The following is a 70,241-nucleotide window of genomic DNA, read 5'->3' as shown; positions in this document are numbered from 1 at the left end:
GATGTACAGAAGTTACGAAAATGGGTCTGATGTGCTTGGTTTGTTGAAATTTTCTCAGTTTTGTGGTTCCTCCAGAGAAAGACATGTCTTAAGTAGAAAGTGCTCATTCTCTGAAACGAATATGGGTCAGAAAAAACAGTCCTTGTTTTTCTTCCAAATACCTGCATTTCCAGGAAGAGCTCTTTCCCCTATGGTTTTCCTTTGTTTTAATCTCATTCATTACACAAATCTGATTATTTTAACTTCCTGACATGTGCCTTTTGTTTCCCCCGGCCCCTTCTCCAGGCAAAGGACTTGTTTCCGTACACAGATCCACTCACATTCAGCAACATGCACTCTCTAATTGCCCCTGTGCATTTATTTCAAGCATTGCTGCATCTGTGGGTATTCTTCTGGGACACGATGGTCCAATATGAGCAGAAACTCAAGTACTTAAGCTGGGTTGTAAAACTGAAACAGTCAGTGAGGCTGCAAATCAGAAGATCCCAGCCTCTGTGTGGGAGCCTGGAAGGGAGTCCCCCAGGAAAGGCTGTTTTCTGTGGGATCAGAGGAGTGCACAGAGGCACAAAAAAAAAAAAAAAAAAAAAGAGATGGAAGATGATTAGTGAAGGGGAAGAAACCATGACTGGCAGAAGAAGGGTTTAATTCTTAGGTTGTGGGTCCAAGGTGCACCTGTGGCATCATTTTGTTATTCAAGAGTAGTGGAAAAAGCAGAAAGGTAAAGCTTAAAATAAGCCTCATCTTTTCCTGCTCACCAAATTGCCATTTAGGAGGTCGTGATGAACCCACAGCCTCCTGCCTTACTCCAGCAGGCTGGAAGGTTGCTTCTGGCTGAAGCACATGCCCTCCACTGCACCTCGGAAAAGCTGATTTCCCCTTTCCCCTTCTAGAATGATGTTAAAAAGAGCTGGGCTTGACCCCAGCACCTCTGAAAGGCTTTTTTGCCCTGGCAGGCAGGGCAGGAAGGAGTCACTAGGGACAAATCAGTGCTATGAACCATAGCTCTACAAGGCCAAGTCACCCTAGGAACTAAAATGACCCCAAAAACCCTACAAAGCATGTCTTTAACAGTGATGCTGACAACCCCTAGCTCCACACATGCATAGTACATGTGCCCCGGTACTACTATGGTTTATTCTGGGGCAGAAGATGTTTGTGCTTTCATCTGGGCTCTGCTGGCATGAAATGAAAAGCCTTCTTCAAACTTTCCTCGCCCCTAGAGCCTGATGGCTCATTTGCCTGCTCGGGACCACGTCAGCGGCTCCCTCTCCCCAATGTGCAGGTGATTCATGTTTAAGTGCAGGTCGGGACTTTTGCAACTGCCTGGCTGTTTAGCAGCTAACAGGCTTTCAGCAGAGCAATCTGGTGTCACACTGCAGCCTGTAATTAAAAATGTCTTGACGATGTCACTCCATCACAAGGAAGCATAGCTGTGAACTTCTGGCTCACCGCTGTTAGCACATCCAAAGAGCAGGATGGAAAGGCTCTTGGCCTCGGAAATCAGCTCATGGCACAAAACCAGTCAGTTTTGGTGTGCGTCACCTTCAGGGGTGGACTCCAGAGCCCATGATTACTTTGCTTTTAAAATATGATGTGCCTTCCGAGCAGAATTCATACCCCAGGCCTGAGGAATAATACCAAAATAAGGCAAAATCCTCTAAGTGGATCCAGAAGCGTAACAATTTGCTCATGCTGGGCTAGCTCAAGTCCCCGTGTCTGTGTCTGTAGTACCTGGGCAGATGGGGCAGGAGAAATGCCCTCCGGCATTTTTCTCCCAGCTGTGTGTTGTCCCCCAGCACCCTCACCCCTGCAGTCCTCCTGTTTTTCCTGCTGTCGATGAAACCGCTGTCGCAGGGTTTACCTACAAATGCATGTTTCTTGTGTTCAGCCTACATCTCTGAGCTCACCTCGGGTGCACTGGGGAGCTGAATTGGTTGTGCTTGGAGGAAGATGGGGAGTGATGTGCCAGGGATGTGCCTGCCCTAAATTCTGCTGAAACACTCTCCTGCCTGGTGGCATAAGACCTAAAATGTACTTTGGCCTTAGGAAGCAAGGTAATTAATGCCTGTAGCCCGAATCATTTCAATCTTACTCAGTATTAAATGGAAGCAAAACATGACAGATGAAAGAGGGAACTATTTAATCAGCCAGGGGAGCTTTCCAGGAGAAAACTGCTGGTTGTTGGGGAGTTTCAGGCGGAAGGTATGCACCTGCTCCCCCAGGGGCCAGGGCACCCTATAAAACCCTGCACGGCACTGGTCCCACCACCTGCTCCCAGCTGCCGCTGCTGCCTCTGTCTGGGTAAGTCGAGACGGGCTCTGTCTCCTCCCCACTGAGCTGTTGCTTTCACCGATGCCTTGTGACCGGTCCTCCGCAAGAGTTCAAGGTTTGTTACTTGCTTCCCTCCTGCCTGCTGAGGATGTCGGGGAAGGGTTTATTTCTGCTCCAAAATGAGGAGTGCAAGGGGTTGCGGGATGCAGGGCTTGCAGGTTCCATAACCACATAGCTGGGTGCATACTGCGTGGTTTTCCTTGCTGAAGAAAAAAATAGCACATGGCCAGGCTGCAGGGATTGATGTGTCCCTGTTTACGGAAGGGCGTCAGAGGTCCCTTAGATTTTGGGATGGGATAGCTCAGCTCACGTTAAGTCCAGCTTGCTCACGTTGTATTGATTTAAGTGGGTTTTGCTACAACTAAATGTGTCTCAGCAAGCATTTTGGTTGCTGAAGGCTTGCTGTCAGCTTGAAGGCAGGCAGTGTGCAGGAGTGGGTCTGCTCTCAGTGCCTTCAGCATCTGGTGCCTCCAGCTTCCCCAGACATGCAGCTCAAACCAAACTCCTCGCTTTCTCCTGAGCAGGTTACAGGGTGAGGGAAGGGGAAGCGAGCTCCTGCCCGTTTGGAAAGCCATCCTTCGGGGTTTCTAAACCAACCAAACTCACCCTCTAGCTAGCTCTCCCACACCTCTTATTATGGGAGCCACTGAATGAGGGTTCAGCAGGGATGGACCAGCCTCTGCTTTGCATTTATGCCCTGGCTCTGGCTTTTCAGGTGTACATCCTCGCCGAGCGATGTCCTGCTACGACCTGTGCCTGCCCTCCTCCTGCGGTCCCCGGCCACTGGCCACCAGCTGCAACCAGCCCTGCTTCCGCCGCTGCGGGGACTCCACCACCATCATCCAACCCCCCACCGTCCTGGTCACCCTGCCCGGGCCCATCCTCAGTTCCTACCCGCAAAACACGACGGTGGGGTCCACGGCATCGGCGGCGGTTGGGAGCTACCTCCGGTGCTGCGGGGTCCCCGTGGCCTCCAGTGGTCCCCGGGGGCTGGGGAAGGCAGGACTGCTGTGCCTAGGCAGCGGGCTGTAGGGGCGTCCCTGGCAGTCACCTTCTCCTGACGATGCCAGCAGAGCAGGCGTGTCGGGAAGGACAAACGGAGCACAGGACCAAGACTGAGGAAGAGGACTAAGGAAATGCCTGTGGGTTTCCCAGCTGTGGGGGGCACCCACAGCCCCCCCAGGAGGAAGGGAGCCATGCGAGCTTGTCACTCAAGACCGTGCCTCTGTATACCTTTCTCTTGCTAAGCCTTACTTTATATTTCCATGTAGGTGTCACACCCTGTGGTGCTACACAGCATTTGGTGCTGGCTGGGCAAAAATGCTTATAGTGGGCTGTAGATGGAAGATGATAGTCATGGGGCAGTGGAGCAGAGGAACACCTCGTAGGGATCGTCTTGTCCTGGAGCGGGGCTTATCCATTTCTTTACTGAGCACTGGAAATGCACTTCTTATACTCTGAACTGGTTTATTCTCCTCCTTCTCATTAAAGTCATGCTACATCATAGCCTGAGTCTTCTGGTGTTCCTTGTGCCTCTGGTCCAGAGGGGTAACCTGCTCTGGAGGCAACTTGTTGCTGGGGGGGAGGTTTCTTTTTTGTCTGAAATGGGAGTTTCTGCTGCTCAGCTCTGCACTGGGCTGAAGTAAGTGTGTGGTTTGCTGTGACCAACCTGAAGGCAACTTTCTCAGCCTGGAAACCTCTCCTGTGGCCCTATAGCAAATGCCTGCTTAGAGAGGACTTCCTGCAGGAGCAGACTTGTTACCTGTTCCCTTGAGGAGGTGTGAACACGAGGGTTTGACATTTCAAAATGGCATTTACCCTGTGTTTTGCAGCAATTTTGGGGGGGAGATAAGGAGGCTGCATGTGGGGTCAGGGAAAAAAGGCAGAAGCGGGCTTCTTGGGAGATGGTCCTTTGGATGGTCATCCTACACCGAACTCAACCAGTGTTTTATGGGTGATGATGAAGAGTAAAAAATTCCCAAGATATACCAGGGCAAAACCAGACCTCAATTATTAGGCTCTTTATTCTTACTCTTTACAACAGCATGTGGCAAAAGGGGCCTTATACAAATAAGTGTGTGACTCAAATCTAGAGTCAGTACACTGGCCCAGGTGCCAGTGAGGCATGTGACGTGTCTGCATCTGGCTGTATCTGTTAACGAAGCGCAGAAACATTTTGTTCTGTGCTGCTGCATGCACACATAGACATGCATAGGTACAGGCGCGACATTTGCCTTGAGTGAGCCCTATGAATAATGTGAGCTGAATATACCCGTGTCCCTGTGCTAGCCTGGTGTGATGGCTCAGGGAATGGCATCCCACCCTGGATAGAGGTGCACCTTCTCCAGCAGCCCATGCCCACTGTAGCATCCCCAGCCCCATCAGAGAAAGAGGGGTGCTTGTGATGTGAAACACGGTGCAGGGCTACCCAGGTTTCCTCTGGACACACAGACATTTGGGAGCCCAAATTTGCTGAGACCTGTGACTGAGCACTGATTGATCAGAGGTGTCATGGGGAGAGGCATCCTAACATTTCTCATAGACACCAAGTGTGATGGACACTCAGACCTGTGGTAATGCCATCAGGAAAGATACATATAATAATAAGGACATGAAGGAAAAATGATAATTTCCCTGTGTGCTACAGATACAGAGGCAAAAGCAAAAACTGGACCAGCACTCAGCAGGGAGCTTTGCTCTGCTGCTGAGTGGAGACACCTGCAAGTCCCATGCCTGTGAGCTGGTCAGTTAGAGGAGGACAAAGATAACTCCATCCCTGGCCCCAGCCACAGCACAGTGAGTTCCATACTCAGCTCTTCCCAAAGACTAGGACCCAAGAATTTAGTTGGGCACATTAGAGAATTGGACAATAATTGTTTTACAAGGAGAGGATGCAGGTGTCTCTGGAAAAAGATGCCAGGCATTGAGTAAAGGCTCTTTTTAAGATGCCATGTATCATCAAGCAGAACATTTTCAGCTGATGGAAGGAGGAATAAGAGTGCGGCTAAGTCCTCCATGGGTATTGTTTAAATCTTCTTTCATACCTTAAGCATTTTGGTAGTGTGACAATTTGCATAAAGGTTATGAGTGTTTATAATGAGGGATTATGCTGAGCTTGTAAGCATGTTGGTCTTCAAAAGCCTTTGACCAAGCCCAACTGGTTTTATTGCTCAGGAGATCTTCACAGAGGTGCTCCTAATTTGGAGAAAATTTATGTGGCAATTGCTTAGCAGTCAGAGCACCAGGAGAAGAGAGGTTTGGTTTCACATCCCTCTTCCAAGAACTGCTCAGATATTTTTATCCCAGCTCCAGAAATTGTCCACAGAGATGGGATGCAAAATTCTCCTGAACACTGCAATGAGGAAAAGCGTTGGATTTCCAGCAAAAGCTTCGTTAGAAAGCTGTAGACATCTGGGGCTGGTGCAATTGTATTCCACCAGCCTGCTGCATAGGACAGTCCAGGATGGAGCAGGGGGACAGAGTAATGACATTTTAATGTGGCTTTTCACTGAATGACTCCACTGTTGAGGTTATACAGATTATTCTTCTGAAGAGCCAGTGTCTCAAAGGAGACTAAAATCCACACAAGTCCTTGATTTGACTTGAAAATTGAGATGCCTTAGTGCAGACAGAGTCGGGGAAGTGAGGACCTCAGTGCCCTGCAGGGATCCACATCCCAAGGGACCTGGCACCCTGTCTCCCACAGGTGCGGTGACTCCTGGCTGGGAGCCATTCTGTCTTGGCTCCCAACTCAAAAGCCATCTTGAATTCACTCTGCCACGTTTTCCCCCCAGCCAGTACTTGCCTGGGGCAGGACCCCACAGACCTGCTGATCAGGCCCTAAAATACAGGTTCCTGCAAAGACAGTGCAGCCAAAGGCCCTGGTGAGAAACAGGGAACTACATACCAAGACTGAGATGAAAAATAATGCTTAGCGGGTGGAAGGACGCACATGGAGCAAAACAGCTGGGTCCTGGGGTTTGGTCCCAGCATTGCTTTCAACAGCAGCAGCAGAAGCATTTCTCAGAAATGCCTGGAGCTTAGCCCAAAAGCAACCCTTTGGCCATGCCTACATCTGTCGAGTTTCATGTCTTCTTCTCACCTCCCATCTTCCCTCCCCTGCTTGTGTCCTTGGAGGAAACCTTCTCCCTGCTGCCACTCAGCATCTTCCTCCCGCAGCAGTCATTGCTTCCTGGAGGTCCTTTTTCCCCTTCATTTTCTTTCTTCTATCCTTTGCTTTGGTGAAGTCAACTGCACCAGCAGAAATCACAGTGCACAAATCACGGTGGGGTACTCCAGCTCAACAGGGCCTGCGAAGGTGATGGTGGTAGCTCCCCACTGCAGGGTCACATCCATGGGGGTGTTGATCTCCTCTTTGGGGTGCGTGTACCATGGGGACACCCCAGCCTACACCACCACATATGGCAAATGGGTTTGCTCGGGTTCTGCATTTGCCTGCTTGGGGAAGCCAACAGAAGCAGCCAGTAAGCATTTCATACAGTGGTGGGTGCTTTGCCCCCCATGGGGATGGAGGAGGCAGGGAGGAGGGATGAAGTCATGGTTTGAGTTGGAACAAGTGGAGAAGCATAGAGAGTTGTCATGGAAAAGGGAAGACTGGTGTGAGTAGCAAGTGAGTGGGACCATCAGGAGTGGAAGACCCAGGGCGGCATGGGGCTGGTGATAGGGATGGAGGGATTAGGGGTGGCTGGATGATTGCTGGGTCTACGCAATCCCAGCACATCTGTCTGTGGCTTTTCTGCACATGCAGATGAGAAGACAAAAATCTTGGTGACTCAGAACAGTGGGATAGGATGAAGAGACATATCCACCACCAGCGCCTTTGCTGGGCTGCAAAAGGTATATCCCACCCCAGCACCTGCGCGCCAAGCTGAGGGCAACACCAGGAGTCCTTGCTGGCCTCAACAGGCAGCGTCCCTCATCCTCCTCACTGGGGCAAGGACTCCTGGTCAGAGCCCCTGGGGACTTGCATCCTGGAACCAGCCAGCTGGAGACAAGACCCCTGGAGCTGGGAGCCTGCAGGCATGGCAGACTGAAATGGGACTTGTTTGCTAATAGAAATCTCCTTCCTCGCCCACCAAAGCATTGCAACACGATTTCCCATTAGTTGCATGTGGTGGGATAAGAGGGAGGACAGGACACCGCAGAGAGGACGTCCCACCCCAGGTGCCTGTGGACAGACTGCAGGGCAGGGGCTCACTGTGATTTCTCTGGGCGCCCTCCCTGCCACACAAAGGCCCTGTGCCAGCCTGGGGAGCCAGACAGGTCATGGTTCCAGCAAGGGCTCCAGTTCTTCCCAAGGGCTGGAAATCCCATAAAGCAAGAAAATAACAGGCCACCCACGTGTGAGTCACGGGGGAAGAAGCACGCAAATCAAAAGGCACTGGCATCCCGGTCTGGCCCTCCTGGTGCTACCCGTGGGAGTTGGGCTCACAAGGCTTGCACCCCAGCGAGCCTGCAGTCCTGTTGGCTCCACCAGCACTGTGCCTCACCCTGAGCCCAAATGATCACCAGACACTGCTCCCGGCTGTCCTACACCCCCCCTTCTCCTCTGAGCTTCTCCCTCTGGGGAGAGCAGCCCTTGGGAAGAGACAGGGATGAGTGCAATGAAATCTCAATGGTTTACAAGGTCCTGGGAGTGAAATACTTGTAGATTTGTGTTTCAGACTCAAGAATTGTTCAATTAAATATTCCAAGGCTGTTAATTCACATTTGCTGAGAACTAGGTGCCTGCATGTTTCCCAAAGAGGAGAAGGGTGATCTGGTTATTGCTGTGTAAGGTGGCTGGTGTTAGCACCGGGTGCGTGGGGCTGAAGGAGCCAGGCAGCTGTGGCAGGTTATGTGACCTGGGAATCACTGGGGTGCAGTGCTCCCCCTGCCCACTCCTCCCCACTCCTGTGTGATTTGCAGGGCAGGGGAGAGGAGTGAGACTTGCCTGTGCTACCTGTCGCTGATCCTTCCTCCCAGTTCCCCCAGGTCAGCTCAGAGGATTTGGATGTGCCCTTGCTCTGGCACAGCCTGCAATGCAATATAATTAGCATCAGAGGCTTGCTGTGGGTGGGCTGTCTGAAAATCAGCTCTTCGTCCTGTTCCCCCTGCAGCTGTCCTGAGTGGAGGGAGGTTCCCACCAGCTGGGGCTCCTGCAGCAGCTCGGCTTCCCACCCCGGCACAGCTACAGGCAGCCCTACCCTCAGGGACTGCATCCAGAAAAAAAATCTCCCTGGTCTGCCCCAGAGCTGTCCTCCCAGTCCTAATCCCCACAGCACCCATAGGAAGCCCGGCACTGGCACCCTGCTGACCACCACGGGTGGCAGCTCCTGGGGGCTGGGAAAAGGGAATGGCTGGGGGTATTTCCCACTTGCAGCTCCTGTCCCTTGTACCAAAGCCACACCGGCACCTGTGGGGCAGGGGAGAGGGAGATCGTTAGACCTGGAACCACGTGAAATGGGTTTCTGAGGGGCAGTGATGAGAGATGGGGGCACCCAGGAGCCATGACCCTGTGCACATGGCCAGGATGGATGCAGCACAGGGGCCGAGGGCAGGGAGTGGGGCCTTGCCCTGGCTCGTTGGTCTAGGGGTATGATTCTCGCTTCGGGTGCGAGAGGTCCCGGGTTCAACTCCCGGACGAGCCCTCCTTTTGGGCACCCGCCTTCTCTGGCAGCACATGGGGCTGTGACATAACCAGGGGATGATGAGGGCAGTGGTGCCTGGTACAGTGGGGTCAGTGCCATGGGCATGTCCCCGTGGGCAGGATGGACCTCGAAGAGCCAGGAGCGAGGTGATGCTGGTGCAGAGGAGATGTAACTCAGCAGGAGAGTGCTTGTTTCGCGTGTAAGTGGCCCTGGGTTCAACCCCAAGAATCTTCAGCTTTTGCCTCCCCAGACACACCTCCCTGCCAGCTTCGGGGCTGGCAGAGCTCCCCAGGCCCCACAAAAAAGCCCTGGGGCTGCCTGTGGGCATGGCCGGGCTGGGAATGCTTCCCAGCACCTGCAGGCTGTGGGTGTGCTGGGGGAAAACCACAGCCTCAGTTCCACCACTAACCTCAAAATGCAGGGGTTATGATGCGGGAGCAAAAGGGATGCAGCACACTGGCTTGTTGGTCTAGGGGTATGATTCTTGCTTAGGGTGCAAGGGGTCCTGGGTTCACCTCCTGGATAAGCTCTTCTTTTGGGACAGCGCCTCCTTTAGGGACTGCATCCCTGCTGCTTTCTGCAGACCTGGTGGAGAAGGATCAGCCCTGCTATCCCCCAGCTGCCTGCAAAGAGCACCCCATGGTGTGTCCATAGGGTTTCTCTTGCAATCAACACTGGTTTCAGCAAGCTTGGATGGTGCCACACATGGTGCCTGCCAAGGGAGCTGCCGCTGTGGTGCCAGGGAGAGTGTGCCCTGCTGAAACACCCTCCAGGTAGGGGGATGTAGCTCAGCGGGAGAGCGCTTGCTTCGCATGTAAGAGGCCCTGGGTTCAACCCCCAGCATCTCCATGCTTTTCCTCCCTGAAAACGCAGCAGGGCTATGGAGGAGGGAAATGGCTGGTGCTTAGAAGGAAACATCCCCTTTCTTGCTACATGGGACATTCACAAAGCTGATCTCACCCTCGCACTAGGGTTTCTCCTCCTTGCTCCCTGGAACTGCCGGAGGCTGTTTCCTTTCCCAGCTGTCAGCTTCTGCCCCGGGCAGAGCTGCCCAGCGGCGACGGGGTGGCAGCAGGGCCCCGCTCTGCCCCCGCAGCCCCTTCCCCGCCCCGGACGGGACCAGCCCTGGCCACGGACGAGCCGTGTCCCTTTGCCACGGGGCAGCGGGCAGCACCTGGCTCCCGGCAGCGGCGGCGTGGCCGAGGTGGGGAGGCCGCCCGTCCGCCTGTGCCGGGCAGCGTCGCCCCGTCCGCGCCCCCGCCCGGTGCCCGCAGGGGCTGTGGCGGGCGGTGCGTGGCCAAAAGGGGGGCTCGTCCGGGAGTTGAACCCGGGACCTCTCGCACCCTAAGCGAGAATCATACCCCTAGACCAACGAGCCGCGGTGAAAAAACGTTTTTTAGCCCAGATCCTGTCCCCCACGGCCCCGGGCATCACACAGGCCAACAAGTGCCCAGTGGAGGTGGTGGCTGCGGCAGGGCGCCTGCCCTCTCCCTTTTCTCTGCTCTGCGGCCTTCACTTCCCCCAGTTCCACCGGGGACGAGGCAAAGGGAGATGCGGGGGAGCCCAGTCAGCATCCTGGGAAAATGCCCCTTCCCGACCTCCCCGGAGCTGCAAAACCTAGAAAACCTTGTGGGGACCTGTGGCCGTCCTGCCCAGGGCGATCACAGCCCCTGGAAGGGGCGTTGAGGCGCTGCCTGTGCCGCCCTGGCTCCCCCTGTCCTGGCCCCCCAACATCTGTCCCCGCCTCCCCTTGCTGCCGGCGTTGTCCTGGGAAGCGGGGAAGCGTGCGGGGGGCCGGTGCATCCCCGCAGAGGCGCTCGGCGCCGCTCTGCTGCCCGGGGCCGGGCGGCGGGGCCCGTCCCCGAAAAGCAGCGGGCGGCGCTGGGGGCGCCGGGGCAGCGCTGCCCGCCCCGCCGCCGGCGGGGCCGGCCCAGGGCGGGGGGGCCCGCGCAGCTGCGCACCGCGGCTCGTTGGTCTAGGGGTATGATTCTCGCTTAGGGTGCGAGAGGTCCCGGGTTCAACTCCCGGACGAGCCCCCCTTTTGGCCACGCACCGCCCGCCACAGCCCCTGCGGGCACCGGGCGGGGGCGCGGACGGGGCGACGCTGCCCGGCACAGGCGGACGGGCGGCCTCCCCACCTCGGCCACGCCGCCGCTGCTGGCACGGTGCCGCCGCTGCCCCGTGGCAGAGGGACACGGCTCGTCCGTGGCCAGGGCTGGTCCCGTCCGGGGCGGGGAAGGGGCTGCGGGGGCAGCGGGGGAGGGCAGAGCGGGGCCCCGCTGCCACCCCGTCGCCGCTGGGCAGCTCTGCCCGGGGGCTGCGTGCAGAAAACGCCGTCCCCCGCCTGCAAACCCCCGAAGCCCGGAGTCAGCAGCTCCGGGGGTCTGGGGAAGGAAGCAGTGGCCGGGATTTTCTGGGAACGAGGAGAATGCCAGGGGAAAGGCTGGCGCAGGGGGATGTAGCTCAGCGGGAGAGCGCTTGCTTTGCATGTAAGAGGCCCTGGGTTCAGCCCCCAGCATCTCCAGCTTTTGCCTCCACAATCCCACCTCCCTGCCAGCTGCGGGGCTGGCAGAGTCCCCGAAACCCCACAGAAAAGCCCCGGGCCTGCTTTCGGGCTGCTTCCCAGCACTGCAGATTGCAGGGACATGCCCGCGGCCCTTTCCCTTCCCTGCCCGGGTGCGGCAGGGTGTGGGGGCACCTTGTGTGTCCCTTCCCCACGGGGCTCGGGGTGTCTCTTGGGGCAAACGTTGGTGCTGGCGGGATTGGCCAGGTGGGAGCAGGGTGGTGGGTGCCCAAAAGGAGGGCTTGTCTGGGAGCTGAACCTGGGACCTTTCACACCCTGAGTGAGAATCGCCCTCCTGGACCAACGAGCTGGTGTCTCAGCAGCTGGGAGCCAGCCCAGATCCTGTCCCCCACGGCCCCGGGCACGGCACAGGCCACCCAGTGCCCGGTGCAGGTGGGAGGCAGCTGCCCCAGGGCTCTGCCCTCTCCCTTCCCTCTGCTCTGCGGCCATCGGCTCCCCCAGCTCCCTGGGGTCGAGGCACAGGGAGATGCAGGGGAGCCCGTTTGACATCCCATCAAAATGCCACTTTGCCACCTCTCCCAGGGCAGCCAAACCTGGAAAACGTCAGAGAGGCCGTGGCCGTCCTGCCCAGGGCGATCACAGCCCCTGGAAGGGGCGTTGAGGCGCTGCCTGTGCCGCCCTGGCTCCCCCTGTCCTGGCCCCCCAACATCTGTCCCCGCCTCCCCTTGCTGCCGGCGTTGTCCTGGGAAGCGGGGAAGCGTGCGGGGGGCCGGTGCATCCCCGCAGAGGCGCTCGGCGCCGCTCTGCTGCCCGGGGCCGGGCGGCGGGGCCCGTCCCCGAAAAGCAGCGGGCGGCGCTGGGGGCGCCGGGGCAGCGCTGCCCGCCCCGCCGCCGGCGGGGCCGGCCCAGGGCGGGGGGGCCCGCGCAGCTGTGCACCGCGGCTCGTTGGTCTAGGGGTATGATTCTCGCTTAGGGTGCGAGAGGTCCCGGGTTCAACTCCCGGACGAGCCCCCTTTTTGGCCACGCACCGCCCGCCACAGCCCCTGCGGGCACCGGGCGGGGGCGCGGACGGGGCGACGCTGCCCGGCACAGGCGGACGGGCGGCCTCCCCACCTCGGCAGCTCCTGCCAACTCCAACATTCAGGCAGAAAAGGGAAAGAACTGCTCACATTTTTCCACGGGCTGCAAGTGCTGGGAATCAGCTACAGGCCAGCTGTGCCTGCAGGCAGCCTCATGGCTTTTCTGGAGGGGCCCGGGGGGCTCTGCCATTCCAGCAGCTTGCAGGCAGGGAGGTCTGGGGAGGCAAAAGGGCATGGAGATGCTGGGGGTTGAACCCAGGGCCTCTTACATGCAAAGCAAGCGCTCTCCCGCTGAGCTACATCCCCCCTGCCCAGGGAGGCCTGGGGGCCTGGGCAAGTCCCCTCACCCCCCACCGCTGCCCCACTGCCCACAGCTCGCCCTGCTCTGCCCCCCGGCCCTGACCCCAGAAAAAGACCCCGGGGGCCCACGCTGCCGGCAGCACCCGCTCTGCGGTTCCCAGCCCTGCCTCCAGCTGCCCTTTGCCACTCATTCCTCCCTCTGCCTCCCTGCCCCGCCACCCTGCAGCACCTCCCTGCCAGCTCCTGGGGGCCCAGCCTGCCCACGGGGACGTGCCGGCCAGGATGGGGCACCGACCCCACTGCGCTGGCACCACTGCCCTCGCCGCGGCCTGGTTACACTGTGGTTCCTTGTGCCGCTGGGGAAGGCGGGTGCCCAAAAGGGGGGCTCGTCCGGGAGTTGAACCCGGGACCTCTCGCACCCAAAGCGAGAATCATACCCCTAGACCAACGAGCCGGGGTGCTGCACCCCATTGCACCCCCAGGCTCCGCGCCCCACGCACTTTTGGGGGCTGGGGGTCAGCCGAGGCTGTGTGTGTCCCTTGGCACACGCTGGGAGCAGGAAGGTCCCTCTCGCTGTGGCCGCTCCAGGGAGCCCCCATCCTGAGGTGAGCGTGGGGCGTTAGTGCCCAGCATCTCCAGTTCCCACCATCGCCGGGGATTTTCCTCCTCCAAAGCATCTCGCTGGCTCTTGCAGTGGTTGAAAGGGCCCGTGCTTTGCAGCATCACCCCCCGCCCTTCTTCCTCGCTGGGGCATCCCGCACAGCCGGCGTCCCCCTCTGACCTGGCTTTCTCGTCGCTCCCAGCAATTCCCCGTCGCTGCTTCCTTCCCCGTGCCCCGGTCGCTGCTGCCCGTGGGGCTCGGGGGTTTGCAGGCACTGGGTGTCCCTCGGGTGCCTGGTCTGCCCACGGGGCCGGGCCAGGGTGGTGGGGCTGTGGGGCAGAGCGGGGCCAGGGTTTTGTGGACGCAGAGCCTGGGTGAAGGGCCGCCGGTAGCTGTGCCCGGGCGGGCAGGCGAGCTGCTGCGGGAGCCCCGTTTGCGGTGCCACGACCGTGGCCGCAGCCGTCCCCGCAGTCCGGGGCAGCGGTGTCGCCGCCCGGTGCCCGCAGGGGCTGTGGCGGGCGGTGCGTGGCCAAAAGGGGGGCTCGTCCGGGAGTTGAACCCGGGACCTCTCGCACCCTAAGCGAGAATCATACCCCTAGACCAACGAGCCGCGGTGCGCAGCTGCGCGGGCCCCCCCGCCCTGGGCCGGCCCCGCCGGCGGCGGGGCGGGCAGCGCTGCCCCGGCGCCCCCAGCGCCGCCCGCTGCTTTTCGGGGACGGGCCCCGCCGCCCGGCCCCGGGCAGCAGAGCGGCGCCGAGCGCCTCTGCGGGGATGCACCGGCCCCCCGCACGCTTCCCCGCTTCCCAGGACAACGGGGCGCCCTGGGGGGGCCGGGGGTGCCCATGGCGGGGGGCAGGTGTCTCCCCCGGGGGCGCCGGGCCGGGGCTGTGATGGCCGAGGGGTGAAGGCGTTGGACTCGAAATCCAATAGGGTTTCCCTGCGCAGGTTCGAATCCTGCTCACAGCGACAGCTTTTACCCCGTGCCCACACTGGGGGGCCTGGGAAGCAGCTGTCCCCCACCACCGCGTGGTGCTGGTGCTCCTGTTGCCGTGCCCTGGGCAGGAGCGTGCTGTCCTATTCGGTAGTCACAGCATGGTGCTGGGCGCAGCAGATGCTTTTCTTCCTGTAGCATCACCCTCTCCTAGCAATTAATTGGCGCTGGTGGGTAATTAGTGTTGAAGACCGGCCCTGGCAAGCAGGCAGTGCCCTTGTGCCCTGAGCTGCTCCGGGTGCAGAATGGACAGTCTGACCGTTGTTTATCCAAGACCCTTTCTGACTCCTGGCTGCTGATCGATGCAGTTAATGAGAAACCCTGGCTCGGGGAAGAGGCAACAGGATTGGGTGCTGGGAAGCTTTTGCTCTGCAGTGGGACAGGAAAGGGCAGGCAAACCCACAGGGTGCGAGGAGCTGAACTGGAGGCCGTGGGGTGCAAGCAGCCCCTGGGACCATGGCCAAGCTGGTGGAGTGTGTCCCCAACTTCTCGGAGGGGAATAACAAGGAGGTGAGAGAGCGCGTGGAGGGCTGAGGGCTGGGCGATGCTGGGTGCAGACAGCTGTTGGCTTTCGTCCCCTTGTTCCCCTGACAGTCACTGCAGCTTTGGGCTCGCTAGGGTGACTGGGGCAGCTCCCTCTCTCAGGGGTCCTGGCATGGGGTGTGGGCACCCACGGCACACCACTGCTGTCCCCCCAGTCCTGGGCTAGCCGTGCCCACAGGCAGCCCCAGGGCCTTTCTGTGGGGCCTGGGGGGCTCTGCCAGCCTCACAGCCAGCAGGGGGGGTGGTCTGGGGAGGCAAAAAGGACATGGAGATGCTGGGGGTTGAACCCAGGGCCTCTTACATGCAAAGCAAGCGCTCTCCCGCTGAGCTACATCCCCTCTGCATGGGGAAGCCTCGGGGCCTGGGCAAGTCGAGTCACCTCATCCCTCACTGCTGACAGCTTACCCTGCTCTGCTTCAGTGGCCCCAAAACCAGCCCATCTGGGACTGCACTCCACCATCCCCATTGCTCCTTCTACAGGACTTCATCCAGCTTGTGGGGACATGCCCACCCCAAATACTCTGCCCATCCCCGCTGCATCAGGCTCCAGTGCCCTCCCACCACCCTGGCCCTGGTCGCATCACAGGCTGGGGCCACAGATGGCAGCTGAGGAAGGCAGGTGGCCAAAAGGAGGGCTCGTCCGGGAGTTGAACCCGGGACCTCTCGCACCCGAAGCGAGAATCATACCCCTAGACCAACGAGCCGGGGTGCTATAGGGGGGCAGGAACCCCCTGCTTGAGCTTCAGTACTCAGGGAACTGGTTGGGGTGGGATGGGACCTGGGGAAGCTCTTTTTGGCCCCGATGGATGTTCACAGCTGGCAGGTCCCCCTTGCTCTGCCCTGGCTGCGGGGTTGCCACCTGGACATGGCCATGGCCTGTAACTGCCCTGGTTCCAAAAGCCTTGGGGCCAAGAGGACCCGGGTAGGCATCAGGACCCCTGCATGGAAAAAACATTCAGGCAGGGGGATGTAGCTCAGTGGGAGAGCGCTTGCTTCGCATGTAAGAGGCCCTGGGTTCAATCCCCAGCATCTCCAGCTTTTTGCTTCCTTAAGCCCACCTCCTCCACAGGGCAGTGGTGATAAACTCCATTTCTATGTCTGGCCAGCACCCCCAAAGGAAATTCCCTGTGCCCACACCGTGCACCATGGTCCCCAGGCAGAGCTGCCCAGCAGTGACTGGGTGGCAGCAGGGCCCTGCTCTGCCCTCCCCCGCTGCCCCCGCAGCCCCTTCCCCGCCACAGACGAGCCGTGTCCCTTTGCCACGGGGCAGCGCCTGGCTCCCAGCAGCGTCGGTGTGCCCGAGGTTGGGAGGCCGCCCATCCGCCTGTGCCGGGCAGCGTCGCCCTGTCCCTGCCGCGGCTGTGCCCGGTGGTGCGTGCCCAAAAGGAGGGCTCGTCTGGGAGTTGAACTCAGGGTCCAACAGGCCCACCAGTGCCCAGGACAGGAGAAGGGCGGCTCTTACTGGAGCTGTATCTCTCCCTAACCCCTGCTCTACCAGACACTGACTCCTGTGGACCCCAAACCCATCCAGCTATGGGTAAAAGCTGTCGCTGTGAGCAGGATTCGAACCTGCGCAGGGAAACCCTATTGGATTTCAAGTCCAACGCCTTCACCCCTCGGCCATCACAGCCCACGGCATGTGTGTGTGTCCTTCAGGGACACCCTGGAGGTGCCCTAATGTCTGCCATCAAGGAGAAAATGCCCCCCAGCCTGGTGCGGGGCCATCTGCACAGCCCCAGTACCCCTTGGCAGCCCCAGTACCCACACACACCGGGGCTGGGAAAACAGAGCATCTGGGGGTCTTTACCAATGGCTGGGAAAAAATCCAGGTGCAGCAGAGAGCCTTGCCGTGGGGCAAGCATCAAAGGGAAGAATCCTCCAGTGATGCCCAGGGAGACAACAGGTTTCGGGGGGAAAAGGACATGGAGATGCTGGGGGTTGAACCCAGGGCCTCTTACATGCAAAGCAAGCGCTCTCCCGCTGAGCTACATCCCCCCTGCCCAGGGAGGCCTGGGGGCCTGGGCAAGTCCCCTCACCCCCCACCACTGCCCCACTGCCCACAGCTCGCCCTGCTCTGCCCCCAGGGCCCTGACCCCAGAAAAAGACCCTGGGGGCACACGCACTGCCAGCTCTCGGGGTCCAGCCTGCCCACAGGGACACACCCAGCCAGGACATGGCACCCACCCCTCTGTGCCAGGCACTGCTGCCCTCATCATGCCCTCGTTATGCCACAGTCCCAAACACCAGCCGAGGAAGGCGGGTGCCCAAAAGGAGGGCTCGTCCGGGAGTTGAACCCGGGACCTCTCGCACCCGAAGCGAGAATCATACCCCTAGACCAACGAGCCGGGGTGCTGCACCCCATTGCACCCCCAGTATCTGCACCCCACAATTTTGGGGGTTGGTGAGGGTGACTGATGCTGCTTTTTGTCCCTGGCACAGCCTGGAGCAGGGAGGTCCATATTACTGTGCCCAGGATGTATGGCCAGCATTTGGAGGTGGCCACAGCACACAACTGCCCTGGGCCGAGTGGTTGTAGGGACAGCTGGACCACAGGGGTCAGCAGGGACCCCAGGCCCCCAGGCCTCCCGATGCAGAGGGGATGTAGCTCAGCGGGAGAGCGCTTGCTTTGCATGTAAGAGGCCCTGGGTTCAACCCCCAGCATCTCCATGTCCTTTTTGCCTCCCCAGACCACCCCCCCTGCTGGCTGTGAGGCTGGCAGAGCCCCCCAGGCCCCACAGAAAGGCCCTGGGGCTGCCTGTGGGCACGGCTAGCCCAGGACTGGGGGGACAGCAGTGGTGTGCCGTGGGTGCCCACACCCCATGCCAGGACCCCTGAGAGAGGGAGCTGCCCCAGTCACCCTAGCGAGCCCAAAGCTGCAGTGACTGTCAGGGGAACAAGGGGACGAAAGCCAACAGCTGACCCCAAATGATCTCTGTACTCCCCAGACAAAAGCAGGGCAGGCTTTGCCCAAACGGGAGGACTCCTCTGGGAGTTGGACCCAGGTCCTCTCACACCTGAAAATGGAACTGTATCCCAAGCCTGCATTGGACTTTGCAGGCCTCCCCCTTGGCCCCACGGTCCTGGGCTTGGTGTGGGTCCCAGCTGGCCCATGGTAAAAGCACCTGATAAACCCACAACTGACACCTTATGGCTGTGGGTCCCCAGCCTCTCTGGGTGGTCCCTCGTCAAAGGGGAGGATTTCAGCTGGTCCTAGGGCAAGTGGTCCATGGATCCCTGCCCTATATTGCCTCACTCTCCAGAGCAGCCAGGGAGCAGGTTCCCTGGTATGGGAGCTGCTTCCCAGTGAGGAGGTAAGGTACAGGGCTGGGGCTGCCATGGACCCCTGCCCTTCCTGTTCCCACTCCCCCAGACCCAGGCCGGCTCCCATAGCAGTGCGTAAAAGCTGTCGCTGTGAGCAGGATTCGAACCTGCGCAGGGAAACCCTATTGGATTTCGAGTCCAACGCCTTCACCCCTCGGCCATCACAGCCCCGGCCCGGCGCCCCCGGGGGAGACACCTGCCCCCCGCCATGGGCACCCCCGGCCCCCCCAGGGCGCCCCGTTGTCCTGGGAAGCGGGGAAGCGTGCGGGGGGCCGGTGCATCCCCGCAGAGGCGCTCGGCGCCGCTCTGCTGCCCGGGGCCGGGCGGCGGGGCCCGTCCCCGAAAAGCAGCGGGCGGCGCTGGGGGCGCCGGGGCAGCGCTGCCCGCCCCGCCGCCGGCGGGGCCGGCCCAGGGCGGGGGGGCCCGCGCAGCTGCGCACCGCGGCTCGTTGGTCTAGGGGTATGATTCTCGCTTAGGGTGCGAGAGGTCCCGGGTTCAACTCCCGGACGAGCCCCCCTTTTGGCCACGAACCACCCCACCCCCGCCCAGGCAGCACAGAGCTCATCTGGGACACGGCCGTCTACTTTTATCCTTCAGGGACACCCTGCAGTTGCCAGGGCTTTGAGCTTAGCATGACACACAGGACCGTCCCCCATCCCCAGGGTCCCAATCCTGTGCCCAGGCCCATTGGTCCTGCAGGGTGACCCTGGTGTCAGGGAGGCAGCGGGACGGTGACAGGGGCTGGCTGTTGGACACCCTGTGGCTGTGGGGCACCCCACATGTGCAAGGCAGGTGGGCGCCATGGCTCAGCTGGTTAAAGCGCCTGTCTAGTAAACAGGAGATCCTGGGTTCGACTCCCAGTGGTGCCTGGGCCTGGGGGCTGTTTTTCCTCCCTGCCCCATGCTGGGTGGCCCCACTCCCTTCTGCCCCATCGGGATTTCCTCCAGTGCCTGCAGCCTCCCATCCTTTTGCCCTTTGAAGAGGGTCCAGCTGCAACTGGTGGACCCCCTGCATCCCCCCTTCAGTGGGGGATGCGTCCCTGTGTCCTGGCAGGGCTGGCCACAGCTCCCCGCTTCTCTACCCCAGTTTGCCCCCTCCCAATGACAAAGTTGCCCTGGCGCAGTCTGCGTGCATGCTTTTACTGAAAGCTCATCTCAGGTTAGGACAGGGACAGTCCTGGAGATGCTGGGGAATACCTGGAAGTGTGAGTGGGGGCAGAAATGACTTGGGAGCATCTCTGGGAAGCGGGGTAGGTGTTGGGGAGCCGGCAGTAGCACTTGTGCAATGATAGAGCCCATGGGAATGAGGGGAAGGTGCCCCCTAAGGGTACCAGGGCTAAGGCATCTCATGGTGGATGTGGGGTCCTGGGAGAGGGGACCCCAGGAACAGGCTCTGCTGTGGAGTTGGTTCATAGGATCAGGTGCCCTGCAGTGGGTTCCCAGCACTCGTTACGGGCAGCAGAAGAGACGCAGATCATTCAGGGCTGTGTCATCCCTCTTCAGCCCCCGTGCAGGATCCTGCTGTGTCTGGATGCCGCACACCGCCCTGGGGCACTGGGGGCTCCAGTGGCCCCACTGGCCCCAGGCGGACCCTGGTCCCTCCAGGACACGTCCATCGGAGCAGGCAAGGCGGGCGCTGGTGGCGGCCACTTCATCACTCAGGAGCCTGCGCTGGGGTGCCTGGACCCACAGTGCGAAGCCCACCAGGCGCCCTCAGTGGGGGCACCAGCGGGCCTCCGACCAGCCGCCCCACCTAGACAGGGGAGAGAGAAGATGATTGTGCCGAGGCTGGAGGGTGCAGGAGGAGGAGAGAGTGCAAGCCCTTTGGAGCTGGGGCAGCTGTGGAGGAGGCTCTCCAGCCACGGGGAGGGGCTGGGGGGGGCTGGGGGCTCACCTGCCGCTCTGGGACTCGGCTGTGTAGTCGCCACTGGGATCCCCACCGTGGGAGCAGTGCAACCGAATTCCGTTGAGCGCCGTGTCATCCTCCATCACCCCCTGGGGCGCCTCTACCTCTGACGGAGCGGAGGTGGGGAGTTAACTTCCCACGGGAGCGAGGTCCCCAGACCGGCCGTGGGCACCAGCGTGGAGGCGGCACCTTGAAGCTGACACCGCTGGCGTAGGAGCCCTTGGGGCACATCTCTGGCCAGGCCCAGTCTCCCCAGGGTCCCCCGTTGGACATGGTGATGACCGAGGCATCCCTCACACCCAGGTCCCACTCCTGCCCCTGCCCTGCAGCGCCTGCAAGCCCCATGAGCAGCAGCAGGACCTGTCTCCCCAGCATGGCTGCCCTGCCTGCAGCCAGCTGGCTGGGCTCTTACACCTAGCAGGGCTGGCAGGAGGGACCTGGCAGCATCTCAGTTACCTTCCCAGGGTGCCCGGGCCTGTCAGACAGGCAGGATTAGCTGCAGGAGAGGGCTAATCCTGCCGCCGGGTGGGGTGCAGGGAGCTGATCCATCAGGTCTTTGTTTGGGTCCCTCTCCAGGCAGCTTGCCCAGAGCCACCAGGCATCCCGGTGCCAACCAGGGCTTGGGGCGGTGTGGGGCTGGGGCACCTTCCTTTCCCACTCCGGGCTCCCACCATGTGCAAGATGGCATTTCCACTCTGCCTTTTGCTCTTTCTTTCTTTTTTGCAGTTAAAACGAACAGGCACATTCACTGACACCTCTGATGGATAATCCATTCCCATCTCCTCTGCCCTCACTCCCCAAGGTATCCATTTCATCATGGCTTCAGGCTTCATTTGTCCCAGTTTGCTTTCTGGTTGCGCCCTCCTCTTTTGCAAGGTTATCGTCTTACTGCTGAACAGCCACTTTCTCCAGTAATAGCTCTTCCAGGGATTTCTGAGTGGGTTTTTCTCCATGACTCGTGGATAAGAGGCTTCCAGCCACCCCCACGCCACGACCTGGCTGCCCTTTTAGATGCTTCTTCAATCCCTTCTGTCCCGGCTCCTCGTTTTCCTCCTGCCGACCCCTTTCCAAAGCCAAACGCTACTGCGGGGGGACCGGTGGCCTCTTCCCCTCGGGAGGACGCGGTTTGCCGCGCCGGGCCAGGCCCTTGCTACCGGACCCCCCCGGGGCCCAGACACGAGCGTGCGCCAGCCCCGGCCGCGCGAGGCGCCAGGCCGCCCCCGCGCGGCAGCAAAAGCCCCGACGAGGGTGGGATTCGAACCCACGCGCGCAGAGCGCAATGGATTAGCAGTCCATCGCCTTCACCACTCGGCCACCTCGTCCTGCCCCGCGCCGCGCCGCGCCCCGCCCCTCGCTGACCGGCGCCGAGCCCCGCCGCCCGCCGCCAGCCCGACGGCGGCCCGACGATGCCCCGGCGGGGCCCGGCCCGCCCGCACCGCCGCGGGGCTGCCCGCCGCGCCGAGGGCCGGCCCCGCCGCCCGCCCGCCCGCGCGCCGGAGGGCCGGCCCGGGCACGGCCTACCGTCGCCCTCTTAGCGCAGCCGGCAGCGCGTCAGTCTCATAATCTGAAGGTCCTGAGTTCGAGCCTCAGAGAGGGCAGCGCTTTTGCCGCCCCGCCTGGCTGGGAGCGGGCGGCGGGCCGCCATTTTGCTGCCCCGCGCAGCCCCGCGGGCGCGTAAGGGGCTCTGCGGCGGGCCCAGCCCCGTCCGCCCCCAGGGCCCTCTCCTCCCTACCCCGCGCCCTAAGCTCCGCTCCTCCCCGCAGCGGCGAGGAGACCCTGCAAAAAGGCCAGCCCGGCGCCGCCGCCCTCGCGGTGGCCGGCTCCTCCCGCCGGACGGGGCGGCAAAAGTGCTGCCCTCTCTGAGGCTCGAACTCAGGACCTTCAGATTATGAGACTGACGCGCTGCCGGCTGCGCTAAGAGGGCGTCGGCAGCATTCGGCCCTCAGCGGCCCCAGGGCGGCGGGCGGCGGCGCGGGCACAGGCGCAGCGGCGGCGGCGCGAAGGGGCGGGGCGGGGTGGGGCGCGGGGCAGGACGAGGTGGCCGAGTGGTGAAGGCGATGGACTGCTAATCCATTGCGCTCTGCGCGCGTGGGTTCGAATCCCACCCTCGTCGGGGCTTTTGCTCCCCACCTCGCGCGGGGCCGCAGCGCAGGCGTCCGGACCGGGGGCAGGGGGACACGGGGGCTGCCCGGGAGCGAGGTGCAGCACCCCGGGACTGCCCCCGCCCCGCCCCGCGGGACGGCAGGATTTTACGCTAGCCCGCCCAGGGATTAAAAAAAGCAGCACACGTTGATAGCATCCTGTACCAGGAGCTTAACATAGCAACAACGCGACAGCACATTTCAAGCCACTAAAAATTTATTAGGTACAAAACACATTTACATCAGATGGTGTGAACCACGTCCCAAAACACTTTTGGGTTTTTACAGCTGAATTCCAGGTGAACGGAGAACGCCAGCGGCAGCACAGGGGTACAGCACGGCGGAGAGCAGCGCACAGGCTCCCCTTCACACGCAACCGGTCAAAGTTAACGCGACTCAGCCCAACAAAAGTAGACGTAGTATGAACAGCCTCAAAGCGCAATTTCTTCAGTTTAAACTTCTTATTCAATTTAATATTAACATACTATTGCTATTCTAGGCTTAAGAGGAAATAATACAAATGCCATTTAAAAAAACCCAAACAACTATAAAATTACTTTTTTGGAAGGCAGCTGACAGTTTTGGACTACTGAGAATTTCAAATTAAATTAGAAGCAAGTCAGACAACTGGTCTCTGGCAGGCAAGATAATCAGCGTTTACCCCCAAAGCTGCAGTAATTTGTATTTCATCAGGCAAAAGTTTCTGACTGAGAAAAATCTGCTGTTATAAAAAAAAAAAAAAAAAAAAAAAAGAAGTACTGCAGACATTAAGTATATCTTCCTACTATTTACTGGGAATGAATATTAAACTAAACCCAAGTCTTCGACTTCCAAAGCCACTGCTTTTTAAATACTGGAGAATGCAGGTAATCTGCTCTTCCAAAAAAGGAAAATCACTTCTCCATAGCTGTTTACTGAAGACTGAAGAAAATGTCCTGCTTTCCAGCATGACAATTAATCTGTAGATTAAGCAACTCATCCGGTTTTAATGCCGTAAATATTCAATACAATAAAACTTGGGCTGAGCAGCACGAAAATCCTTCTGGATTTGCATTGAGCATCATTAAGTACAAAATACGGCCAAGAATTGCACCGACTCAAGAATGACAGCATTGACATTCCTGGGCAGCAAAACAGCAACTTCAAACCACAGTGATGCTGCAAGGTAGCTTCTGCATGAAGCAAGCAAGCACAGAGCTGGGACAACATCTCGGGGACTGTGACTATGGAGAGCAATTGCTCTGATGTTCCCGGGGCCCCTGCTACCTTACAGTTTTCTCCTGATGAAGCTATGTTAAGCCACAATGAGAGCTGGTAGAAAGAAAAATCACCAAAGCATCAATTTAAGGCTTTCCAAGAAAAGAATTTGACTTGTCTCCGTGCCTGTGAAGCAAAAAAGGAGGGAGGCCCAGACCAGCCAAAGCTCAGCAGCGAGCTAAAGGGACACAGTGAGCCGCAACACACCTCTCTGTGAAAGGCAGTCATACGAGAAGGACCCAGGCCCCACATCTGCTCTGTGTTCTTCTCCCAGGAGGACACCTGCTTTTTCTGAAACATGCCCCAGGAGCTTATCTGTTCAATCACCTGGCCCTGGATTTCTTTACCAGGTCTCTTGGTCTGCACATGTATCTCAGCTCTGCTCAAATATCCACCATGTCCACCAGAGCAGATAGGTGGAGCTCAGAGGCAACTTCACCCTCCTTGTTCGCTCTGAGGAGCTGTTTCAAGTGTTTCAGTCTGTCCGACAGTGTGGGGCTTGGCTCCTCCACCAAACGCTTGCATCCCTCTTGACTCCCAGCCTGGGCAGAAGGAAGAGACGAGACTGAGAAAGAAGCATTACCCAGTACCAATAAGGAACCTGCCAGCTCACTGGCTGTTCCCTCACTTTTGAGAACAACCATGGAGATTCAGCACCCCCCACCCAAGGAGGTAAGGCAAAAATAGCATGTTCTGCTATTTCTGTCCCCAGCCTTTAACTAGGGGAAGCTGACCCACAACACTGATTCCCTAAGTTAAAGTGCAGCACCACAAGAGATACTGTTATGACTGCCAGCAGCAGAAAGCATTAACACCTGTGAAGAACTCTTATTCCAGATCTGCAGAAAGCATTCCCCTCCCTGGAAAGAAGTTATTTCCAAGCCATAGTTTTTCAATTCTTTATTTCCCAAGTCTATCCAACACTGCATACCAAGGTAATTCCCACTGAAGGTTTTGTAACTACAGCAGGTTTGGCACCTGCACTCCTCAGAGCGACAGTTAACTCTCCATACAACCCTTTTTTACCTCTTCAGCAGATGACGCAGGACTCTTCATCAACGGACAGGTGACAGTTGGGGTGGAGACCAGAGACTGGGGGAGGTAGAGAGGAAGACCTACGAAATCACCAAGGGGCTCAATGTCCTCAGCTAGACATTGGTGCAACTGTTCTTCAAACCTAGACAGAAGGATCAAGAGCACCAGTCACATTTGCAGCCTAACTTTGTTCTTGTAACCAGTGGATTAATCAAAAGTTCTGGGTTCAGAAGTGTCTGCAAGAAGGATCTGACACTCACAATCATTTCCAACACAGTCTGACATACCCCACTGCTGTAATGAAAATCCATCATAGAAGGTTGTGGTACAGAAAGGAGCTACACAGGCTGAAGACACCCAACTGATGGGAAAGGCAGCAAAGACAAGAAACCCTTGGGCCAACCTCAAAAGCTTTAGTTCTTCAGCTTTGTGATCTGCATTGCTACAGGTGCCAAACTGACATCTCAAAGTGGACTTTATAGACATTTGTGATACTGCAGGACACACAGACTACTGTACACACTGTACTGCTTTCATTTTGGTGGCTTGATTGACCACAGACAGTTTCCAACTGTCCCTCAAAGCTCCAAGTATTTCTACCATCCTGGACTGTTCCTGTGATGCAAGTAGGAGCTAGCAGGGAACTGCACTGCACTGATGTCCTTGATGAAATCAGATGAAACTGGAGATAGTCTAGGCTGTTTCCTAGCACTGTTGGACTTAAGCTTCCCATTACATACAAGTTAGAAATTGTTTATAACCCTGGGCCAGAGCTGCAAGGAAAGGATGCTGCTCTGGGAACTTACCTCCTGCTTTCTATTTTCTCCAGTTGCAACTGTGCCAACAGACGCTCTGGGAGAAGCTCCTGGGCTGAGGCTGTGTTTGTGAATTCATCTGCACTGGGAATGCTCTTTTCTTGACCTGACAGCATGCTCATGCCAGAACCATATTTACCTGGCATCACAGAGACACTATACGTCTTCTTAAAAGAGTTAGGAGATTTTACCCTTGACCTGAGGGGGGAGGAAAACAAAAACAAACAGAAGCACAGAAATTGGTATGAGTGTGTTGATTTTTTTTCCCTACTGGCTTGAAGTTTGGAAACGGCAAGGAGTAAGAATTGATCATTTGGAGACATAATTCCCTTGTACCAGGGTCCAACATGTCACCACTTGTGTGTGGGATTTAAGAGGAACTAACCTGACAGGGGGCTGGGATTCACCCCAAAGAAAGGGATCTACCCAACATCTCCTGCTACACAGCAGAGAAGCAGCTAAGCTTCCAAGAGGGAAGAGAGACTGGCTTCACTCTGAACAAGGCTAGGGAAGTGAGCTAGACTCTTGAGATCTCAAATACTCTAATGCCACACAGCTCTAAGGCACCCTCCCCCCTCAACCTCTAGCATTTTCTCTTAGCAGTGGGACTTTCCAGATGTCTTCCTACAAGTTGGGAACAGAGTCTCCTTTTCAACTCAAAATGCTGCAAAATTAACATGTAGTTACCAAAGAATAAATCTGCAAATCACCTAACATGTAATTCATCTGTGAGGTCCAGCCTGCAATAGAAGGTGAATGTAAGGGAGGGGGCACTATTAAATAAAGGGCACACTCATGATTTATCCCTATGCTCCTCCCCAATCTCACAGTTTTTCTTCCATGCTTTGTGTACCTAGAGTACAAGCCTAATTCCAAAGCCTCAGCAGTGTTTTCTTTGGCAGAAGTTAATTTCTCCATTTATAATGCTTTAAGTGCCCCTGAAGCAATCCATTTCTTTGAGAGCTGAGTAACCCTGCAGAAATAAAATCTGCTTACTACCTGGTTTCAGCCCAGCCTTGTACATCATTTCAAGGAGAGGTACAGAAGCACATTCTGGGAGGATGCCATATGCTGGTTTTCAGCATCATGATGGCACTGTATGTTCATCACAGAGGCCCCGAGCAACCTCCTTAGAGTTCACCGAGCAACTCTGATGGCACAACGGACAGCTGGATGCTACTCCCACAGGCAGTGCCAGCAGCTGCCTCACCTCTCGTGGCCTTGCCGGACCTCCTCCTGCGTGCGCAGTCTGGCTCGTTCCCAGGAAAAAGGGAGAGTGAAGTTCTTTAAATGCTCCTTGAAGAAGTACACACGAATCTGACCATCTTCACTTACTGCTTCTGTGAACAAACCCGAACCCAACGTTTAATATTAGAACAGATTTTCCCCTTCAGAAGAAAAGCTCATATTGAGAAGCCAATTTGAAAAAAAAACCACAAAACTGCATGTTCACTTTCAAGTAGCTTTAAGTTGTAATCTCCATGTAAAAAGGAGCCTTCTTGAATCGATTTACTGTTCAACAGATACCAGATTACTGGGAAAGACTGTGAAATGCTGCTTTATGTTAATTTTAAAAATTCTAGTGCATCCAAGTCTGGTGTTCAGTGGGTTAAGTAGTCATTTCATTAAAAGAGGCTCCCTACAGTTAAGCCAAACAGGGCACCAAAAAAACCCCACACACTTGAAAGCAAACAGAATCTAAGACAAACTTCATTAATCCATGGAAGTGCACATTAACAGTGGCAGCCTGCCATCTCAGCTGACCTGAGCTTACACGACTTCTGAGGGACCAATTCTTGGCCTTTGGTTGAATGTAAACCCTCTTCTACCAGAAAAGGAGGGCTGAAAGACTTTGACCATATTCCTCCACAGAGGGACGAAAAATTTTTAATCATAAGCTCAAGTCAAGTCATAATTAACACTAAATACACACTCCAAAGAGCAGAAAGATGTGCAAAAAGCACAGCGTCAATCTATAGGAGCAAGACCATAGCTCCCTCCCTGCTACATATCACTCGCTGCCACACATAAAGGCACCAGTGTCAAGTTACTAACCACAGTTATGCAAGAAGCATCATCCATGTTTTAGAAGGACAGGCAATACCTGGAGCAATAGGCAGTCTGGGTGGTTTCCAGTCTCTCAGTTTATGATCAATGCAGACTGCCAAGATATCATCCCAAGGGATCTCATCAACAGAAGGTCCATCTTCATCAGAGTTCCCAGATGTTTTGTTTTTCCACTTCTGGTAAGTTTTGCTCAGCAGATTCTCCACTTGAGACTGGATCAGTGGTTGAGTATGGGAAGAACTAGCAATCTGAGACACATACTGAAAAATCATGCGGCAAACAGGACGCCAAGGAGCTATGGAAAAAAACAGAGTAAATTGCAAGAATTTGTGACAGAGCCAAACTATCCACCTTACAGGCTGGTAGTTCAACACAGTGCAGGCACATCAGAGAGAATGATGTGCCACCAAGAGGATACCACAGCATGAAGTACATACCACCTAATGGAGGCAGATCTAGGTATGGGATCTGGAAGGACAGCACAGCCTTCTTCAGCCAGGCCAGGTGATCAGGCATGTTCCACTGCAGGTGGGGCAACAGCTTGTTACCCCCAGGCTCTGAAAATTCAGTAACAGGCCAAGACAAGTCACAAAGGTGCTCCGAGGATGCCACATCTGAAAGAAACTGCAGCACGCTGTTGTACAGCTCTATGATAACGCCAGGCTCCTGAGATGGCAGGCCAGCTAGACGTCTCTCCTTCCAGTCATGGTAGAAGCGCTTGCCAAATTCACCATCAATCCCATCCTCAACATACTCCCGAAGGGTCTGACTGCAGAGCTTAAGGGATTCAGGGCATTGGGAAACCAGCCAGCCCACAGCTGCAGAGATCTACAACACAAAACACAGGTGGTTGGAAACTGCTCCGCAGTGATCCAGGATATAAAGGATTCAATCCTGCAACCCTAAGTTTGACGTGACAGTATTCAAGATACTATGCAGCAAAATACAAACAAAGCAACTATTGTCATCCCGGTATTTACAACAGTAATTCTCCAACTAGGTGGTCACAAACTAAATTCACATGCAGCAGGCTCAGGAACAGACAGAAAGAGGCTGTTCACACCAGACGCACTTGTGCTGTGGAATTCCCTACTGCAGGATGCTGGGAGCCAAAGACTTATCTGGGAGAAATTAGACAGATTCACAGAAATTAGCCCAGGGTGACTATATCCAGAGAAGCCATGTCTGATCCTGGCAGTCCCTGAACTGCAAAGAGATGCAAGCTGTGAGGGTTTGTAGGGGAGCATCACTCTGGGCTTGTCTTGTTCTCACCTTCTTTCTTAGGCACCTTCTTCATACACCATGAGAAGGGAAGAACACGGGGCTGGAGCTGCTTTTAGTCTGAGACACCTTGTCCATGACCCTCTCCCACCCACCCTGCTATGACTCACACACAAAAAACTATTTTAGACTTATAAGTATCATTTTCCATCATGGGTTTTTGATTAGTCTCCTGGCCATTATTGCCAAGAACACAACAAACTGAAGGACAAGGGGAGAAGCTGGTGTCTGGAGGCTGTTAGGGAGAGATCCGTACAATCCTTCTTCACATATGTGAGAGGAGAGAGGCATCTTTAAGTCCCATCCATCAAGATGGAATAACACTGGGTGATCTCACAGCAGCCAGAAGAGCTACAAAGGGTCATTTGCATTTTAGGACTGGGAGCTTAAGGGTACAAAGGCTTACCCACCACTAGCACTTGTGTGTTAGGCAGCAACAGTACTTCTGCTAGTCAACGCAGGCAGGACAGACAAGAACAGATTTACATAATCCGCATATTTTGGTCTCAGTGCAGTTTTCAGTACTACACAGAAGAAACTACCTTTTATGTAGCAAAAGCCACTGATCTCTAGTCAGTTAAAATAGAACAGTCACGAATAATGGAAAATAGCACAAATATTTCATTTCAGAATAGTTCTGGCTGATGTTGGAATCACTATTAACAAGTGAGTACCCAACTCCAGCAAATTCAGGTGTGTGAAAAAAAAATGGTAAGAGAGCTTTCTGAACAAAAATTATGTTACAGAAACTTCAACAGAAAAAATAGCTCATTACACAAGACTCAGCTGCAATTTAAGCTACTGAGAACATAATAATTCCTTATAAGGCATTAGTAATTGAGAGGTTAATGATAAACCAGTCAAGTATCTCTTCATGTGAGTTGCTGTTCTTACCCGTCTGGTGCCTTGTAAGTCATTGATAGAACCTGGGAGCTCAACAATGGCGTAGTCTGAAATAAGCTGGGCTGAAATCAAGTCCTGCAGCATCAAACCTTAAAAATAAGAAAACCCGCCACATACACAGAGAAAGAACAAATGGGTCTCTTCTACTCTGACCTAGTCTCATACTCTGCATACATTCACAGCATCACTTCTCTCCTCCACCCTTCCCCGCAGACTCTCAGGATCAAATACTGTGTGCAAAGGAAAACTGGAAGCCAAAAGAAAGTTCATTTCTTTCCATATTGATCAGTTCTTAAGGCCTCCGAATTTCTAGCAAAGCTTTGAAAAGTATTGTACTTCACAGTCTCTCCTTTTACTAGATGTTGCATTGAGAGACTGCACTAGCCACAACAGTTCTACTTGGGGCAGCCCTAAACATTCACATTGTTTTTTCAAGACACAGAAATAATTATGTACCTTCTTCTACTTCTTTCTCTGTGGCCTCCTCTTCCTGACCAGAAGGAACTAGAACCACCAGGGGAACTATCGGGTGGAAAGGTTTGGCCTGAAGCAACTGTTTCAATTGCAGCAAAGCTGAAAGCCAATAAACATCATCTTCTGCAACATCTTCACTCCTAACTCGAGGGGGCAGGAGAAGAATGAGACCACTGGTTCCAAGCAAGTCTTTTTGCATCTCAGCTGTATCAAGCTCCGAGTCAGACAGCGCGCCATGTGCCACCTATACAAGTTAAAAAGATGACAACAGTAATGTAGCTGAAGCTAAGTGAAGCTATTTTCATACTGAAATCTGCAGCTTACTATCATCAGCATGCAGCTTTGACATTTGTTACCAGGAGCTCTGGAAATTCTAAGACCAGGAGTTATAAGACAGAAAAAACATGGATGTGTCCAATGCAGGTGAGCACGAAAGTGCACTTCAGCACCTGATTTGGCAACAGGAATTGAGATGATTGAGGTTCTAACTATTGCACTATATTTAGGCAGGTATTTACTCAGTTGACTGGAAACAAGGACAAAATCCGTCTTTATTCAGGTCTTTTCAACAACACCACCCCTTCCAGGATCACCTCCTTCCACCTGACAGGACACTGTGAAAAGCCTCCACACAACATCCACTGGAAAAGAGCACACCTTGCTTTTACGGCCTGTTAAGTATCACGAAATTGTTCTCACCTACCTTTATACACACACTGACTGTAACGCTTCTGCTCCCTTGCATGCCAGGAGAATTAAATAACGTCAGTGTTTGAATTCTACCTTCTGTATGTGAAGCATTTTTCTTCCAGCTTTTGTCTCCCATAAATTTGGCCTTCAACCAATCCACCAGTACCCTAGCAAACAAGAAAGAGTGTTCATCAAGGACCATATACTACTACTCCTCTTCTATTTGACTGCCCTGAGTTAGAAAGGTACCCAGCAATCAACTCTTTTACTTACCTGTTGGGATCATCCTCCACATATTCATCATCATTTGGCAAAACCAATAGCACCTTCCAAAAAACCTGTTCTTGTTGAACCGGAATATGTTCAGTGATTAATGAGACAAGATCCAGGGGAGTCCAAGCTAAATCACTTAAAGAGAGACAGAAGCTGGTGAAAAGACTCCCTAGTGATCATTCCCACCTGGGGAATGTTTTTCTTGCTTTGAACAAGTTAAAATACTGTAAGTAGCTACTGTCTAGTTCAAACAGTCCAAAATTAGAGCTAATTCTTTAGATCTGTTGCCCATCTATTTCATCATACACTAGATGCCTTCAAGAACTGCAGCTGCTAAATCTGTTACCTAAGCCTTACTTTGGGGATTGCGGGACCATATGTGTATTGCTTCACTTCCACACTGCTTCAATACTCTGCTCCAATAAACACACAGGCCATAAGAGTGCATGACAAGCCATGAGAAGGCAGACCTCCTGCTGCATTTTAAACACCTAGATCAATCCCTTTGTGCCACAAGCCAGGCCGGTAACAGGTCATTTACTCCTCTCCTCCTATAACCTATCCCAGGCCCCATCCCACCCAGGTACAAAAAAAACCCCCATAACATCCATCAGATCCTTAAAGTTACACACACAGCAATAGGATCAAATGGCTTAACACTTTCATGAATTTATCTTCCAGTTTCCCGTATCTCGAAAATACTCCCAGAAGCAAGGTTGCAAGTGGACATTGGAGTATGATTTGCCATTCCTTACTGACATTTTTGAGATCTTTGGCATTTCTGTTACAGGTTGCTTAGAAAGAAAACAAGGACCAAACACCAACATACCTTAACAATTGCTGGTAGAAGTGCTGAACTTTAATTTCATGCACTGTCTTGTTTCTCAGCCAATTCAATCTGGAAACAAAAGATTCTTCGTTGTAATTTTTGGTATAAAGCAATTCAAGTACTTTAACCAAATTTAAGAAACATTCACTAAGACCTGAGAAGTACTGCAGACCCTTCAGAAAGTTGCCATTAACAAAAGAAGGGTTTCTTTAGGTTTGCAGTCTTTGTCATGGCATTTGTGCAGAAAGGATCTTTTTGAGGGTATTTGAGAACGAACAGTTTTGCAAAACTATTAACATTCACAATGAAGGTTCAAAGAGGGCTACTTTGTAACTTACCTTCCAAAAATCAAACAGATTGCCAACTGCTGTCACTGTAAGTATCCTTACCTTGTGCAAGAGATCCCCAGCTTTCCTCCATTCCCCAGGTTTACAATTCTCTTGCACAAGTTCTCCATGGCTATAGGCCACTCAGCACTAGGGGACAGTGCTTTCAATTTATTTTTTGGATCTGCACAACAGGGAGCAGCTGGAAATGCCCTCATTTGACGTTTCAACTTTGTTCGAGCTGCCACGGCCTCCCTCCACCTTTGGAATAGAATAGATGAATAGGTCACATTAATAAACTCTTCTGCAACCCCAACAGGTTTTCTCATCTTTGCTCTTCAAACTGGATTGGGCTCTCAAACACCCCACAAGTCACAGTCTGCCCAGGGTGAGGTGGTGCATGCGGGTAGTGCAGTGGGCTCAGGCTGTATTTCTGCACACAGCTGCAAAGTCAGAGCTCAAACAGAGCATGCACAGGGCGAGACCTGCCAGCTGTACACATGCAGTGTCCAGAAGGGGCAGCCTTGTGCCCCATTCAAAAAACCAATGCAGGCAAAAGGGAGCAGCCTTCTGCTTAGCAAGCTGCACTTGCTGTCAGTGGTCAGAGAGGTCACAAGAGGGAAGCGGGATTGCCACTCTTCCATCTCAGCCCTTCCTCTGCTGTCCTAGCTATGCTCCCCAGACAGAAGTTCAAGCAGTTTTCCCTCCCCATTTTCAGTGTGTTTATTCCTAGCACATAGAGCATTTTACAATGATCCATTACAAAGCTTCTCTGATATCTCAAGCACTTGCTGACGATACTTTTGCAACATCTACTGCAGTAAGAAAGGTATCTTCTTTTCTTGTTCTGTTTTTAAGGAACATTTAAAAAGGCGAATTCACCAACAAGGAGAGAACATATAATAAAGCCTTTATCATTAGATGCTAGTCTATCTTTCTATGACCAAATGATTCAAAACATGTACCACCCAACAGCTTTATAACACAAAAATTCATTAATCGAAATCTTCTATTGTGTTTCCTCAGGTATTTTCAGAGCTTATAAAAAAAAAAAAAAAACAACCATTCCTGCATCATCCAGTTTTCTCAACTGCTGCAGGTACATTTGTTTCTCCTATCTTTAGGCTTCTCTTTAACCTTCCCTATTGCACTGAAGGTGATTTACGCATGCCCTGGAGACACACGAACTCAGTTTTAGGACAGAAAGAACTCTGCGAGGGAAGGTGCTCCACAGTAAAGAGACTAACCTGCTGCTGCTTCTTTAGCAGCGAGAAATGCCACCTGAAATGCACCTCAACCTGACTGCACTGGGGCAGCACAGGGAGAAATGAATCTCTGCCTTGGAGCACCACAACAGCCACTGAACACTTGGTACACATCCAGAAAAACAAGCATCCAACAGAAAGACTGCAAGGAGAAATTATTACAAGTTTCTAGATAGAATGAACCTGACATCTCCTACCAAGCTCACTACCTGACTCTGATGAGGTGTGTTCCCCTCCCCACATATAGCCGAGTAACTTATTAGAGGCTGGTAATAAGACTTCAAGTCTACTGTTATAGTGGAGGCAAGATGATAGCAAAGACAATGCAACCAGACAGCTGTAGTTCAAACTCTATTAACCACTCCGTGCCAGCGCTCCCAAGAAAAGCAGTTGTGTCACAGGGTGGCAACTCACCGTTGCAAGTACTTGCAGAAACACTGGAGCTCCTGAAGGGTTTCCTTAGCAATCTGGAAAATCTCATCCTCCAGAAAGAGGTCCATGATGTGACCACAGACTTCTTCTGAACACCGGGCAATACGGGCTTGCCAGTCTCTTTCTAAGGCACATCTAGTTGAAAACGAAACAAACCAAGACCTCTAATGAGGTGGAGACTACAGCAAATGCCAATACAATTAACTGAGGTGCAAACAGGGAAGACCATCACATTTAGCAAAAGGGGAAGGATTTTCCACACTCCTACTATATGTCCCTTCTAAATAAGACCTGTAATCAATCAGAAGTCATTCAAGTTTTACACGGATCATGGGCTTCCAAAGAGAGCTTCTATAAGAGAGCCCACACCTGAGCCATTAAGGGAGTCAAAAGAAAAATAAGCACACAGGGCAGCCGTGTCCTAGACAAAGCCTCTATTCCCGCCACCCTAGAGGACTGCTACTGCCTGACACAGTGCAACTGCAACCTGGCAGCCTGCTGTATGATCAAGTACACTTACCCTCTCTTTATATTAGCGTATTGAAGATGAACTCAGAGAAGGCCAAGCAAGAAGCCTACCACTCCCTAACGAATTCTTACCCTTAGGAAAGCATCCTACAGAAAAGTATAGCATACAGTATGTTGTACGTACTTTAACTCATTGGCTGAAGCTTCTTGAACACTCTCCTTTATTACTTCTTCCATTAACTCCATACCCACCAACTGGCTCAACTGCTTTATTAAGTGTTCTCTTTCCTGCTTTTGCCTAGAAGGACAGAGAAAAGATTTACACAAGTGGCAAGACAAGAGTGGCAAGATTTACACAAGTGAAAACACTTACACTGGCAAACCTGCCACTTAATTACATAAGCACTACACGCAGTGTCAGATAGTTAATTTGCCTAAACTTGAGTTCCCACTAGCTGGTTTCTCTCTCTAAACAGCTTTGCATGGAGCCAGGTTTCCCTCAAAAATACAGATAACAATAGGGTTATTTTATTCTTACCCCAGTAAGCTACAGACAAGTAGCTCACTCAGAAGGAGAAGTTCCTGCATACAGCAGGGCCGGGATGCATTTCCCTCTCCGGAAGCTCAGAGTGAATAAAAGTTCACAGAATTCCCACCCACCATTTTCATAGCGGCTCTGTGAGGTCACCAAAATACTAAGGAGCACATCATTGGAGAATGCAGAAGGCACAGCCTGTCTGCACAATCCCAAAGCAGTTCAAAGTGAGACAAACTGACTGCTGTCAGCATGGCAAAAGGACACAGGGCCTGAGCGCACACGCAAGCAAGGACTCAGGTTGCCACCAACTGTCATTACGTTGCCTAAGGGTGTATACAGCCCACCCTGCCCCACAGCAAAAGCAGGGACTCACCTCTCTTCCTCCACTCTGCGCCTTTCCTCTTTGAGACGCTCCCTTTCCGCACTAAGTACGCTTCCAGCCACTTGTCTGAGGATCTCGCCCATCACTTCAGTCATGAGTTCCTCCACAGTGGCCTCCGAGGTGCTGTGCAGAAACAGCAGTTCTCTTTTCAAAGCCAGAAAGTTTTCATTCAAAGACCTATGTCTGTGCTTTTCTCAAGCATACCCTTGCTCCGCTGTGGTGGGCTGACTCCAGCCACCAGCCAAGCACCCACATTGCTACTGGCTCCCTCCCCACCCCGCACTGGGACAGGGGAGAAAATAGGAAGAACAAAAGCAAGAAAACTTGTGGAGGGAGATAAAGACACTGTAATAAGTGAAGGGAAAAAAAACCTAGACCCACACTCCCACCAAGCAACGCAAAGGCAGTTGGCCACCACCTCCCACAGGTAGACCAATGCCCAGTCTGCAATCAATGGCAACCCTGGAAGCCAGAAAACCCCACCTTCTTCTTCCTCTAACCCAGTTTTATTGCTGACCATGACATCACATGTTATGGATTTTGGTTGCTGTCCCAGTTGTGTCCCCTGTGTGTAAGCACACCCCCAGCTTACTCACGGGACTGCAGAGCGGAAAACAAGGAAGGCCTTGACACTGTGCTGTTCAGCAATAACCAAAACATTGGTGCATTAACAACACTGTTTTGGTCACAAACACAAACCTACAACTCTACCAACTGCCTTAGAGATGAAGTGTTATTTGAAGCAGAGAAGCAGCCAGATCTGGACTTACTCCTCTTGTCCCCCTTCAGGCACCTTCCCTTCCACAACACACGTTTCTTGTGGCAGTGGTGTGAGTGTCACGCAAGGCAAGGTTTACAGAGGTTTGCAGTTAGCCTTCCATTAGGCTACCTGGTGTGTAACAGAAAGGTGACAGATATCTGAAGAAAGGTCTGCTTTTCCCTCAACTGTATTAGTAATACTATCTCCACTACAGACCTTGCCTTGCTTAGTTTTATGACTTTCACACATGGTGCTGCTACGGCAAATTGCAGCTTTGATGACAGATTCCAAGAGTACCAGCAATAAATGCTCTTTACCAGATGGCAGCAGTCACGTAAGCCACTCCTGCTCTTCCAACTTCTCTGCACTCTCCTTTGAGGACGTCGTGCACAAGCCCGTCCACCACTTCGGCAATGTGCTACAACACAGCAGAGGAAGCAGCTGAATCAAGATGCAGTCCTGCTCAGGACAGCCTGGGTGCACACGTGAATTAGGAGTGAGGCTTTCCAGCCTTATTTAACTGACTGTAATTGGCATCGTCATCTGTATTTCTACTTACAAACTAAGCAAACTTAATCAAACACAACAGCCTGGAAATTTTAGACTACCTAAAAGGTTAATAACAGCCCAGAAACAAAAGCAGCTTTCTGTATTAAATATGGGCAGGTCAAGTAAGGAAATAATAGCTAAGAAAAGTGAATTTTGAGAGGGATTCTTGTTTTCTTACTTGAGAATTTCTCTCATTCTAGCCGATTTAATTTCCAATGACCAGGTCTAATCTTCACTGAAATGTAGCCACATTTAGGTAGAATATGGCAGCTGTACTTTACGAAGCAATGAGACACTCCAAGATGGGTTCAGCATTAATACATATCTAAACATGTGTGGGAGGGAGAAAAAGGGGAACAGCACAGATACACAGGGTACACATTCAAGACCCAACATCAGCAGTCATATATCCACAAGAAGGAACTTTGTCACATCTCATCTGAAATATGTGCCATTACGAAACAGCTCAATATTATTCACTAAAGCAAAGTTTACCTATTAAGTCAAAGATAATCACTTTCTACTACCACTTTCTGACTCTCACCTTAGAGGTTTCTCAAATAAATGCTAAATAGACAGGACTGTCTATCCTATGAAGGAGTCGGAGCAAGCACTGACATTTCAAGCTTGCATTTGAAATCACTCAAGACTTTCTCTTTTCAGAACAGTCCAAGAAAACAACTTCTCAAAGTATCCAATGCACTGAAGCAGGGAGTGTCTCCTTTTGACTCTACATAACACATGCAGATTCTGGAAAACTAAAACAGCCTAAGAACTCAGTTACCTTTTATTATATTTCACAGATCTTTCCCAAATACTTCATGATGGGTTTAAATTTCCTTACTGTGTCTGTGTAGACAGGCTGAGGCTTTGAAGAGAGAGGCTCAGGTTGTCCAGCAGGTTGGGAGATTGCCTGCACAGGAGGCACCACTGGCACAAGCTGACGAGGCAACAGTGAGGGCAGAAGATGAGCTGGGGGCTGGACTCTTACTGCTGCGGCATCTAAATCCACACCTTTGCTTTCCACTCTTCCTTCTTGGGAGGGGGGGAAGAGAAAAATTAAGTAAACCAGGTCAGTCACAAATAGAAGCAAAACTATTCTTATCTTCAAAAGCTGGCTTGTCTGATAAATTTCATCAGGTCATAAAAAAAGTGTATAACAGAAGCTTACTGCTTTAAAGTTAAAAATATAATTATATCATAGAAACTAATTTATATTTATGAATATTTTATAAAAAACCTTCGAAAATTTCATTGCACATTACCTCCAATACCAAGTACAAACCTTTCCAATAAAACAACTGTTTAAGTCAAATACACCTAGCACCTACACACACCTCTTGAATAAATGCAAAATATCTGTACTTTCAACGAGTACAAAAAAGCATCCTTCAGCTAACTTGAAAAACAACATCGTTATACACACAGCGGGAACAAACTTGCAATACAAAGTCTGCAAACTGAGAAGGGAAGTTGGCTGTCCGAAGCAACAAAATATCTAGTTATTTCACCTATGTTGGCAAAATTGCACTCATTTGCATCACTGCGTTTCCTGTATTGGGAAATATATTTTATTAATCAGGTTGCTTCTTAGCTTTTAGAGATACATAAGTACACTTAAATCAAAACATGCTTTCATTACATCAAAATTTCCATGCAATTTCAACCCATATGAGCCAAGAACAGTTTCTGCTTTGTAAAATAAAACTACTCACAGAGCTGACCCAGCAGTATGTTCATGAGCAGTATCTAAAAAGCATGTTTGCTCTTACCTGTTGCTTCCACACTGGGTTTTTGGCTACTACTAGCTTGATCCACAGAGGTGCTTCCGCCAGTATACTTGTTCTGTCCGTTGAAGCTGGATGCAGGCACGTGGTGAGGTACCGAGGGCAACGGCCCACCGTTTACAACTTCCCCAACCGAGACAGTTAGCTTCTGGCTGACAAACATTGATTTACGTGGTTTGGGTAATCCGTCTGGCTCCAAGAAAGCTGAGCGATTCAGCTCCACGTAAGCACTGGGGAAAAATAAAAAACAGGAGTACATCCTCAAAGCTCTGATAACCTATAGGTTTTCAGTTGGACAGCTTAGCGGGGCAAAGGCAAGACAGGCACTGGGCACTCAGGATTGCTCCCTGTAGTCTGGATACCGATCTTTGGCTGGAACCAGAGCAGGGCAGGCAGAGAGCACTGTCCTCACAGCTATCCTCCCAGGACAGAGTACAAGCTGCACTAACGTTTCTGGAGACCCTTGTGGACTATTTTATCTCTTTTAACCCTTATCCACTGTGTATATTATCCATGTACCTTTTACTTAGACTACATCCCACGTGACAGGTGCCAGAGCTATCTACAGAAGTAATTTTAAAAGCTGCAATCTTCTTCCAATCTTGGCACCTGTAGTCTGGCTAATTTATTATTTCAAAACAGAACATTAACACGAAACAGAGCATTAACTGGCATGCTCAAGTTTTTTGCCTTCTCCAGTCTCTTGAGATTGCAAGTCTGCATGAGCACACCTTAAAACGTACGTATTTCCATGGCAGACGCTCCTATCTGCAAACCGTCAGCCTCCAACATCCTCTAAAAACTGGTTTGCGCTGTTCACCTTTGTCCTGCCCTACATGCATCACCATAATGCCAGTTTCCTGAGAAGCAGAACTGTATCCTCATTTCCTACAGAGCTGCAATTTACTACAATTCAACTGCAAGATAAGAACCTAAACCAGTTTTTTTTTCTACTGGGTTATCCACAGTGTCTCTTTCTAGGGAGGAAGTCCCTGGAATCCAATGGAGACCAAGCTCAATACCCAGTCTCTCCTTCGGGGGAAATGTTTGTCTTGTTCTTCACCATCTTCCAGAAGGCTGAAGGAATTTTGTATCTCTGAAATCCCTTGTCACCTTATCAAACCAAGTAAAAAAAAAAGATGTACAAGTGCAAAAAAAGCTATTGTGGGAAATCACAGTAGTTACAAGGATACAAACCCCATTTCTTGAGGGAAAGATGCAAAATTGAACACTTTTTCATAATTACAGCAATAAAAATAGAGCAGATTATTAGAATTTGCACCCATCACTATCCTAGTGCTTTGCTTACAGGGCCCAGCCCTACCCTTTGCCTATTCTTTTCTTTTTCTGGTTGCAAATGGAGGGCAGCACACCCACAGTAATGCTTTGCCTAACATCAGTCTAACCCCACTAAGCATCTTAAGGCACAGATGCCCTTTTCCTTACACTTACCCATCAGATACGCTCAGGCCATAATAACTTATAAAATCAGTCGCTTCCTCACAATCTTTGAACAGTAGCATGCGGACCAGGTGATCCAAGGGAAACACTGTACATCTTTGTGTGCTCACAGTGTAGGCAATATTGAGAGATTTGAGAGCATCTTTACGAATCTGGGGGAAGATAAAAGCCACATAACTACTAAGTTAAAGACCACAAAATGTACTAGAAAGTGTACTATAAACATGAAAATCATGTTTAAAAGAAATCAGTACTTTGTCATCAAATATCCACACAAAAAACTATTCGGATTTAACTTTCTTTTTAAATTCTATGCATTTGCTTTCTAGTTTCTGCTCCTCTTTGATGCTGCTCATTTTGAGCACACCCCTTTGCGATTCTTGTGCAGAAGAAAAAGCTTGCAAGGACTTCCAAAAGTGCAGGTTGATATTTCCTTTGCCAAAGTCTCAGGCCTGCTTCTCTACTTCCCAATTACTTCCAGGGGAAATAGTATGTATTTGTACACAGGTATGGGAAAAAAACCTCGAGAAGAGCATTTTAGTATTTTCCTTTTATATCACAGCAGAAAACTCTTGATAAATTTTTAAATGCTTCTGAAGAAGCAGGAATAAGATTATTTTTCAGGCTAAATATCTACCAAGTTTTCTGCTAAGAAGATTTCCTCCCAAAAGCCCCAGACTGTTTACTGATTAACACTTTAAAAAATATCCATCTGCCTTCTTCTCACCTGGTTGAAATAACAGTGTAAGAGACAGGCATTCAGATAGGAAGCTGCTTGCACTAACTTGAAAAACCTCACAAAGTTGTTGCTGTTTAATGCAGCAAAAGCTTGAACTGCAAATCTAACTTCAGGAGAGTTTCTAACCTCTGGATGGAACTGCTGTACTTCTCTGTGGAGACAAAAGACAGAGAGAAACCTTTTGCTTCAATATTAACAATCACAATTCAGTAGCAACCTGTAACAAAACGCAATTAAAATTAGCAGCTTTAAGCAAGACATGCAACTCCCATCCAAAACAAAGGGTTCTGAATTAAATTTGCAGAATTATCTACTGATCATTAATCTTCTAATGATGCTTGCATTATCAGCATGTTGTTATCTAGATACATCACTCCAATGTCTAGGGAGGAAGGCAGTTAAGAGATTGACCAGAAAAGCACAGTACAACTCTGCCCACAAAACGATTTTTGCTTGGTCCTACTGCAGATAAAGCAGTGAAGCTTGGATACCACTCTGTGAAGAGAAAAAAAAAATTTCCTTGATTGAGAATAGTGAAGACTTAACTTCTTTTTGGTTGGTTGGTTGTTTTTTTCACTACCTGCAGAAGCTCTAATGAGTTATTCACGGAGATAAAACAAAGCTTTTTTTTTTTTTTTTTCTTTTTTTAAAATAACCTAATATAAAATTCAAATTAAAAAACATTACTACAGTACACTTTCTTTGGAAAAAAAATTTGCAACTAAGCTCTTCACTTTCCTTACAACTTGCCTGGACTTAATCCTAATCTCAATCCTCCCCAGAGGCAAAGAGAGAAAACAAGTGAGATCTGTTGTTCTCACCTGAGAATATCACCCTTGTTGAGATTCAGCAAGACATTATAACCTCTGAACTCTGCTTCACTCTTGCAGTAAATCCCCTTGTTAGCCAGGTCCTGATACATCTCCTTCAAGCTCTGAAGGCATTTAGTCATGTTCTCATTGTTGATTTTGGCATCAAAGGAGGACATAGGCTCTTCACACAAATGGTGAGCGCAATGGATGTGAAAGCGAGTGCACTTCTCAATCAGAGACACCATCAGCGGGTTGCAGAGATGTTGCTGGGTTATATCCTAACCAGAACAATAAAGAAAGCATTGCCTGTATTTTTGAACTCCAGTTGAAGAACATAGTCATCTGGCACTACCTTTGGAAAACTCATTTCAACTGTACTTTGAGTCATTTTGCAATTCAAAACGTTTGAATTACTGTTGCTTTTTGTTTCACTTTTTACAGCATTATCTGATCTTTTGCTTTCAGTCATCAAACGTCTCCATCTGCCAGTGCTTACCTTTCTTATTCCACGAGTTCTGTTCCAGACAAAGTCATACCATTCTCGGTAGTTTCCTTCTCCTTGATCCATAATGTTTGTGACCAAATAGTCCATGGTCATGCTCAACACCTCAGACGGTCTCAATTCATGAGGCAAAGGTTCCTCCTGATCTGCTGAAGACCTGCTATATTCCTTGATTGCTGCCGCATGATCTACCTGCAAGATGTAGAGAAAAGAATCAAAGTCTAAAGATTATGTTCAACTTTTCAGAGTACAGTGGATTTCATACCATCCATGCCTTTACTTAAGTAAGGAGCAGACTATTACAGGAGTTTCTCTGCTGTTCACACTAAACAGCCCACGTCCATTCTGCTACAATAGCAAATATATTTTATTTTCTTTTATGACAGGATCCTAAGTGTTTACTTAGTCTCAAACTCATAACCTTGAAGACAATGTATACTGCTGCCCTATAGTTTTAGAACTATAGCTCTAAAAGCCTGTCTGTAGCTAAATAAAAGACATGACAGAGTGAAAAAGCAATTCTCTAGCCTTCTTGTTTTACAACAGGGAATTGAAAGATATTAATCATAGAATCATAGAATCGTAAAGGTTGGAAAAGACCCTCAAGATCATCGAGTCCAACCATAAACCTAGCACTGCCAAGTCCATCTATACAATGTCCTCGAGCACCGCATCTATCCGTTCTTTAAATACCTCCAGGGATGGAGACTCAACCACTTCCCTGAGCAGCCTGTTCCAGTGCCGACAACCCTTTCAGTGAAGAAGTTTTTCCTAATATCCAACCTAAACTTCCCCTGGTGCAGCTTGAGGCCGTTTCCTCTAGTCCTATTGCTTGTTACTTGGGAGAAGAGACTGACCCCCACCTCGCTTCAACCTCCTTTCAGGTAGTTGTAGAGAGCAGTAAGTCTCCCCTCACCCTCCTCTTCTCCAGACTAAACAACCCTAGCCCTGGGGAACACCACTTGTGACCGGCCGCCAACTGGATTAGACTCCATTCACCACCACTCTCTGGGCTCGGCCGTCCAGCCAGTTTTTAACCCAGCGTAGAGTGCACCCATCCAAGCCGCGTGCAGCCAGCTTCTCCAGGAGAATGCTGTGGGAGACTGTGTCAAAGCCCTTACTAAAGTCCAAGTAGACCACATCCACAGCATGCCATGAAATGGCCTCCAGATTTTTTTCACCGGAATGAACCCTGTAATCAACTAAACAACAGTGACAGCTTTATATAAGCAGGAAGCAAACAGATGTTCTGGGAACAACAAACCCCTGCATACAGAGGGCTCATACCTTGTCAGATCCTAGAAGCAATTCAAAGATACTGAGCTGGTTTCTTGTCTCCCTCATGTAGCGCTCCTTTTCAGGACACATGTCTGGGCAAGTGCCAACAACAGTTTTTGCTTTGCCAAGATCAGTCCTTTTTATTCGAGCTAAAAAAATAAATAAAATTGAAGAAACACTAAGCATCTCTCATTTTTGTTTTCATGAGAAGCTATTATCGTTATGTGCCAACACAGCCCTAAGCATGCCAGATGCCTCAGTTGGAGTCTGTACATTGGTCAATGGATGGCTGTCAAGAAGGACATGGCTAGGGCAACAGTTCACAAAAGCAACTGGTGGGAAAAGTTCTCCAGAGATTTCCATCCTACCTCTACTCAGAGGAAGGCTGTACCCACACCTTGGTGTGGTCAGAAATGCACAAGGATGGGGTTCCCCCACTCTGGGGCCTGTCCCAGGGTTGCATCACACCTTTGAGGAAATTTCTCCTACCATCCCACCTGGATATAGAGAGTTTTCCTGAAAGGACTGAAGCCTCTAAAAGATACCCAATGCTTTGTGTCCTAACTAAGCACCGGCAATTTCACAATTCCACATCATGTGGACAAGAAATCTGTTTGTCGATATTAAAAATAAGATCTTAAATTAAAAGTAGGGTCAGCTTTGAAATGGCAAGAACAGGATGGAAGGGTTTACAGCTCAGCACTGTGAAATAAAGGGCCATTTCTTGAAATACTTACCAGCTGTGTAGTAGCTTGAATTTAGAGAAACACGATTAGGCTTTGGCTAGCTTTCTTCAAAGAGCCTGCAGGGATGAAAATCTCCCTACATGGCCTCCTTCGCAGAAGATGAACAGTCTGCTATTCACTTTCCACAAGAAATATGCATGTGCAATACGTAAACCAGATTTTTGCATGTTCTACAAGAAATTAATGTATATATGTCCAATAGTATTTTACAGACTGCTCCATGTTAAACTCTCTCTTTAAAACCATTTACATAATATCACAACAGCTTTGCAACAGACACTAATCACTTTTTTCCAGCAGAGAAGCAGATGTTACATTCATTAACTTGCGTAATTACCTTGTCGCATGATTTTGTCCCTTTGGTCCAAAAGACGGTATCTTTCTTCAGATGTCTCGGCCACTAATCCTACCAGGCTACCAAGAGATGACAATGAAGCTCCCAAGGCCTCTGAGTTCTGCCCTTCAGAACTAGAATCAAACAGATCTGCTTCAAACTGCAGCGCCTTTCGGAGACCAGGCTTCTTTGCCGGAGAACTAAAAAGAGAAGATTTTTTTTTTTATCAATAATACACTAATGCATGCCCCAGCCTTAATCAGTTCACTGTTCTTTAGGATGTCGACATCTCTGTTCAGAAGAATGTTTTGTTCACAAGGCAATGTATCAAATAAACAAAGTATGTATCAACATACCAAGGTTGTTATGAGCTAACACTAGCACTGGGAGTTAATCCGGTTAAATCCTCAGTACTGCCTTGACAACACTGCCAAGCATTCTGGATCATGGTGAAAGCCTCAACCTTTGTACAACAGAAATGGTATTACTGAGTCTTGGTGCAGACAGAACCAGATGGCTGTTGCGGCATTTTTGCATCACTACGGCACAGCAGTTTGCATTTTAAGCCAGCAACTAGCCTGCTGTTTGGTGTGAAAAAACGAATGCTTTCTATAGCAACAGAGATTATTAAAAGATTTTACAGGGCTCAGATACAAACACACTTTTTAAATCAAGGAACAATCATTCCTCTACAACATATTACTAATTTTATAATTATATGACTACACATACCAAATGACTTTTGTCAAACTAGACACACCATTAAGGTACCACAGAAAGATGACAACCTTGTCACTTCAGCAACAGCCATGAAACAGGAGGATTCCTGTACAAAGACCATTCACTTGAAGTGAGACAAGACGATGATCCAAACTCACCAGCTACTCTGAAAAGGGGATTCTCATTCCACAGAACTGTAATTGCCTACAAATGAAACTACTCATTTTAGAAGCTCATTTAATCATGACCACAGAACAATGTCCTTACTGCTTGGTCCTAGTTTGGCTCTGCACTGTTTCATTCACATTCAATTCCCTTATGCCTCACTATTGCAGGTGTTGTTATTCATGTTGTTATGAACAAAGTATTCAAAAGAAATATGCAGACTGAAGTGAAAGATCTTAATAAGCAGTCAGAAGTATCTTTCTGACAGTGTGAGAACTGTGAGCTTGTCATTCAAACAAACCAGAAGAGATGAGGGAAGCACACTCCCCGATAAGAACATGACTGTTTGGCACACACTGATCATCATTTTTCCCCATGCACCCTGTTTCCTGCCAGATGGATCCCCAGAGGAGCAGACGTACCTTTTACCAGGCATGACACTGCTGGCAGAGGATCTTACTAAAGGTTTTCGAAGAGGAGAATGCTGATAGCTTTGCTCTTCACTGCTTTGCCTTCCTTCATCTTCACCTGCTTTCTTCTCCTTGGATGAAAATTCTCTTTTTGCTGGACCTGAAGGGACATAGAAACATGAAGCCAGGTACTTGCCAAATAGTTTAAGCAACAACTCCTTTCTTCCCCATGGGGGTGGTGGCGAGCAGTTTGTTTAGAAAAAATACTGTTAGAAAATAAAACTAAGAGTCACAGTTTTGTACATGTATGCAAAACTTCAAGGACAACTTGCACTAGAAGCTGTATGGAGTAAGCCTACCAATTGCTAGTCAGCTTCACCGTTCTATAAAGAACAAGTATTTTTCAATAAAATATCACTTAGCAATAACTATAATTGGTCAGCATGAAGTCTGATCATCATCCAAATTTAAGTTCTCTCAGGTCTGGGATATAATCCACAGTCATAACTCTCTACAGGATATGAAATCCATTTCACCTATGTAAACCACAATTCCCAGTGCTCCTGCTGAAGCATCGTAATTATTTATTTCACATACCCAACCTTAGACTGAGGTTGGCATGCCTTCTCAAAAGTTACATCTACACCTTGCAGGAAAGGAGAACTTCTCCCAGGAAGGAATCCAACCAGTTGGATTTCTTAAATTCCCTCAGATTAGTTATTTAGAATACTGCTGTTCACGTTTCTATAGACTTAACACCACAATAAAATGACAAAGGCGAACAGGCACCCCTATAGCTGCTGCTGCTTCAAGACATTAATTCACAGGAAGAGAACCCTGCAGCTGTTCATTTTCTGGAAGGCAAGATCGTGGTTGGTCAAAGCTGTGGTGAGCCATTCATTGGCTGACAGCTGAAGTGTATCCCCAGGCTAGGATCTTAGAGGTACACATGCAGCATTGATCAAGCTAAAGAACGGGAAGCACTTGACAATTCAAGTATTCGCCTAGGGGGTGAACAGCCAACATTCACATCTCTTGCCCTAATCCCAAGCAGGGTCTGGAATCCACGTTTCCCATTTCTAAGCTCAATTCTCTGGAGGCCAACCACACACACTGCTCTCTCTTTTTGGTTCAAGCAGTATATAAATGTTGATATGCAGTACAGCAACCTCAGCAACAGTCAGTTCCTCCAGGGTACTCCTTAACTCAGTTCTCAGCACACTTCCCTGAAAGCTGGAAGCCCACATCCCAGCCCATGCTCTGAAGCAGGCAGCGAGGCATCTGAAACTGGGTTTTCTTACACCCCCAAAGAACATCCTACTTCTAGATAGGCGTACAAAGTTAACATCACCATATTCCTCTTGTGTGGCTGCATGAATGGTTTCTAAATTCTGTTGTAAAACTACACTGTCATTTCAAATGTCTTCAGCTCTTTCATATGGCTGAAACAGCATTTTCGCTCAGATCAAGCAGAATGTTTTAGACAACAGGAATTTAAGAAAGAAACAGTGCAATTTCCAACTGTGATTTGCAGTTGCTCACTTAAAACCTCCTCAATACCAGAGGACAGTACTGCAGGATGCTGGAAGTTTACACAGCTTACAAAAGCAACTGGGTAACTTCACAAGAGAAAAATTCTCCAAGGGCTAAGACACCCCTTCTGGCTCCCAGGGTTCCCGAGCCATAGGCTGTTAAAGGCTGAGAAATTATTCTAGCAGCAATTACATGCTTTATCCTGTTCTTTGTCCTCTCCTCTGCATATTCACTATTAGCCTTTGCCACAGACAGAGCTAGCCGAGATGTCACATAAAATGCAGAATAGCTATTTTTATGCTTCTGTAAAGAATAACCTTCAGTGCTCCCAGAAGCTCTGTGCGCCAGCCTGACTAACAAAAGTCAAAGAGAACCATTGTTACTTCTGGAACTGTAACATTCCTACTGTGGAGATCATCTTCAGATTGATCTCAGCACATCAGGAAGCAAGAACAGAGCAGATGCCACGCCATTTATTTAGCACCCAGTAATCATATCTGGAAACACAGACTTACTTGTTTTCTTCTTTTGCCAAAAGGTTACTATGTCTTTGTGCAACTCTTTCGCTTTTTTTCTGGCAAGAGCTGCAGAGGCCTGAAAGAAAACAAAAGCAGAGTATGAAAACCTATTAGCATCACAACACCAAAACATGTAATGCAGTTTTTGCCAGAGACACATTTACCAATTTCCATAAAATTCTGGTTACTGCACTTTAACCTCTCACTCAAGACCTACACGCAACCAGCAGGACTAGGCAGGTTTCCACAAAAATTGCTGCTTTTCGCTACAGCCAGCTTAGAGCACTTGAGACTGAAGGTGTGTTTTTAAGCACAAAGCGGAAACAGAACACACAATCTCGGAACTGGCTCCTCAACACACCTCAGCGGTGACGTAACAGCAGTATTTCCAGCAAGCAGATCACTCTGCAGACATCACACAAGCTCACCTCACCCTTGGTGCTGGCAAGCCTGAGCAAGAACGCAGCAGCGTACGTAATTCAGGCTAGGGCAACAAACAGGGAACATCCATTTGTGTTTGCGCTGGATGCTAATAGGACAGTTAAAGCCAGACAGCGCCCCGGCAGCTACCAGGTTTTAGGTGCAGCTCAGTACACTTCTATCCCTGTCTGTAATGCAGTGCTCACGACACAAAGCTTTCCCCCAAGTGAAAAACATACCACGTTACAAAACAGGGGTGCAGTTCTCACCAGAGCTGGACCCATCCCAAGCACTCAGATCTAAGCCTGCTCTCGTGCCGACCGCTTCCAATACTCACATGATCAAAAAAGTGGAGAACGGCCATCTTTTTATTGCGCCTGGTCATGATCCGTCGAACTTTTACAAACTGGCCGAAGTGCTTCTCCAGCACCGTCCTGTCATTGAGGTAATCGGGGACGTTCTTGCACTGGATGGCCGTCAGCTCGCCGGGCGACAGGCCCCCCAGCCCCTCCGTCCCCTCGCTGCCCCGAGCCCGGCGGGCGGGGGTCGCGGGGGCGCCATCTGCGAAGAGAGGGAGGCAGCCACCTCAGAAAGCGGGGTGACGCCCGGCCGGCGGGGCGCCCCGGCTCCCCCCGCCCCGCCCCAGCCTACCTTCCCGGGGGAGCTCCCGGGCCTCGGCCGGCGGCGGCTCCTCGGCGGGTCCCCGCTCGGCCTCGGCGGCGTCTCCGCGGTCGCGGTGCCCGCGGCCCTGGCTGCGCAGCACCTCCTCCAGCGTGCGGCCGAAGAGTGCGCCGCCGCGGGGGCGGCTCAGCAGCACCGCCCGCTTCTCCGGCGGCGCCACCGCCGCCCGCCCGCCCGCCGCCGCCCGCCGCGGCGAGCGCTCCCGCTCCCGCTCCTCCTTCCGCTTCAGGCCCTTGGGCGCCGGCTCCCCCGGCTCCTCGAAGAGCGGCCGCGGGCCCTTCTCCTCCGGGCGGCCCAGGGCGGCGGCGGGACGCGAGAAGGAGAAGGACCCCCCCGCTGCCGCCGCCGCCGCCTCTGGGCCCGCCTCAGGCCCGAAGCCGAAAGGCGGCGAGAAGGTGAAGGCGGCGGGGGCGGCCGGGCCCTTCTCCGCCTCGCCCCCCGACAGCGGCTTGAAAGCGGCGGCGGCGCTCTCGGGCGCCTTGAAGCGGAACTCGGGCGCCGCGAAGGCCCCGCCGCCGCCGCCCGGCGCCTCGCCGGGCCCCGGGAAGCTGCCCAGGTTGGTGGGCGGCTTGAAACTGAACCCCGCGTTGCCCGCCGCGGAGCCGCTGCCGGCACTCGCCACCGCGAAGGCCGGCGCCTGGCCTAGCCCGTAGGGCGGCCCGAAGGCGGCAGCGGGCCCGGGGGCGAAGGGGAGGCCGGCGGCGGCACCGCCCTGCCCGAAGACGGCGGCCTGCCCGAAGCGCAGCGGCGGCGGGAAGGCGGGCGGCCCGCGGAAAGGGCCCCCGGCGTTCATGGCGGCCGCCGCCGCCTCTCCTCGGCGGGCGGCGGCGGGGTCCCGCCGGCGAGGCCGCGCAGGCGCGGGCGGGGCGGGAAGGGGGCGGGGTCCCGCAGCCGCCGCCATCGCCATCATGAGCGTGGCGCTGCGGAACGCCCAGCGGGCCGTGCCGGTGCGCCGCGCCCCGCTCCGCCGCGCCGTGTGCGCCCTGCGGGCCGCCCTGGGCGCCTCCCGCTTCGACGTGGGGCTGGTCTGCGCCGGCAACGGGCTGATGCGGCGTCTCAACGGCGCATACCGGCAACGCCCGGAGCCCACCGACGTCCTCTCCTTCCCTTTCCACCGAGTAGCGGCGGGGGAGCTGCCGCGGCCGCGCTGCCGCGACGAGTACAACTTGGGGGACATCTTCCTGGGGGTGGAGTACATCCACCAGCAGTGCCGCGCCGCCGGCGAGGACTTCGACAGCGTCCTGGTGGTGAGCCCCGCCGCGGGCAGCGGCCCCTCGGCCCTGCGCTGCAGGGAAGGACGGGCGCGGGGTTGTCCCCCAGCGACAGGGTAGCGGCTGCCGCTGTCCTAGACGGGCCGGGCTAAACAAGGAGGCGATGGTCTTGTAGCTTGCCCTAAAAGATTAACTCTGTGTTTTAAAACTTGTGTAACTGGTGAGTTTGGGTACATCCGTGTCGTTTCGCATGCAGGGTACCGGCTTGCAAAACGGCGAATGGTCTGGTAGGGGGTTAGCCCCGGTCACTCCTCGTACCCCGGTTCGTGTACCCCAGTTTGCCCCAGTCACTCCTCGTACCCCGGTTCGTGTACCCCGGTTAGCCCCAGTCACTCCTCGTACCCCGGTTGGCGGGGCGGGCTGCATCGCTGGCGCCGGGGCTGTCTGCACAGGCGAGCTGCTGGCGTTGGGCTTAGGTTTGTAACGCAGGTCGTTTGTTCTTGCCTCTTTGCACAGGTGACAGCAGCCCACGGACTGTGCCATTTGCTTGGCTACCAGCACGACACAAAAACCGAGTGGCAACAGGTACGGTGATGCCCTGGAGCTGGGCAAGGTCGCGGTGCCCAGCCTGTGCCAGGCCGTACCCGGGTGGAAGGCATCCCCCTGCCTCGCACCCTCGCGGCGGGGAGCCTGCGGCGCGGCCCGGCCCGCCGGGGGGGCGGCCGGCTCTGCGGAGCCCGGGCTCGCGTTGATGCCGGCGCCGGCAGCCGCGGAGCGCGGCGCCAGCAGCGCTGACCGTGCCTTCTCTGCCGCGCCCTCCTCCCGCAGATGTACCAGAAGGAGATGGAGATCCTGGAGGAGCTGAACCGGCTCACCGGCGCCAGCCTCCGGCCCCTGACCGCGGGCCTCTTCTGAGGGAGCCGCGCCGGGGACCCCGCGGCCGCCGCTTCCCTCCCGCGCACCGAGGGGCCGGGCCGCCGCCGGGGCCGCCCCGGACGTGGCGCGGCGCCGGGATGGCGGCGCAAGGACGCGGCTGCCGTCTCCTGCCGCCGCTGCTGCTGCTGGGCCTGGCCGCGCTCGCCTTCCCGCCGCCCGCCGCCGCCCAGCGGCCGCCCGCCGCCCTCCGCGCCGGCCACGCCGCCTCCTCGCTGCCCGCCGCCGCCGCCGCGCCTCGCACCAGGTGAGGAGCGGCCCCCCCCGCCAGCGTGGGCCGCGGCAGGGCCGTGCCTGGGCGGCAGCTCCCCCGCCCAGCCCCAGCGCGGGCCCGCTGGCCGCGGGCCAGGCTGCCTGCCAGGGTCAGCCCCTGCCGCCCCCGGCACCCTCCTCACCGCAGCCTCCTGCGTGGCGTCCCTAAGGGGTGCGGCGGGCCCCCTGCCGGGTGACGTGCCATGTCTGAGCCATCGGCTGGTGGGCACGTAAAGGTCCTCCTTCACCTGCTGGCGCTGTGTGGGTCGTTTCTGGAGGATGCCGCTGTTGCACCTGTCTGGGGGCCTTCCTGCTCTGAGCGCGGCCTGGGGACCCCCACCCGTCTGCCCTGCGGCAGGTGATGTGCACCCTTTTCCCCTGTCCCTCCTGAACGTATCCTCCCGCCTTCGTATTCAGCTCACAGCCCAAGTAACGTGCCAGTTGTTTCATCATGCTCACCACACACCACGTTACCCTCAGGACACGCAAGACATCTGAGGGTTCACTCTTTGGCCCCCGGCATCCCACCCCGCTGCAGGAAAGGCACGTGGCGTGTGCCACCTTGATGATTTCCTGTGAGGAGGCCCCTGTGCCCCCCAGCCCCTGCAGCACACACTGTTCTACCTTCCCCTGCTTCATCCCCTTCCAAGTACCGCAAACTCATGAAAAACGAATAGTTTCCATCCCAATAGAGTTGCATCACATGATTGTGGGGGAAAAAAAAACATGTAAAAGGTTTAAACTCCCCAAAGTAACTATATTCCTTTGTTCTCCCCAGATACCTTTTGTATGATGTAAATCCTCCTGAAGGGTTCAACCTTCGCAGAGATGTCTATATTCGCGTTGCTTCCCTTCTAAAGACCTTGCTGAAAAGTGAAAACTGGGTGTTAGTTCTGCCTCCCTGGGGACGTCTTTATCACTGGCAGAGCCCCAACATCCTTCAGGTCCGGATCCCTTGGTCTGAGTTCTTCGATCTCCCAAGCCTCAACAGGAACATCCCTGTCATTGAATATGAGCAGTTCCTTGCAGGTGGAGTATGGAATCATACAATCTACAATTGACTAAATATTTGAGGTGGTTTCTTCACAGGCTTATCCTTCTATGTGCTTTTATCCTTATATGTGAAATAAAAAAAGTTAAAGGTGGCAAGAGGAGGGATGGGAAAGAATTGTGCTGACTAAAAAACCACTAGGATGAAATAACCTGATTATTTGGCAGCTCATTTGATGTAGCACTGTTGGCCCCTTGACTTCCTAGGGACCCCAGAGAAAAACAGTTAATGCCTCTGGTTAAAGTCCAGATACTTCTGCGTAATTTTGGCCATAGTAGCCCTGTAAGGAGAGAGAGGCAGCCTGCAGCTCTCTGCCGAAATACAGACAAGCCACCTTTTTCTGGAGGTGGTTGGACAGTAAAAGCTGTACAGTGGGTTCTTCGGTGAACTTACTTTTTCATCATTGATACTGCACATACTCAAATACTTATCCCCTGCTTTTTGTGTGCAAAATGGTATATAAGAGAAAGGCTTTCCCTAAGAATATGGAAAATGTGAAGCTGGTTCCTTGAGGATTTAATGTCATGCTGAGCTAACCAGCAAATGCCAAAATCTGCAGCAGTGTCACAGACTTTTTCAGTAAAGGAAAAAAGGCGACCAAATGTCACACCTCTGCAAAGAGCTCTGAAGGGATCAGTCCCCTACCTTTCAGGAAAAAGCATTTAGAAACCCTGAAATTTAGGGGAAGAAGGGCTTGTACTCGACATTTTCTTGGAGGCACTCTTCCCATAGCAGCTACCTACAGCACTGAAAACCTCTGTGCTTCATGGTGTGTTTTACCCAGCTTTTAAATTTACATTTCCATGGCGATTCAGTTCTCTTTGGCACATTAAATCCTGCATAGCTGGGTGGGAGTAGCAGGTTGTCACATCCCCTGACCCTTTTAGCTTTTCTGGCTCTCACTTCTCCTTTTTTATAGGGAAAACAGGGAAGAGAGAGTAGTGTAATGTTAGCATTTCTAGCAGATTTTTAACTGCAAGTAATGCTAGTTCATACCTTTAGCATGTGGTTTCTCATGCTCACAAATGCTTTGCTTTGTCTTCTGCTCAGAGTCAGGTGGGCCCTTTATTGAACAGATTTATGTCCTACAAGGCTATGCAGAAGGATGGAAAGAAGGAACATGGGAAGAAAAAATAGATGAAAGGCCATGCATTGATCAGCTTATGTACTCCAAAGATAAACATGAGTACTACAGGTAACATCTAGCAGTCCTTTCAGACTTCTTTTTAGTTGTATTCAATGAGACATTTGCCTACTCTATCAGAACAGACTTGTGTGGTTATTCTAGTGTTTTCTGTGAATCTCTGGATGCTTGGGGCTCACTTTGTTTTTAAAACCCCATCAGTAATAAAATTTTACCTTGGTACTAGAAGATCTAATTTTAGAAAGTTTTTGTTTCACACAAAAACAGTATAAAGGAGCTGACTGGCTTATTTACATTATATATCATCTTTCTAGGGTGTACTGTATATTTGTTTCATTATATATGGCATTAATTTAAAATACAAGCCTGTGAACCAATACTTCGTGTTCCCTTTCAGGGGATGGTTCTGGGGTTACGAGGAGACGCGGGGTCTAAATGTCTCTTGTTTGTCCGTCCAAGGATCTGCCTCTATTGTGGCTCCCATCCTTTTGAAGAACACTTCAGCACAGTGAGTTGCCTTGTATTACTATTTATTGTTATATTGCGTGCCCACAAACCCATTGCCAGGTGGGAAGAGCAGGGGGAACTTACAGATTATGTCCCACTGTTGTGCTACTTCATCACTGAGTTCTTGTAATCCATTAAAATCGTTACAAAAGGAATTTACACTGTAAGAAACACCTAACTAAGTTAGGTTAAATGCTGCAGTGCTAAAACCTATGAGCTCCTTCATATCCTCTCTCAGGTTGCTAAATGTCCTTGCCACCCTGTGTTTACCTTTCCTTCCTTTACCCTTCGATGCTGGGTCAAGAGGGAACGAACAGAGTGGAATCAGTGTTTCCCACCCACACCTCAGATCATGCGGTGCAGTGCCTGGTCTCCTGTGATGGCCATCCTCAACAGTGTGAGCTGCATTTGGAGAAAGCAAGCAGCGTGTTTTGTCTTTCTGCTCTGCGATGCCACTAGGATGATCAGAGGAAAGGAAAGCTCTTACATGAGAGGTGGAACACGCTTACATTATCCCAGTAGCAAAGTATTTCCAGTCAGCTGTGATCCTGTAACAAGACATCGTAGCAAAGCAAAAGCTACTGGGGTACAGGGGAGACCAGGAAGAGGAAGTAATCACTGCCTATGAATACAGCAGGGGAATAAATCCATGGGAGAAGCACAAACCATGTAAGATGAAGTGCGGTTTTGCCATGAGAGCAAAAACATCCAAAAATTTGACATCAATATGATTTAATTGGAAATGAGATGAAGGTTCCCCTAAGCAGAGCAGTGGGGGTCTGTAGTACCTCCTGCTGGGAGCAGAGGAAGCAAAGTCCTGTTTTTTTTTAATAGGAATGCTGTTCTATTTGTAGGAGTTATACCATAATCTTTGCCAGTGACGGCAGAAAACTGGATTAAATAAGCCATAGAGGTCTCCATGTTTAGCCCTACAGTTAACTCTTTCATGGCAACTGTCAAAGGTCTGGCGATGAGCAAGGTCAAGAGAAAAATTAGGAGTGGTGCCCAAGTATTCCTAACATGCAGACAAGGTGCCTCATCCACAAGGTAACATTTCTTAATCAGACACAAGTAGGAAGAAGTACCAACATAAAAGCAATGTAAGGGCAGCTGCAGTGGTTCATGTTAAAGTTGGTCTAGTTTAGTGTGTGAAATCCAAGAGTGGCTAAAATTGGATGCCTGGGGAAAAGTATAAGAACTGGGCAAGTGTGTGTAATGCCTCCCCTGAGTCCTGTCACACCCTTCAGATTTGTGGTTGTAGGGACCTTCTGAGCCAAAAGTGATCTTCCTATCTTTTATATCCTTCAGTGAGTCCATGGATCTGTGCAAGCTTCCCTTTGAACCTGCATGCACACTGTTAGCATCCACAGAATCTTGGGACAAGACCTAAATAAATAAAGGTTTTGCACCTTAACTGTGCATCCTATGAAAATCCGCCTTCTGTCGTAACTCCTACCTGCAAGTTTCATCTAACGTCCCCTAGTTCACGTAGTGGAAGAGACAGTGAACAAACAGCTCTTCTGTATTCATCTCCATGCCATGCATGATTTTACATCTCTCTATCATGTTCTCCCTCAGTTGTCTCCTCTGCAGCATGAAGAGGCCTGGCTTCATTAGTTATTCTTCCTGTGAAAGCCATACCATGCCTTTGGTCATCCTCGCTGCCATTCTCTGAACCTTTACAGTTCAACTGGATCCTGCACACTGAGTGTGGGTAAACCCATTACATAATGACATGCTCTGTTTAGTGCTTTCTTCTTTTTCTGGTAATTCCTAATACACAGTTCCCTCTTTTGACCTCTGATGAGTGTTGCCTTGACATTTTCATCAAGCTGTCCTCATTCCTGAGCATCAAGCCCTTTAGTTATCAGATGAAGCCAGTATTTTTTTTACTAGATGCACTCCTACATTAGATTTCATCTGCCACTTTATTGGCCAGTCATCGGACTTCTCTAATTCTTCACAATTGGCCTTTGTCTTTGCTGCTCTGAGCAATTTAAAATGATCATCAAGCTGTGTTGCCCCAAAGTTCACACCGTTTTCTAGGTTGTTTAGGAATATGGTGAAAAGCAGATCCCTTCCACTTGTGACCTCCCTCTACAGTGTCAACTGAACATTTATCCCTATCTTTAACCTTTTTTTTTTTTTTTTTTAATCCATGCAAGGACCTTCCCTCCTGTGCCATTGCTGTTAAGTTTTCTTAAAAGCCTTTAATGAAGGCTGTCAGGAAATCCTGGTAGGCAATGTCAATGAGATTTCCCTTATCCACATGTGTGCTTATGTCTTCAGACTACTCTGATTGTTCAGAGTTGAGAGCTCCATATTGATACTTATCTAATTTATTTTAGGTATCCATTAATTCATCCATTAATTCTGTTTTTTATAATAGTTGCTACTAAGTTGTCCAGTACTGACATGAGGTTTACCACTATGTTGCATCCCAGACCTCCCCAAGCGCATTTTTAGAAAATCGATGTCACATTTGCTGTGTTGCAGTTTTAAGCGAGAAGTTGCATACAGGATTAGTGGCTCAGCTGCTTCATCCTTGAGTTACTTGACAAGCATTGGGTGAATACTGCCCAGTGTTGGCCATTTGTTGGTTCATTTTGTTTAGCTGTTCCATTGCTGGACACTTCCTATGGACGCTTTGGTTTGAGATGCGTTCTCTGATGAGTTCCCCTGTAAAAAGTAGTTCTGGCACGTGAATCTTCCCAGCTCCTCCACCTAGTGCACAGCTGCAAAAAATTACATTAGCTGTTTCTGTCATGATGTGACTGTCTCAAAGTGCTTGTTAAGCCTTTAATTTCCTTTTTCTTTGTATTGGAGTGAAGATTTGTTATTAGATTGAAGGCCTTTATTTCTTGTTGCTCAAATTCTTTTTTGACCTTCTTTATTGTCTTTTCCTGTTTAACTTCGTGGAGTTTATGAGCCTTTCTGTTTTCTTCACTTGGACACTACTTCTGCATTTTTGCATAGTGCCCTTTTTGAAACTGAATGCAACTGTGGTAACTTTCCTTCGGCCATTGTTGATCCAGTAGGATGTTGAAGATGAGTACGTTTATGGCCACTGTCACAGAGTAGCTCTTCCACTGTGAGATTTTGGTCCGTGTCTTGCTGCTGCTCAAGATGATGTCAGGAGCTACTCCCTGCCCAGGTCTTTGACAGTATCTCAAACTGCAGTTGCTTAGTCATGTGCTGCTATCACACTTGCCCAGCCTACCTGGGGACAGTTGAAATCTCCAATGGCTATGGTGACTTGTGCACCATAGCCTCTCTGATCTCCCATATTGCCCTTTTGGCCAGACAATCAGTTGTATGGTCCTAGTACTATATTATTACTCTTCAGGTGTGGTCACTTATAGGAATCTTCCTGATACATTTAGATTATTAATCTGATTCACCTCCAGGCTTCCTGTTAAATGCAGTGCTGCTTCTCCAATCAGCACATTCTAGTCTATTTTCCAGATTATTTGTAGCCTTATGTGCAAGTGTCCAGCTGATTATCAGCAGCAATAATCTAAAGCTGATTGGTTATTTGCTTCCTCTTGTTTTAGTTGAAGAAGGTCCAGATAATGACTTTGACCCCCTTCAGCCGAAGCATTTCTCTGTGTGTTCGCTCATATTCAGTGTGCTCAGAACACAGACTAAGCCTTCATCCCCTGTGCTCTTGGATACTCAAAACTCTCAAAATCTCTTCTGCTTCCTAGAACTTGGGTAGTGCAGTTATGTTTCCATTACACAATCCTGAACTGTGTGTATTTATGAAAAGCACAGGCTGTTTTCATGTTAGTGAAAAATTTTCATTTTAAAATTTGTGCTTAGTTGCTAACACACATTTTTGTAGTGTCTGTGTGTTCTTTGATCTGTTGTTTTACTGTAGGACTTTTTATGCCACATGTGGAAAACGCCTTCTCTGGTTTTGCTTTTGTGAGCGTGACTCCTGCTTCCTCCAAGAGGCTCTCATGTGCTCCGAGGCTGAGCATCACCTCAAAGGTTACTTCTTCCCTGTGGGTCACTCTCCCTGTTGGCAATCTTGTTTCTCCAGCAGCAACTACTGTGAGGACTATGTGAGGGATTGCTAACACTTGTTTGTGTTTAACTGTCAGAATTAAGAGTACCATTTATTAAGGAAGAGAGCAGGAACACGCAGTAGCATAGTTCCCTTCTCTCCCCAGCAGGCTATGGGTCACAATTTGCTTTATACAGAACAGATTGGCAGCCCTCATTCCCTGTGCTCCCTTTGCAAACAGATCGTAGTGTGTGCTTTATCCTAGCAACTGTATAAAGAAACATAATGTAAATTCTATTCCTAAGGGAACTGCACTCAGTTTTACAATTTTTAATAGGTCAGTGATGTTAGACAGAGCTGAAAACCTTCTTCATGACCACTACGGAGGGAAAGATTATTGGAATGTGAGTATTTTCCAGTTAGCTTCTCTAGATTTTCCACTTGGTTCTGATAAAAATTCAATAACCGATACGTGCTTCAATTTTGCCTCGGGTTTCTTTTCTTGAAAGTAACTTGTGTCTTATGTTTCAGCAGTGTATGCTAAAGATGGTCTTCAGGCTGCTGTGGATTAATGTAATGCAGGAATTTGTCCTGGTGTCTTGTCCCCAAAGACTCAGTGCTGCAGGGCGTGGTGTTTAGAAGGACCTCCCCTGTGCAACACATCTGCAATCAGAAGGGAACTGCCTTTGTGCAGTTTCTTGTCTAGTCAGCCTCAAGATTAGAATTTTCAAAAGAGTTCCTGAAAGTGCTCAGTATTGTCCTGACTGTCTCCCCATTGGCTTCGATGGCAAAATTCCCACGGGTTTCAAGGTAACACTGAGCACTTTGGGAGACCCTACCCAAGGGTCTATGGTAAAATAATTCCTATGGGAAAAGTTTTAAGACAAAGGTTCAGCCACAGGAAAATGGAACACGATATGGAGTGCTTGATATAATTAAAATTTCGAAGAGAAAGTGACTTTCATGATATTATGAAACAAGTTACATAGACCTCAGTTTTGTAAGATATAAACATCTGGCTATTCACTTGGTATATGGCACATTTTTCAGAAATGGAGCAAACAGTAGCTTGCTAACTACAAATTTTTCATTGAGGGTGACTTTCCAAATGGAGAAATGCAACCCACTTACCATTTCTGAGTGTGGCTTGTAGTCCTGTAAAAGCAGACATGAAATCCATATGGATTCATAACACACATTTCTTAACAGTGGCACTTTAAACATTGCCTCAACAATTTAAACTTGTCTCAAAATTATTTAAAACTTTCTGGAAAATATTCTTTTTTCTTTTATTTCAATTTTCACTACCTGCATGATTTTTGGTCGTTGTTTTTTTCTTAATAACTCTATCGATAACATCTGCAGTTCTTTATAAATCTTGCTAATAGATGCCCTCTTGTCTCAAATAAGTTTTTAAATTGTAGCAAGCCAGCTTCCTTTTGCAACCAACCTATGTCTTTGGTGTCCAAAAATATTTGAATTTAATATTGAGCCGTATTGCTCTCATTGCTGTCACCATTTTTGTCTACGCTTCTCTACCACTGCAAGCTGAAAGGTATTGTTGTGGGATTCTTAATGGTTGAATGACCATGGAGCAGGAAAGACCTCCCAAAATATTTAGGAGCAACTGTTGAGTCCCTTGAGCATCAGTGTAGGATTTAGACCACGTGAGCACTTTACCATCTATATGGAAGCAGAACGTTCTCTAAGGACAACTCTAGAAAAGCCAGCAGTTTTGCATTTGGTTTCACCATTTTGGGGGGACGATCTCAAAGAATTAGAGGGCCTGTACCATTAATTCAATTTGTGTACACGAAAGGGAGCATAACCAACACTGATTTTGTTTGTTTGTTTGTTTGTTTGTTTTCCCAAACTTAGAATCACAGAAAAATTCAGGTGGGGAGGTGTCTCGACAGCCCTGCCTCGAGGTTTGCACTCCAGAACTTGACCTGGTGGTTTGGGGCTGTGTCCAGCTGAAGGTGGAAAGTCTCCACAGAAGGAGATCCGCCACCTCTCTGGGGCCTGTCCTACAGCTGTGCCACTCTTATGGGCAAGAGATTTTGCCTGAAGGCAACAGAAGTTGCCTTGCTGCAGCTTGGGCCCAGAGCCTCTTGGCTTTTTTCATGCACCTCTGAGAAGCATCTCTCCCTTCTCTGTTTCTTTGCAGGCAAAAAGGGAGAAGAAGCAAAACTTGGGAGGTAGTTGGAAAGGGTGACAATATTGCATGTGCAGATTTGAAACATATACTTTAAATAAGAGGATACCCAGGTACAGAGAGCATCCACTTTAGAAAGTATATCAGTGGAGGTTCACACATTCATCTGTTTTCTCTTTTACATATGCTGTTGCAAATTAATTGTTCATCCAGAACAGCTGCTGTCAGAGGACTGCTTTGTGCCCAGGAAAACCTCGGCACAGCATACTGCGTGGGTGGCAAACATGACGTGGCAGTTGCACAGTCCATCAGGATGAAGTTTAGAGGTGTTTCACACAGACATAACATTCAAAGATGTTTATTGTCCTCCCCAGTGCACTGCACTGTCATGGGTTGCGTACACATTTGCTGCCTCTTGAGCATACCATGTTTATCACCTCTTGGGTAAGGTACCCCGTGACTTCACTCGACAGGATCGTATTGTGTTGACGTACTACAAAAAGGAGGGAAAATGTGTCTCTCTCTGCTGCAGCATGAGTGTCCTGCAGTAGACAGTGTGTGTACATCCTCTCCTAATATAATCATTTTTCTGGAGGATTTGGGATGGGATTAGAAAGCCGGTGCTGATCTCTTTAAAGATGCTAGAAGAGCAGGCTTTGTACTTCCATTAAATACTTAGAGAGGCGTGGATCTCCAGGTACCAGCGTGATGGATCTTACAGAAGACTAAATTGTTCTGTGTCGTATTGAATGATATGGAGGAGGAACCAGTTCAACCACAGTGAGTTTGGCATATGGAGAAATAGCTGCTCTGAGAAAAGGTGAAAAAAGGCTGGCAGATTCTAGTTCCTGCCTCTTTGCTAGAGCAAGGCAAAGGCACGATCCGTGCGGCTATGTCTTGGCGTACCAGTAATGCTCTGCCTGGCTTCTCTGCTGTGTAGCAAACTCTGTCCCCTGTGGGCTTCACTGTGTTGAGAAAAGAGAGGCCATTGGAGATTGAAGACAGGTGTTTTCATTGCACCTTCTTTGGTGCCCATCACATGACAGACTACAGACTTGTATAAAATTAAGAATTAGACCAAATTGCCAAGTGTCCCTTGTAAGTGGTGTAAGTCACATGGGATTTCCTTAGTTCTGTTGTGCGTGTCTGTTCATAAGAAGGCTATGTGTGACTGTGTGCCATGGTAACTGCATCACAAAATCTTTGAAAGAGGTTATTATCCACAGGTGAAGGAAATAATTCCTTTTTCATCACTTTTCCACTGAATTTGATAGGAGTGTCAGTGGCTAGGCACATGATGTTTTTAAGCAGATTTTATTCTTACAGGTGTTTTGCTACCTAAAGTCTTTTCCCAGCTTTGGTTTCCAAAGGTGAGGTATATTGCTAGAGTATTTTATTTGCTATACTATGTGTTCTGTTGTGTAAATAACTACAGTTCTACTCGATATACCTATATATTGCGGGGTCAGGCGAGAATGCTGGTTACAAATGTGTTTATGATTAGGATTAAACAGCTAAAGCTCAGATGAAAGGTCAGGAATTGTTGCTTGTAGTGCTGCATGGCTGTATCAGAAGTAACTGCATCCTGGAAGCTCTGTGTATGTGAAATGACTCCATTTAGTCATTTTTAGCTCTCCCTTTTTCTGACTCGGCGTCTGCTCTTATTCCAACAGACACGTCGGAGCATGGTGTTTGCTAAACACCTCCGTGTAGTGGGAGATGAGTTCAGAAACAAATATCTTCAATCCACAGATGAGGCAGACAGGACTTATTACAAGGAGGACTGGACACAGATGAAGGTAAAATCGTAACAGTCTGTTTCTCGTAACAAATGTAATAATTTTTTTATTTGTGTACTCCTGGCTGTACACTGCAGGAAATATTGGAAGAGACATGTGAATCTAGCTCTCCCTGGTCAGATTGAGGTGGACGTGCATGTTACTACTGTAGCCTCTTCTCCCTGTGTGACATGAGTTAATGGAGTCTGTTGAGATGTGGCTGACTGGTTCTGAGTTCCAGATTTCTGTTATCCTCGTTTCACTAAAGGAAATTTGTATTTCTTCTCGTATTCAGCATCATCGGTGGGTGTAAAGTTCAGCTGCAAACTGCCAGTTGTAGATTTGGTCAAGGAGAGCAATTTTTGCTTACAAAGATTTTGCACTCTGGTTTCTCTTGTATGATGCAGGCCACCCAAGATCAAAACATTGCAATAAGTGTCCCAAAATACTGCCAGTCCATACCTTAAAATTACGTTCTGCAGCTAGAGTAATTCAGTGCCTTATCCAGAGATTATGCATTCAGGCCTTTTCAGTGTGAATGACAGTGGTGCTCTCAAGTTTTAAAGTTTATTGATTTTTCTCTCTTAGGTTAAGATGGGCACAGCTCTAGGTGGTCCATACCTTGGGGTTCATCTCAGAAGGAAAGACTTCATTTGGGGTCACAGAGAAGACGTGCCTTCCCTGCAAGGAGCAGTAAAGAAAATCCGAAGCCTCTTGGAGATGCATAAACTTGAAAAAGTTTTTGTAGCCACCGATGCTGTTGAGGAGGGTAGGCAGATTATAGTCAGTTTAGGACTGATAACTTTTGACAATGCGTGCAGCAATTACCACTTTGTTTTTATCAATGACTAGAAGTTCATATGCCTCCATCATTGAATGAGGAATTGAACAGGATTGGGCAGCTGTTTCCTTCTAGCTTGAATAGTTTATATCAAACCATTCATTTGGTATTTCCCATAGGAGGTTTGACGGTCTCTACAACTGGAAATTGGGAATTGAATTTGCCTGTTCCTCCTCCTCTTTCTTCCATCCCACCTTTTTTCTTAGCATTTCAGAGACTCTTGGACATGCTGGTGGGAAGTCTGCCACCCAGCCTTCCCCTTGGCTGCCCCCAGTGCCAGACTAGGGTGGACCTGGCTGTGTGTGGCCAAGGCTTAGAAACCCCCAAGGGTGGGGTTCCCCCCCAGGCCTTATCCCAGGGCTGCACTTCCCTCCCGGTAGTGTCTAGGGATCTGTTTCAATGCATGATGTTAGAATAACATCTAAACTAGATTCGAAGGGGGAAGGGGATAAAACCAGGCTTGCTAGGGATGAGCCTTGGGGTGGCATGCCTGTGTTGGAGAAAAGATCTATAGCCCAACTGAAGTGCATTTACACCAATGCACGCAGCATGGGCAATAAACAGGAGGAGCTGGAAGCCATTGCGCGGCAGGAAAACTATGATGTGGTCGCCATCACGGAAACATGGTGGGAGGACTCACACAACTGGAGTGCTGCAATGGATGGCCACAAGCTCTTTAGAAGGGACAGGCAAGGAAGGAGAGGTGGTGGGGTAGCCTTGTACGTTAGAGAGTGTTTTGAATGTCTAGAGCTCAACAAAGGTAATGATAAGGTTGAGTGCTTATGGGTAGAGATCAGAGGGAAAGCTAATAAGGCAGATATCCTGGTGGGAGTCTGTTATAGACCACCCAGCCAGGATGAGGAAACAGATGAAATATTCTACAAGCGGTTGGCTGAAGTCTCACAATCTCTAGCCCTTGTTCTCGTGGGAGACTTCAATTTACCAGATATCTGCTGGAAATACAACACAGCAGAGAGAAAGCAGTCTCGGAGGTTCCTGGAGTGTGTGGAAGAGAACTTCCTGACACAGCTGGTAAGCGAGCCAACCGGGGGGGTGCCCCGCTGGACCTGCTGTTTACGAACACAGAAGGCCTGGTGGGCGATGTGGTGGTCGGAGGCTGTCTTGGGCTCAGCAACCACGACATGATAGAAGTAAGGAAGGGGGTCAGCAAAACCGCTACCCTGAACTTCAGAAGGGCAGACCTTGGATTGTTCAGGAGTCTGATTTACAGAGTCCCTTGGGGGGCAGTCCTGAAGGGCAAAGGAGTCCAGGAAGGCTGGATGTTATTCAAGAAGGAAATCTCAAAGGCACAGGGGCAGGCCATCCCCATGTGCCACAAGTCGAGCAGGCAGGGGAGAAGACCGGCCTGGCTGAACAGAGAGCTTTGGCTGGAACTCAGGAAAAAAAGGAGAGCTTACCACCTTTGGAAGAAGGGGCAGGCGACTCAGGAGGACTACAAGGATGTTGAGAGGTCATGCAGGGAGAAGATTAGAAAGGCGAAGGTCCAGCTAGAACTTAAACTGGCCACCGCCATTAAAGATAACAAAAAATGTTTTTACAAATATATCAGTGACAAAAGGAGGGCCAGGGAGAATCTCCATCCTTTGTTGGATACGGAGGGAAACATTGCCGCGAAGGATGAGGAGAAGGCTGAGGTACTTAATGCCTTCTTTGCCTCAGTCTTTACTAGTCAGACTGGTCATCTTCAGGGTTTTCAGGCCCCTGAGCTGGGGAATGGAGATAGGATGCAGAATGAAGCCCCAGTTGTCGAAGAGGTGGCAGTCACTGACCTGCTCCTCCATCTAGATGCCCACAAGTCTGTGGGGCCAGACAGGATCCACCCGAGGACACTGAGGGAGCTGGCAGAGGAGCTTGCCAAGCCACTCTCCATCATTTATCAGCAGTCCTGGTCAACCGGGGAGGTCCCAGATGACTGGAAGTTAGCAAATGGGACGCCGCTCTTCAAGAAGGGTCGGAAGGAGGATCCGGGGAACTACAGGCCTGTCAGCCTGACCTCGGTGCCGGGAAAGGTCATGGAGCACATCATCTTGAGTGTCATTACGCAGCACGTGCGGGACAACTGGGGGATCAGGCCCAGCAAGCATGCGTTTATGAAAGGGAGGTCCTGCTTCACTAGCCTGGTCTCCTCCTATGACAACGTGCCTCTCTTAGTGGATGAGGGGAAGGCTGTGGATGTGGTCTACTTGGACTTTAGTAAGGCCTTTGACGCTGTCTTCCACAGGATTCTCCTGGAGAAGCTGGCTGCTCACGGCTTGGATAAGTGCACTCTGCTGGGTTAAAAACTTGCTGGATGGCCGAGCCCAGAGAGTGGTGGTGAATGGAGTCAAATCCAGTTGGCAGCCAGTCACAAGTGGTGTTCCCCAGGGCTCAGTGTTGGGGCCAGTCCTGTTCAATATCTTCATTGCTGATCTGGATGAGGGGATGGAGTGCACCCTCAGTAAGTTTGCAGATGGCACCAAGTTGGGTGGAAGTGTCGATCTGCTGGAGGGTAGCAAGGCCCTACAGAGGGACCTGGACAGGCTGGATCATTGGGCCGGGGCCAACTGTATGAGACTCAACAAGGCTCAGTGCCGGGTCCTGCACTTGGGTCACAACAACCCCATGCAACGCTACAGGCTGGGGGAGGAGTGGCTGGAGAGCTGCCTGGCGGAAAAGGACCTGGGGGTGTTGGTTGACAGCTGCATGAACATGAGCCAGCAGTGTGCTCAGGTGGCCAAGAGGGCCAATGGCATCCTGGCTTGTATCAGGAATAGTGTGGCCAGCAGGACCAGGGAGGTGATAGTGCCCCTGTACTCGGCATTGGTGAGGCCGCACCTCGAGTGCTGTGTTCAGTTTTGGGCCCCTCACTACAAGGACATTGAGGTGCTGGAGCGTGTCCAAAGAGGGCAACAAAGTTGGTGAAGGGTCTAGAGCACAAGCCTTATGAGGAGCGGCTGAGGGAGCTGGGGTTGTTTGGTCTGGAGAAGAGGGGTCTGAGGGGAGACCTTATTGCCCTCTACAACTGCCTGAAAGGAGGTTGTAGCAAGGTGGGGGTCAGTCTCTTCTCCCTAGTAATGAGTGATAGGATGAGAGGAAACGGCCTCAAGCTGCGCCAGGGGAAGTTTAGGTTGGATATTAGGACAAACTTCTTCACCGAAAGGGTAGCCAGGCACTGGAACAGGCTGCCCAGGGAAGTGGTTGAGTCTTCATCCCTGGAGGTATTTAAAAGACGTGTAGACGTGGTGCTTGAGGACATGGTTTAGTGGTGGACTTGGCAGTGCTAGGTTTATGGTTGGACTCGATGATCTTAAGGGTCTTTTCCAACCTTAACGATTCTATGAATAACCCTGCAGGGCATGGCATCTGCGATAACTAATCTAAGTTTGCTGTCAAGAAAGGCCACTTGGTACACCTACCCTGTAGGATTAGACAGCGAGGCTAGTGGTAACATCTGTTCTACCCCTTGCAGGCTTCCCCACCCTCTGAGAATCGCCCCCCTTTGCACCGCGTCTCTGCCCCACTGGCTCCACCCCTCACCTACAATAGTCTGACATTTGGCAAATGTGTGGTAAAATTTGTGGGTAGATTTTGGTTTTGCTTGCTTCATTACTGTTCACCCAGGGTTTCCTTAAACACTGCTGTTTTATGACAGCAGTGAGTTGCTCTTTATAACATAAAAATAAATTTGCATCTTTCCCTTTTTCAGAGATTGAATTGCTCAAGAAGCTGCTGCCTGAGATGGTGAGGTTTGAACCCTCTTGGGAGGAGCTGGAACTCTACAAAGATGGGGGCTTGGCAGTGATTGACCAGTGGATCTGTGCACATGCAAGGTAGCAAATCTGACTTTTCTTTAAAGAGCCAAATGTTACTGTCACAAAACTGAATATTGTTTTTGACCCAGATATAGTTGTTTACAAATCATATATGACCTGATGTTATATAATTGGTATATATATATATAAAAAATAGATGTATAATAATTATATTGTGTATATATATAATACATATGATAATTTCATTATCATATCATTTCAATGAAGATTAAAGTTCATTGGACTGAAATCAGTAACTTGCATTTTAAAAACTGGCCCCCTTCACAAATCCGTTCTGATTTTTTTCACAGGTATTTTATTGGCACCTCAGTTTCAACATTTTCCTTCCGGATCCATGAGGAAAGGGAGATCTTGGGATTTGATCCAAAAACAACTTACAACCGATTTTGTGGTGAGAAAGAGAAAAACTGTGAGCAGCCAACTCACTGGAAAATTGTATACTAAAATACAGAGAAATCCAAGGACTTCAATACTGGTGAGCTCAAAAGAATAAGGAAAAACTACAGGAAAATACCTCCCTTTGACCAAACTACAACTCAATCCTCTACCCTCTTCTTGGTGTTTACTTGACATCTGGGTTTTGAAGTACAAGCAATATTCATCTTCTTAGTCAGGCATTGATGGGAGCAAGAAAAATGAAGTCAGCCTGGGATCCAGTTCTCAGCATAGCTAGGATTAGAGGACAATACCAGGCACTGCAATTGAGACTTGAAAGGCAAAACTTTGTTCTGAAAATGAGTAACAAACGAAGTAAGTCGCAGCTTTCTTCAGACTTCAGAGGAAGATGAGGAATGGTTTTAACTTTTATAAATGTAACACAGCTGTGGTCTGTACTGCATTTCTGTCTTTAGTTTTTCTTCTGTTCGGTGTTTGCCTCTCTTATTGCAAAAAGTACGTCTTGGTTTTGTAACCTGCACTACGTGAGCTGCAGATTATGTGTAAACTCTGCTGTTCCTTGGGGAAGTCTTCCCTTTTCACATAGTGATTTGTGAACATTCAAATTGTCTGATGCAGTCAGTGCTCGATAAAAGGAGAGGAGATGGTATTTCTACCTGAACACCAACTGCTTCTAATAGCAGTCTCAGTAGGTGTGTGTTGAAATGGGCATAAAGATGGGCCTTGTAGGGTTGTAAAAGAAAGGTTATGTTTCTTCTTACGTTTTACCTTCACAAAGGAAACTTTTTTTTCTTCTCCATTGTCCTCCCAAAGGCCTGTTGAGTTGGACTGATGCACAAGTCAGCACCCTTTGGGATCACCCAGCTACTCAGTTCAGTGACAGTGATGCTTTGCTAGCGAGCATGCTAAAAGGCCTTTCCAGTTTCCACGTCAGTTAAATGGATCATCCCAGTAATTTAACAAATGAATTTTCTGTATTTCTGCTTTCAGTTTATGCAAGGGAGCAAACTGAGGGCAATCACAGACAGCTACAGCCTCGTGATAACGTGTATAAGCCTAGCAGTCGGGAACCTTGCAGGTGAGGTTGTGCTTTGATGGAGATGGCTGGCTGGTGGTACAGGGGAAGAGCCCCGTGCTACGCCACCAGCCAGAGGGAAAGTGCAGATCACATTTGAGAAGGGTTTTGTATGAGTACCAATTCTAGCTCTTTAAGTCTCCTCCTTTGTGGAATTAGCTGCTGGTAAGTATTCTACTCCATTCTGTGCTTCAGGTGGGCGTTTGCCTTGCAAGTCTACATGGCTCTGTTAAGCAAGAGAAACCTTTTTCAAAAGCAGACTAGGAGACAGATCTCAAAAGGTGAAGCAGAGATTTTTCCTTCAAGTCAGTTTTACCAGATTACCTTGCTGTTAGTGGACCCTTCACTTTCTCTTTCCTCTTGGCTTGAGTATATATAATCCTCTGCACTATGCAGTGAGCATTTCACAGATGCTCCCACACAATGAGGTGGTTTACTCCTGTGCAACTCCAGTGGAAGCTGTGAAGATTTCTCAGACAGTGATAGCAGCAGCTCTCCTGTTCTTACCAGCTGTTTATTTTATCTCCGTGCAGCAGCTGAGCGTCTCTGGCAACAAAGTGGGGAGCCCAGCATTTCAAAGCAGTGCCTTTTCCCACCAAGTCAAATGATCTCATTTAGCCTGTGTGCCATGTAAAGCGATGATGGCATTTTACGTGTAGTGTATACCTCATTAAGAAAAATAAAAAGCTTTGTAGCATTTTATGTGACGTGTCCATGCTTCTCAGTTCTTTCTAACCGTGCATTTTGCTGTCTCTGAGGTCCGTAGCACTGGACTCCAGTGTAGGAGAGACTTGGATAAAACCTGCACACCCTGACAAGGTTTTTTTCATCATCTGTCCCATGAGGTGCTGCATTAGCCGGCATTACCCTTCTTGGCACTGGGAGGCTGCATCTGGTAAATCTCGGTGCCTCCCACAGCAAGGGGGATGTAGACAAACAGGAGAGAGTCCAGAGGAAGGCTGCTGAAACCATCAGCAGCTGGAGTACGCGGAGCGTGAGGGGAGGAGTAGAGAGCTGGGCTTTTTCAGCCTGGAGAAGGTGAAAGAGGGATCTAACTTGTCTTTCAATACCTAAAAGGTGTCACAGGGAAGGCAGAGCTGGGCCTTTTTCAGAGGTGCACAGCAAAAGCGCAGGAAGCTACAGGCACGACCTGCCACAAGGGAACTTCTGCTTGGGCATAAGGTACAGCCTCCCAGCCCCAGGAGCTGCACAGCCCTGGGACAGGGAGGAGCGGTGGGTCTTTCGGCTGTGCTGTTTCAGCCTCACTGAAAGAGTCAGAGGCAGCAGAGGACGAGCTCACTTGCAAGTAGATTGTAGAGATTGTAGAGAGATGACATCCACCTTTCTGCCTCAAACAGAAGACAGGGATTAGAGAGGGGATGGAGGGAAGGGTTGGTTTTCCCCTGCACCCAGGACTGGCCTCCCCTGCCAGGACACCTACGACGCCCAGCCAGCAGCCGGCTGGTGCCGGGGTTTGGAGGGAGCAGAGGGCTGGGTGCTCCCTGGGGAGCTGTGGTGCCACCCTGCCGCCAAAGCCCAGCTGGGCTGGGGCTCCGTTGGCACCCCCAGGCTCAGAGAGGGAGAGCAGCCTGGAGAAGAGCCCGTGGGGCCACACGCCTGAGGGAAGGGAGCGTGTGTGGGGTGCAGGCTGGCAGCGATGGGCTGCAGCAGCGGGCAGGGGCACAGCTGCCAGCCCCACACGCTGGGCATTGGGGGCAGGGGGCTTGTTGGGCTGGGCCTGGTGCTTCGGGGTCGTCCTCACCGGGCACTCGCCAACCGCCCATGTCTGCTCCCTCTCCAGCAGCTGCCTGAGCTTCCTCTTGTTCAGGAACTCGGTAGCTCAAAGCAGGGTTTCCCGAGAGGCCTGCAGAGCAGCAGAGACTGGGGGATGGCACCGCTGCCCAGGGCACAGGACCTACATCCCCTGCACATGGGCAAGGCTCAGGGCCTTTCCTGGCCACTGGTGGGAAGATGCGGCAGCTGGAGACCGCGTCTGTCGGTGGGTTCGGTGCCTGGGCAGAGGAGTGGGTCAACCACCATGTCGGGCACCTGGTGCTGCCAGGGCAGCAGGACAGAGGTCCCCCAGGGCTGCTGCTCTGTAGCCAAGGCCATGAGGAGGCTGGGCAGGAAGCAGCGGAGCCACTTCCCACGGGGACACCAGCAGGTCAGAAATCCTCACCTCTGCCACGTGCTGCTTCTCATCATGCAAGTGGCAGAGCA

The 70,241-nt window shown here is 50.8% G+C and overlaps 2 protein-coding genes across 2 annotated transcripts; one reads left to right on the top strand and one right to left on the bottom strand.

The window, feature by feature from the left end:
* Window positions 1-22,596: 22,596 nt before the first annotated feature.
* On the bottom strand, window positions 22,597-49,651 carry MCM3AP (minichromosome maintenance complex component 3 associated protein). The gene is made up of 28 exons (XM_082312934.1): window positions 48,807-49,651; window positions 48,493-48,716; window positions 47,733-47,811; window positions 45,697-45,844; window positions 44,393-44,589; window positions 43,319-43,458; window positions 42,026-42,223; window positions 41,539-41,807; window positions 40,706-40,868; window positions 39,970-40,130; window positions 38,503-38,747; window positions 37,575-37,765; window positions 36,499-36,599; window positions 35,413-35,544; window positions 34,686-34,799; window positions 34,016-34,168; window positions 32,400-32,597; window positions 32,011-32,079; window positions 31,182-31,316; window positions 30,922-31,075; window positions 30,201-30,462; window positions 29,736-29,833; window positions 27,998-28,388; window positions 27,598-27,855; window positions 26,704-26,833; window positions 25,485-25,691; window positions 24,670-24,820; window positions 22,597-24,185 (listed from the first exon to the last, which is right to left on the bottom strand). The coding sequence occupies exons 1-28, from the start codon at window positions 49,627-49,629 to the stop codon at window positions 24,027-24,029; spliced, it is 5,550 nt and encodes a 1,849-aa protein (XP_082169060.1). The 5' UTR covers window positions 49,630-49,651; the 3' UTR covers window positions 22,597-24,026.
* Window positions 49,652-49,744: 93 nt separating this feature from the next.
* Window positions 49,745-67,141, top strand: POFUT2 (protein O-fucosyltransferase 2; the record flags this gene model as incomplete). The annotated part of the gene is given in 13 exon segments (XM_082311692.1): window positions 49,745-50,083; window positions 50,564-50,632; window positions 50,815-50,978; window positions 50,980-51,046; window positions 51,049-51,227; window positions 52,011-52,261; window positions 53,334-53,478; window positions 53,825-53,935; window positions 58,281-58,347; window positions 61,772-61,897; window positions 62,465-62,645; window positions 66,424-66,547; window positions 66,841-67,141. Coding segments are annotated over 13 exon segments (1,977 nt in total). The 3' UTR covers window positions 66,995-67,141.
* Between the last annotated feature and the right edge of the window lie 3,100 nt (window positions 67,142-70,241).

The sequence above is a fragment of the Platalea leucorodia genome, assembly GCF_965183815.1.
Source record: "Platalea leucorodia genome assembly, chromosome: 5".
NCBI classification, from domain to species: domain Eukaryota; kingdom Metazoa; phylum Chordata; class Aves; order Pelecaniformes; family Threskiornithidae; genus Platalea; species Platalea leucorodia.
The sequence above is the reverse complement of the archived record's forward strand: the minus strand, read 5'-3'. Positions and strand labels throughout refer to the sequence as shown.

Bases quoted from the DNA above. Each gene is read 5' to 3' on its own strand.
- MCM3AP (XM_082312934.1), bottom strand. From the start codon at position 49,629: ATGAACGCCGGGGGCCCTTTCCGCGGGCCGCCCGCCTTCCCGCCGCCG. The intron at 32,598-34,015 runs GTGAGTTGCCAC...TCTATTCCAAAG, and splicing joins TTCTGCAAGTACTTGCAACG to GTGGAGGGAGGCCGTGGCAG. The intron at 30,463-30,921 runs GTAGGTGAGAAC...TAACTTGTATAG, and splicing joins CAGTCAGTGTGTGTATAAAG to GTGGCACATGGCGCGCTGTC.